This window comes from Physella acuta, unplaced genomic scaffold (assembly GCF_028476545.2).
Source record: "Physella acuta isolate Inbredline_101_S28 unplaced genomic scaffold, ASM2847654v3 ptg000292l, whole genome shotgun sequence".
Classification (NCBI taxonomy): Eukaryota; Metazoa; Mollusca; class Gastropoda; family Physidae; genus Physella; species Physella acuta.
This window is the reverse complement of record NW_026731811.1, coordinates 72488-143111: the sequence shown is the minus strand read 5'-3', so window position 1 is coordinate 143111 and position 70624 is coordinate 72488. Positions and strand designations below refer to the sequence as shown.

The 70624-nt window shown below is 36.0% G+C and overlaps 6 protein-coding genes and 11 non-coding genes across 22 annotated transcripts in view; 13 read left to right on the top strand and 4 right to left on the bottom strand.

Annotated features, from left to right (window-relative positions):
• Window positions 1-12672, bottom strand: part of LOC131939766 (ankyrin and armadillo repeat-containing protein) — a 15783-nt gene extending 3111 nt beyond the window's left edge. The window contains exons 1-11 of one of the 6 annotated variants that reach the window (XM_059298255.1): window positions 12608-12672; window positions 4021-4360; window positions 3615-3832; window positions 3246-3384; window positions 2921-3079; window positions 2385-2681; window positions 2023-2135; window positions 1444-1734; window positions 1160-1317; window positions 621-865; window positions 99-255 (exon numbers count right to left, since the gene is read on the bottom strand). In XM_059298255.1, the coding sequence (XP_059154238.1) occupies window positions 99-255; window positions 621-865; window positions 1160-1317; window positions 1444-1734; window positions 2023-2135; window positions 2385-2681; window positions 2921-3079; window positions 3246-3384; window positions 3615-3832; window positions 4021-4227 (1984 nt within the window). In that variant the 5' untranslated portion in view covers window positions 4228-4360; window positions 12608-12672. Of the gene's footprint in view, window positions 1-98; window positions 256-620; window positions 866-1159; window positions 1318-1443; window positions 1735-2022; window positions 2136-2384; window positions 2682-2920; window positions 3080-3245; window positions 3385-3614; window positions 3833-4020; window positions 4361-5419; window positions 5435-8074; window positions 8119-12144; window positions 12500-12607 lie in introns of those variants that run through there. The other 5 variants (XM_059298260.1, XM_059298254.1, XM_059298259.1 and 2 more) reach the window with 5 other exon arrangements.
• A 3485-nt stretch (window positions 12673-16157) lies between these two features.
• On the bottom strand, window positions 16158-21886 carry LOC131939765 (CBY1-interacting BAR domain-containing protein 1-A-like). Its single transcript, XM_059298253.1, has 10 exons — window positions 21782-21886; window positions 20817-20932; window positions 20081-20205; window positions 19331-19399; window positions 19022-19123; window positions 18751-18756; window positions 18408-18512; window positions 18076-18189; window positions 17807-17983; window positions 16158-17161 (listed from the first exon to the last, which is right to left on the bottom strand). Exons 1-10 carry the CDS (start codon window positions 21811-21813, stop codon window positions 17039-17041), a joined length of 969 nt encoding a protein of 322 aa, XP_059154236.1. The 5' UTR covers window positions 21814-21886; the 3' UTR covers window positions 16158-17038.
• LOC131939763 (centromere protein T) lies at window positions 21879-47783 on the top strand. Its single transcript, XM_059298251.1, has 11 exons — window positions 21879-22030; window positions 24319-24449; window positions 25043-25271; window positions 25596-25731; window positions 42463-43724; window positions 44064-44116; window positions 44465-44511; window positions 44726-44824; window positions 45107-45259; window positions 45689-45793; window positions 46364-47783. Exons 2-11 carry the CDS (start codon window positions 24330-24332, stop codon window positions 46470-46472), a joined length of 2313 nt encoding a protein of 770 aa, XP_059154234.1. The 5' UTR covers window positions 21879-22030; window positions 24319-24329; the 3' UTR covers window positions 46473-47783.
• On the top strand, window positions 26423-26586 carry LOC131939778 (U1 spliceosomal RNA). The gene has a single exon (XR_009386469.1). It is a non-coding gene; the product is annotated as a U1 spliceosomal RNA (small nuclear RNA).
• LOC131939777 (U1 spliceosomal RNA) lies at window positions 27914-28077 on the top strand. Its single transcript, XR_009386468.1, has one exon. It is a non-coding gene; the product is annotated as a U1 spliceosomal RNA (small nuclear RNA).
• Window positions 29396-29559, top strand: LOC131939776 (U1 spliceosomal RNA). The gene has a single exon (XR_009386467.1). It is a non-coding gene; the product is annotated as a U1 spliceosomal RNA (small nuclear RNA).
• Window positions 30878-31041, top strand: LOC131939775 (U1 spliceosomal RNA). The gene has a single exon (XR_009386466.1). It is a non-coding gene; the product is annotated as a U1 spliceosomal RNA (small nuclear RNA).
• Window positions 32360-32523, top strand: LOC131939774 (U1 spliceosomal RNA). The gene has a single exon (XR_009386465.1). It is a non-coding gene; the product is annotated as a U1 spliceosomal RNA (small nuclear RNA).
• Window positions 33842-34005, top strand: LOC131939785 (U1 spliceosomal RNA). Its single transcript, XR_009386475.1, has one exon. It is a non-coding gene; the product is annotated as a U1 spliceosomal RNA (small nuclear RNA).
• Window positions 35324-35487, top strand: LOC131939784 (U1 spliceosomal RNA). Its single transcript, XR_009386474.1, has one exon. It is a non-coding gene; the product is annotated as a U1 spliceosomal RNA (small nuclear RNA).
• Window positions 36806-36969, top strand: LOC131939779 (U1 spliceosomal RNA). Its single transcript, XR_009386470.1, has one exon. It is a non-coding gene; the product is annotated as a U1 spliceosomal RNA (small nuclear RNA).
• On the top strand, window positions 38288-38451 carry LOC131939783 (U1 spliceosomal RNA). Its single transcript, XR_009386473.1, has one exon. It is a non-coding gene; the product is annotated as a U1 spliceosomal RNA (small nuclear RNA).
• On the top strand, window positions 39770-39933 carry LOC131939782 (U1 spliceosomal RNA). Its single transcript, XR_009386472.1, has one exon. It is a non-coding gene; the product is annotated as a U1 spliceosomal RNA (small nuclear RNA).
• On the top strand, window positions 41255-41418 carry LOC131939773 (U1 spliceosomal RNA). The gene has a single exon (XR_009386464.1). It is a non-coding gene; the product is annotated as a U1 spliceosomal RNA (small nuclear RNA).
• A 73-nt stretch (window positions 47784-47856) lies between the features above and the next one.
• On the bottom strand, window positions 47857-50976 carry LOC131939764 (GPI mannosyltransferase 1). The gene is made up of 5 exons (XM_059298252.1): window positions 50808-50976; window positions 49801-50324; window positions 49233-49497; window positions 48587-48688; window positions 47857-48321 (listed from the first exon to the last, which is right to left on the bottom strand). The coding sequence occupies exons 1-5, from the start codon at window positions 50955-50957 to the stop codon at window positions 48169-48171; spliced, it is 1194 nt and encodes a 397-aa protein (XP_059154235.1). The 5' UTR covers window positions 50958-50976; the 3' UTR covers window positions 47857-48168.
• A 9811-nt stretch (window positions 50977-60787) lies between these two features.
• On the top strand, window positions 60788-64524 carry LOC131939758 (acetylcholinesterase-like). The gene is made up of 3 exons (XM_059298245.1): window positions 60788-62259; window positions 62819-62976; window positions 64478-64524. The coding sequence occupies exons 1-2, from the start codon at window positions 60836-60838 to the stop codon at window positions 62955-62957; spliced, it is 1563 nt and encodes a 520-aa protein (XP_059154228.1). The 5' UTR covers window positions 60788-60835; the 3' UTR covers window positions 62958-62976; window positions 64478-64524.
• Window positions 64525-69780: 5256 nt separating this feature from the next.
• The window catches only part of LOC131939772 (acetylcholinesterase-like), a 1516-nt gene continuing 672 nt past the window's right edge, over window positions 69781-70624 (bottom strand). The window contains exon 1 of the mRNA XM_059298274.1: window positions 69781-70624. This exon is cut by the window's right edge and continues 672 nt beyond it. Coding sequence (XP_059154257.1) covers window positions 69781-70624 — 844 coding nt within the window.

Genomic DNA, 70624 nt, shown 5'->3' with positions numbered 1-70624 from the left:
AAAGCTTCACGTTAACGCTTCATTATCATTTAAATTTAACTTCAGATCAAAATTCAAATCTTTTATATTAACAAGGTGATAAGGGATTTATAACCAACCTGCCCTGGTATGACTCAAACTAGCCACGTAGTCTGCAGCGAGAGCTTGTATGTGCACAGACTGGGAATCTTCTAGAAGATCTATTAATAACTTTATACCCACAGCAGAGGCCCTTGCTTGCTCTTCATCAGGAATAATGCGAGCCAGTACAACCACCTGAAGTGGAACAGAGTTGCTGTATAATATTATTATCTAAATAACAGTCTAATCTGTTTGATTTGTTGGCTATATCCATGTGCTCAACACGAGCAAAAAGGAAATAGGTCTATACATTTTTTTAAAGTACAATGTTTTAAGAATACTTTAATATTTGTACAGGTTTCAAGATTTTGTGAAATTATCTCCCTTTTTTCCATCCTTTATAATATGAAGTCATCCAGGCTCAATTCAAGTATAGACAGATATTAGAAACCAAATCCATACTTGTATAACTTATGCTATAGATTTTATAATATTTGGGGAATATTTCTATTTAACTACCATTACCGTCCACAAAAATTTTTCATGAATAATGGTCTAACCTGAAAAGCAGCATTACACCTATAGTATTCATCATCAGATTTCAAGAAAGGAACAAAGCAGTTAAAGCGAATGCCACCCTGTTGATCTATTTCTTTCTGCTGCGTCAAATTGTTGTAGGCAAATGTTGCGAGAGCTGACCCTGCCAAGAGTTGAACAATGGCCTGACTGGAGTAGAGCATTTTGAGAATTCTCACGTAGCTAAAGTCTCCATTCTTTAATATTTCCTCAAGGATTTTTTTATTGCCTGCAATCAGTATATAAATAACTTCATTTACACATATAAAATTTAGTTTGCACAATTTATTCATGCAAGAAGCTGAACTTTTAGGTAATTATATTAGGCCTATATAGGCTATAAGAATAAAAAATTAATAAATCTACTTAAAAAATGAAGTTTTTGATGACCCACCTGTAGGAGGTTATTTTACTTTTTTAAGTTACAGTTAATAGTGCTATTTTTTTTAAAAGCTCCATTTCTACTAATGAAACTCATATGAGCATAGCTTAAATAAGGTGGAATTTAGAACTAAATAATTACCTAAAGAAACACATCCCAAGGTGTATGCAGATTCAACTTGCACTAATTCATTAGAGGCATGGACCAGAAGTGCCACTAAGTATTTAATGCCTTGACATTGAGAAACATAATTCTGGTTTTCTCTATGAGGAATATGTGCAACCCCTAAACACAGAAACCTACAGAAAGAAAATAAATAGAATTCTAAATATCCTAAATTTCTCTTTTTTTTTTACACCCTTTGAAGTTTTTAAAAATTAGCTTCACAATAGTAAAAAAAACTTAATTATTTTTATTGTGCTTACCTTAGTGTCCTTATCACACTGAGGACTATATGGTCATGCTGGGACTTGAGAAGATCAATTAAAGAAAGAATGCCATTAGCCTTCCCAATAACAGACTGTTGATTTAATGGACCTTGGGCTAAAACACCCAAGCCCTCAGAGCCAATAAAGTTTACGTTTTCAGAGTTGGAAAGTAGAAACCGAATAAGCATGGCAACACCTATATCACGAGCCCTTTTCCTTTTCTGTGTTGTACTGTTTCCGGCCAGGGCCCAAACAGCCATAGCAGTCTTTTCTTGCAGAGCCTCAACTCTGTAGTAAGTATAATCAATACTATGTTAAACGTTTTTAAGATGGAACATTTTTTAAACTATTTTTGCCATACAGATGATTATATATCTGTTGAAGGATTCTAAATGAGTATTTTAGTTCAAAAATAAAATAAAAATTTTATTTTCTATATTTTCATAATGTTAAAAAGAGTACAAGGCTAAAACAATTAAGTTTGCGAAAAGGCAAGCAATAAATGTATATAAATAGACTATACTGGAAAAGCATTTGGTGGAATAAAACTGTTATTATGATTTTTATAATAGTTACCTTGTCTTCTTCAACATGTCCATGAGACTTTTTAACAAAATTTCATCAGACAACTCTTTTTGTGTCTGCTCATTTGAATCTGCAAGCTTGTACACAGCACCAGCAACACTTGCCTGATATACATGAGGTGATGAAAACTAATATTTTACCACACCAGTAAATAGTGCCTAGATCTAGTGCATTTTTTTTTATAAATAAGCCCTGACTTACAATTTGTTTTCAACACATTAATATTTTTAATGAAAAACACCAGCGTTAATAGCTAATATTATTTCACTGATACCTCATTTTGTTAAATATACATTTACATTTTAATCTGATTAATTAGTTCTTTTAGTTAAATAACTTTGTTACACACTCACCTGAATTTCTTTGTTCCTCATCTGTGTAGAAAGAATTTTTAAAATTCCCTTTTTTATGTTATTTTTTATAAAAGCACATTGGTTGTCAGAATTCCCATCTGAAATATTTGCAACAGAGTTTGTCAGAGCAAGCACAAGAGCAGGTAGACTGGCTATCTGTAGCCGAAGTGAGATGGTGGAAATTAGTTCTGGTACTTTGCCTACAGAGCTGCGTAATTTTTCAGATGAGTGTGCAATGTTGCTGATGGACTGCAGAACTGGAACACATACTTCTTCTTCTTGAACACTTTGCAAAACCTACAAGAATACATTTGAAAGATTACTAAATGGTGTAGTTTCTTTTTTCATCCTATAGTAACATTACATTTTTCAACTCTTGATCAACTAAAATGTTTTAATTAAAACAATTTTAAATTAAGAATATTTTGGTTCATCACTTAAATAAAAAAAAAATTTCTAAAAGAAAAATGTAAAAAAATTTGTTATCTTGGCAGTTGTTTTTACATTAATTTAAAAAAAAAAAAAAGGATACTGACTTTAAGTAAACTTGGAACAGCTTGCTCTAAAATTTTTGAATACTGTGGATGTGTTGAAAGTTTCATGATGATTTCAGAACACAGTTTGATCACTGGAGTGTGAGATGACTTGAGTAAATGAATAAGAGCTGAGGCTCCATCTGACGACATAAACTGCTCCTAAAGTAGCAAAAGAAATTGTTTCTGTTTGAATTGTATGCTTCTCATTATAAATTATTGTAAATTCTGAACTCTTGTAATGCTGGTATTTGTCAAGATAAACCCCAAAGTTCTATAGATTCACAAAAGATTAAATAAATATCTATTGGCCTTAAAATAGTTTTACCTGCACTTCCTGTTGATCCAAAATGTTGAAAAGGGCATGGAATGCATGAATTTTAAAATTGTCTGGTATTGTAGATTTGGCCAACTTAACAACTGCTGTTATACCACTATTATCCAGAAAACTTTTCCAGCTGCTACTGCTAGTGAATAAATTTTCACATTTTTTAAGAATGGAACACATTATTAAGAAGGATAACATTTTGTTTGTTTTTATTGTCAAAAATAATAAGATGTAACAATATTACTGATTCAAATAAAGAACAAAATATTAAGCTTTTTTTAAAAAAAAGATGTAAATACTTTAACAAAATATTATGGACTTTCTATTTAATTAACAAAGAATTTATAATGATGACAAAAATAAATTAACCTCAAATTACTCTCTGCATTACTTCCAGTCATAAAATCTAAACATTTTCCAGCTGCCTCTACCTCTTCTTCAGAAGTTGATGACAAAAGTTTAAACAAATTCTTCCATACTGGTAGCTTAGGCAGAGCAAGGAGAGAGAGGTTCTGGAGTAGTGAATAATGTCCTTTCATCACTCCAATGTCAACGATACCATGGTTTAAAGTGTTCACAGCTTCAACCTAATCAAAATAACTTAAATTACAAAAATGTTTTTGTGGGCCTACAACTGCAGTATAATTTAAACTCTTTTTTTAAAGAGTAAATTACAATAAATGAATTTTGTTAGCATCTGTTATTTCCAATAAGTTAAAACAAATTAAGTAAACTTTTGGCAGAATAGAATATGATTACTATTATAAAATGTTACCTTAGCCCCTGCTCTAATCAAATACTGGACAATATCCTCCCTTCCCTCTCTAACAGCCAGCAGAATAGGTGTCTGCTTAAGGTTGTCATTGGTCTCTAATTCCAGAACACTTCCATCATTTTCTACCAATCTTTCTAGAGACATCAAATAGCCATCAGAAGCACATTGATGTACCTGGCTCCAGCCATTATCTTCTACATCAGTCATCTTTGTTTATTTGTCAGGGCATAACAAGCAATTCATATGGTAGTTATGTAGCATTTCACTGTTTAACTGTAATCCAAGTTTTTTACATTTTTAAAGTAGACTCCTGTGACTAAGTCATTGTGTCATGTTGTTTCTGTGAAATATTATTAAACAGAGTCTAAATTATAAGCATGATAAATTTTTAAAAAGTGAAGGTATTCATGATGTAGGCCATACCTATCCAGTTGTATGTAGATCCAGACCAGGGTTTCTTTCATTAGAAACTTCTTGGGGGGAGGGGGGCAACAACAACACATGTTATAGCAAACACAATATATGCTACACTACATATCCTACATAATATTTCTAGATATAAATATAAATAAAAAATTAGATCTAGATCTATACATTTTTACATTTTCTAGGACGCCAACAGGGGGAAAGGGTAGGGGCTGTCTAAATCCCCCCCCCCCCCCCCCAATATATGCCTAAAAGCCTAAGTGAAGTAAGAGTAAGACTCATTAAAGAAAATCATCCAGACTTAAGCTTTTGCTTAATAATATTATATAGATCTAGATGACTAGATAGGCTAGTGTTATGTACTATAATTATGTAGACTCTACAAATGAGTGTAGGGCAGTATGAGTTGTTGGCTTTTGTTTGATGAATTATTTTTTTTTGTTTGGGATCATCATTTATTTATCAAGTCAGCAGCAAGCGGGACATTTTTACCCACTGACCCACGCTGTACAGCCACGTGTATTTTTTTTTTATAAATCTAGATCTAGATTAGATCTAGGTCTAAGAAGAAATAGCAGGTTTGACTTTTTAAAATAGCGTTTTAAATAAGTTTTAATTGGCGGGTAAAACATCTTAAATCTAAAGAAATAGTAAAATGAGAACTGTAAAACGAAAGTCCACACTGTAAACTCAGATAAAATAACTCGGCTTCCACTTTTTTTTCGAATTTTAACATCTTAATTTATGACAATACTAGCGTACACGTCCCGCTCGTCGCTGTGGTCTGATACAATTTTTTAGAGGATTTCATCAATGATGTATTTTTAGACGTGTGACCTTGTTTTTTTTTTAACTCACTGATTTGAATATAAATAATACCAATAAACTTTTTTTTTTTAATATTAGCGGGTTTGTCCACGCTATCGCCCAGACGTCATAGAGCGTACTGCATGAAAGTATTGAATGTACGTACGTAAATCACCCTCCGTAAAAGTGAATTAGAACAGGGGCGTAGCGAGGGGGGGAGCGGGGGTGCGGACCGCACCGGGTGACACCATTTAGGGGGGTGACACCAAGGCAAAAAATAGCACAATATAGAGAAAAATGATAATTCCACTTAAAATAATTAAGTGATTAATTCGAGTGTTAAATAGTCTTTTAAGAGGTGCAAATCGAAAGTTTGAGGGGGGGGGGGTGTGCAAATCGAAAGTTTGAGGGGGGGTGCAAATAGAAAAATGAACGATTGTCCCCGGGAAGGGTCGCTAGGCCTCTGGGGGGAGGTGACACCATTAAGTGCCGCATCGGGTGACACCCGGCCTCGCTACGCCAATGAATTAGAACACACCTCGGTTTAGTGTGACGTCTGTGGCGCTTTAGGGAGCCACCATTTACAGTAACGTAGAGGCTCCAGGTACGGCCCCTGATTCGCTTCAATCATCGAATGTAGGCGCCATTGTGCTCAATGTTGAGCCTGGGTAGCTGCAGATCACCCGACCACCGCCGGAAGCCGGCGAACTCGCCTGATTCGATTTAATCAACGATTTTAGTAGCCGATCGTACCATAGTGTGTGGTACTCTTTTAAAAGACCGTAGGTGCCATAGTTCTCACAGTAGATCCCGGGTGCCAAATCGAACCTTGCCAGGGGTGCCGGACGACGAGCCTTATTCGATTTAGTAACCCATTGTATCCATAGTGTATCGCACTCTTTAAATCAAACGTAGGAGCCATAGGGCTCACGGGGAAAACGCGGGGCTATAAATCGCACCCTGCCGAGGCGTCGATTATCCGAAATTAGTTTTTGCTTTTTGCAGATGATCGGATGAAAGGTGAAGTAATGCATATATTACAAACCCACATACTTTCATTTTCATATAGACCTATACATATAAAGAGATTTAGATAGGATAGGTGTTATTTGTTGGTTGTTTTTTTTTTTTTTAATTTCCGACAGAAAAAAACTTTCTTTTTTTTTTTTGTTATTTGAAACTAGTAGCTACTAAGTATGACCTATTATTACCGCTAGAATTGGTAAAATTAAATTGCATTGCAAATCGTAGGCAGATATAGATCTTTTTAAAATTAAATCATGCACAATTAATTACGCAGCACATAATTTTAATACATATCCACATGACCGTTGTCGTTAGAGAAATATTCTAACACAACATTCTAACCGTTAGGCTCCAATGCCTTAAAAGACCTCCCAGGTCAGAACGTTTGTACAGGTGGCCTGGCTAAGACATGTGTGACGTTATTTTCTGTAACAAAATTAATTGCTAAGATGGCTTTGTTATATGAACATACTATACACACACACACACATATATATATATATATATATATATATATATATATATATATATATATATATATATATATATATCCTAATTTATAAAAGGCCATGTGCGCTCTTCTCTCTCTCTCTCTCTTTCTCTGTCCGCAAAAAATTTTCGCCGGACATCACGTCAGAATCGGCAGCGGTATATGGAGAACTTTTTACGGACTTTTGTTGAAAATAATATGTTAGATGTTTTAAATGTATAACCACAATTTTACTTAAAGAAGAAAAATAAAAATTAAAGGCGTATTCGAATGTAGAGAAACAGTATTATTTATGCAACCGGAAAAGCATTAATATATGTGAAAAAGAACGCATAAAACTGTGACGTCACTATTGCTTATACATTAACTAATGACGTCATCTGCCGTGTTAAGAATGAAAAGAAATGAACTATTTCATTCAAATTTGATTTAGATCTACGTACACTATGAAATGTATACAATACAATTTTTCCGGCCTAAACTCATAAAATTTATTTTATGTATTTGGATTCTAGATCTAGAGATTCTAGATCTAGACTAAATCTAAATCTAAATCTACGCAATAACTAGATCTAGACGTAGACGCTAAGATCTAGATTTAGACTCTAACTTCTCTAAAATCAATTCCAAAAATAAATTTCTATATTAGGACTAAACTATTTCAAGACTTATTTATTTTATACAAAATCTTTGTTTGGAACTGGCTAATTTGGGATAAAAAATTAATTTGAAAGAATAGGCATATTCGCGTAAGTTAAGATTTTAAAATACGTGTTTCATTCTCCGTATTTTATAAGGTGCCTAAATAGCGGAGATGTTAGTGTACATTAAACCACGCAGGTGGTGCGGGTTCGAGACACAGCAAGTCAACTTGGTTAATGTATTCTTTTTTATTATGCTCGGGCTAAACTTAAAAAAAAAATTCTTTTAGGAATCTAGATCTAGATCTAGATTGTCGGGTGTCCGATAGGGCACTTCCCGGCGCCGCAGGCGCTTCAAATTTGGCATGATCTTGCCTTGGTGCGACAGAACACGGGGGCCGGTTGGCCGAAAAGTCTACGATGTGGGGGTCAAAACTGACCTCGACTGACCGGTACCTTATATGAGCTATAAATCGAAAAAAAATGTCCACGGAGGAACCTCTTCATAACTCTTGAGGTCGTAGACCGACCTTCGGGCGAATTAATTAAGCATTCAAATTCTCAATGTTTTCGAAAGCCTAAGCGAAGCAGGGCAGCATGCCTAGTATATATATATATATATATATATATACATGTGTATACACGATTTTCAAGTATTACTTACCCTTTATGTATTTTTATCTAAATCTCTGTTGAAGTTTACAGCGGATGTTCATAAATCCAAAATACTTTTTTTTAAATGAGATCATAAATACAAGCCTAGCCTGTTATAAACATTCATGCCGTTCATTCGGTCTTTAATGCCCCTGCGGTTCACGAAGAGCCACAAACACACTTAAACGAAAATAAAAAGCTGTTCGATCATGCCTGTTAGATGTCAACATTTCTGAAGAGATTAAAAATAAGTTCGCCTTCTTTGAGGCCAATGGAAGGTCAAGTGTGAAAAGAAGTGCATACACAAAAGCCAACACTTTTACATTGAACAAAATAAAGGTCAAGTTTTATTTCACTGGTTTTTAAATCAGAGGTTGCTTTATAAAATAAATAAAAAAATCCACAGAAAGGTAATGGCCTCGACCTAACTGTATTGTATTTCTTTAGGTTGACACATGAACGCATACTGGCCTCTTCATTTTGCCCCTTCATGGCGAAACAAATCAATAAGCGTTCGATTTTTTATCGCGCCAAAATCACGCTGGCTTTTAACTCAGATATCGATCGATTGAATAGGGAAACATAAGGGGCTGATTGTGCATGAATAACGAGGCTCTTTCACGTTGTTGTTTTTTTTTTACCGACAAATAACTCGGCTATACTCTGGTGGCGCTTTTACACAGTCAGGCAAGGATTGGGATCTTTTTATAAAACTCGGGATTTTGTGACGTATAAAAGTTACTATGGGGGGGGGGGGGGGGGGGAAATAATGACTTAAATTATAGTGGGCTGTCCAAAAATGAGAACGCTTAACTGTAAGCATAGTTAGTTAATTTTTCTCCCATCTACCTTCTTCACACGTAAAAAAAAGCTATGAAAAATGTCGTGGTTTAAGCCTTAAACCACGACATTTTTTCATAGCATGCGGCTCTTTTGATATCAAGATGCGGCTCTCCAGCTCCTCGAACAAATATTAATAATCTTAATAAAAAAAATATTTGAAATAAAAAAATGTTAGTGGCTCTTTAAAACCAGGGAAATATTGAAAATTGTAACTTTTGGCTCTTCCGCTTCAAAAGGTTGCCGACCCCTGGTTTAAGGTGTACATCTAATATAGCCACCGTTAAGGGATTGTGTACACATTTTACAACACATTTTCTTTCGTTTGGACATAAACGGCCACCCCATAGGACGTTATATATAACAATTACTTAGACCACCCCCCCCATACACACACACCCACACGTACACACCAAAAAAGTATCTGACTATGAACCTACAAAAAGCTGCCATCGTTTAAAATAAATTGGAGACATCAGCCCATCAGGGTTTCTTCCTGACATTTGACCCCAGTGAGGTTACTTGAAACAATGGTTAAATGAGGCTATATATTTTCTATTTAATAACTTTTTTTTAAAAATCTCGTCCATGGAGACATCGGCCGTGCTTCGGGGGAGGTGGGAATAGATATGCTTGAAAAAACTGCACGTCATTTGATAGAAATTCCTTGTAATATCAGTACTGCATACTTTCACTTTATTGTTCCTACCATCCATTGATTGAACTACGAAGATGTCAATAGAGAAAAAGAGAAACGGTATCCATTGGACACTCGGGAACAAGCTGGGTGATCTGGGTTTGGCTGATGACCTGACCTTTCTTTCTCATTACACATATCAGCAATTTGAAAGATTAAACCAACATTGCTAATCAGTGGCGTCGCAAGATCGAGTGTCTTTTTTTTCTTGGTGTCACCCCCTAAATGGTGTCACCCGGTGCGTTCCGCACCCGCGCCTCCGAGTCCCAACGCCTCAGGTGCTAATTGTTCTCCATACCTAGGCCTGAACACCCACAGAGGGAAAAGCAAAGTCCTCAAAGTCAAAGCATCAAGCAGCACCCCTATAACATTGGCAGAAGAAGCCCTAGAAGAAGTAGATAGATTCACCAACACTTGAAGTATTGCTGATAAGCAACGAGGGACAGAAGCTTACATAAAAGGACGGCAAGGAAAAAGCAGTCTTCAACCAACTAAAAAGTGTTTGGGGTTCTGAAGTATAAAAAAACCTATTTTACTGTATTGAGCTAAGACAAGGAAAAATAACTGCCACAAATAAGAAAAAAAAATACAATAATTATAAACCCATGCCTCAGAAAGATCCTTCGAATGCGCTGGCCGAACACTACCTGAAATGTGTTACTATGGCAGCGAACAAAACAACTGCCAGCTGAAGAAGAGATCCTCAGGAGAAATTTGTGAATGAAATGACTACTCACGCAGGAAGCCAGCATAACAATACTGGTCCCCACATGGTAAAAGGAAAAGAGCCCGACTAAGGAAGACATTGAGATGTAACATGGAAAAAACACCAAGAAGATTGGATACACCTGGGGACAGTTGGAGAGATTAGCCCAAAACAGAGGTGACTGGAAAGCTCTTGTCAGCTATCTATGTCACAGTAGGGGCTACAGGTTAACCTGGTCTAACTTAGCTATGGTTATGTGTGAAACTTATATCCACATATAATTTGTCATCACATATAGTCAGTGTTTCTTCCAGACTTTTTTCTCCGGGGGGCACTTGATATTTTCGGAAGGGGGGGGGGGGCGCTCTGCTCCCCGGAAGAGATGCCTGGAAAAAACTCTGCACATAGTTATACATCAAAATCATAGCAAAAGACATTAATCCGAAAATAAAAGAATAAGCTATTAAAATTTCTCATAAATCAATAGGGTTAATCTAATTAACACACACAAAACACGCATTGAATAAAATTTGGCACAGCCGTCAGATAAGGAGATTCATAATATTTCGACCGTAATAAGAATAGTGGAAGCCTGCGTTGTGGCAATAATAACGCTATACACTTATGCCTAGGCCTACATTGGTATTTCGACACTCTAACGAGACAAAGATTAAAAATATGGCTATGTTAAGTATAGAACAGTCTAGCTAAGCAGGATCAAAATAACAATTGCCCCGCGTTTTATATACCCTTTATATATATATATATATATATATAAATATATATATATATATATATATATATATATATATATATATATATATATATATATATATGTGTGTGTGTGTGTGTGTGTGCGCGTGTGTGTGTGAGAGAGTGTGAATGTGTTTCTGTACATAGTTCTATATAATTGTTAATCCCTGAAAACAAACTCCTTCCTATGCCACTGAAGTCTAATTATTTTGGCATTAGTACGGGGTCCATTTGTCGCGGGCCTTTTTGATGATGTTAATTTGACGGGGATTTTGTTTTTTCGAGGCCGTTTTGACGGGAGCTTTTTGTCACGGGCCGTTTTGACGCAGCACGTTGACAAGGCCATACCCCCTGACACTTATACAACTGAACTCTCTGACGCTTATGTGATCTAAGCAATCCCGACTGAGATTATCGTGAAAGCTGAATGTCGAGACTAAAATATTAGGCCTGATAAATCATGCCGTGTGTAGATAAAGATAAAAATTATCTTTAATAAACGTCAAATATTTCTTTAAGTTGTAGCATCAAGTTTATCCAAAAAAAATGTGTCAATCTTACCTCAAGTGCTTATACTCGAGTTTAAACCGAAATAATAATTTCAAACTTTAAAAAAAAAATCGATTAAAGCATCAACAATCTTTCATGTGCACTAACCTTGGCTTTGAAGCATGAACGATACTAAATTTTCAAAATAAATAAATTATCATTTGAGAATGTTGTCGAGTCATTTTCAAATTACAGAACGAATGTAGGCTATAGCCCCTTCCGACACGGTGGTCATTTTTGTACACATGTCATAATTTGCATAAAACTTGACCGATGGAGATGAAATTTGGTATACGACGTCAGAACACCAACTATATCTTTTTTTATGCCTGGGATAATGTTTTAGACAAAAACCCTGAGGTCGTGTAGGAAGGGGATATAAAGCTATAGTCTATATTTATATGGCCCAAACTATATATATATATATATATATATATATATATATATATATATATATATATATATATATATATATATATATATACATACATACATACATACATAGATCTACATAAGCCACTTATACATTACCTACCTGAAACACCTACGTCCTACACTATGAACAAAAACAAACAAGTTTGCCTATTCGCTTAAGTTATCCAACTGACACAATCGATTTTTCTCGTTCTTTTATTTATCAACACACCACAGCGCTTGTCACCTTCGCTCGTCACTTATTAATAACCACATGTTTAAAATCACGACAATTTAATGAATATTTATTGATACTTTCGTGCGAATGTGTGTCGTCAGGATTTCATTAATACTATTACTGACGGCTTAAGGAAGCTAGCTTAGCCGAGAAGTCAACGGTTTTATAATAAGAGCTATTAATAATCATTAACAAAATATGAAATTTTCAAATTATTATTTATTATTAAACATTTTTTAAGCTAAAGAAGTGCAAAATGACTACATAAAGTGTAACGCAACGTGTCAGTAAGTCACCAATGATTCACAACAAACTATTAAAATCAATGAAACATAAAAATCCATACACTTTTGTGTAGCTTGGCGTTAAGCCTAAGCGAATTAATCTCCCACCGTTAGCTTTACATTTAATAGCGTCAATAGTGCAGCGTTGCTAGGAACGCGCGTACTAGGTGTAACGGTTCTGTCGCATGGTGTTTTAAAATATCATATTTGATTTTTAGTATTTTATTATTTAGTCTTACGGAGTTACATCGCTCCCCCCCCCCCCCCAAATTGTTATAATCTTGGTCTATTACTCTATATTGTGTTTTCTTCTTCAATAAATGATTCGTCTACTTTTAATTTTACAACCCCTTCATAAAAAAATAATAATAAACCAAGCGTTCGACTGCTAACCATAAAGACTCAAGTTGGTATCCAGGGCTTAGATCCGTACAGCGAAAAAAGTCTGCCGCCCACAGAGGCGTAGCGGCCCTTACCGGCGCCCGGGGACAAACTTTTCATTTGCACCCCCCCCTCAAACTTTCAATTTGGCGCCGCCCCCCCCCCCCCCCGAAAGGTCGGCGCCGGGGACATATGCCTCCCCCCGCTACGCCTGTGCCCCCCCCCCCCGAACCACATGGGATTTACATAGAAAATATATACTTTTAACAGTGTCCTCCCTTCCCCCCCCCCCCCCGTTGAAAAAGTCTGGAATAAACACTGGTTACCTGACACACGTAAGAGACGTTTTATATTCCTTTAAAATGGGGAGTGGAGGTATAAACCAGCTAATTTCCTTGAAAGACCCCTTAGTCCACGGGTTCCCAACCTGGGGGTCGCGACCCCCCTGGGGGTCGCAAAGGTCTTTCTGGGGGGTCGCCAACTGGTATACTAAACCTTAGTAATTTGAAACAAAACATAAATATTTAGAAGAATTTTTGAAATTCGGCTTCATTAACAATTTAACATCACTGGAAATGTAAAAGAGAAGGAACAAAGCGCACTGTACAAAGTTGTTCTCAGTCACGAATCTATGAAATCTTCAAAACACTAAAACGCCTTTTGAGACGAGTCATTCGGAACACACCAAAAAATATATGGAGTTCTTTCGTCGGTAAGAAGCTAGATGTAATTGCCAACGCCAGAGACTTGATCGAACAGGAAGTTTTCACCAGCATTAGTGCAAGCATCAAATGAAGTCGCGATAGAAAATGCCAAGCAAAAAAAATAAAAATAAAAAAAAAACAATAGGAGAAAATCTCATCAAAAGCTGTATGTACGTAAATGTTAAATAACACATTTTTATCGAAATTAAGCTTTCACCATTGCTTGCTTTTCAAGTTGATAGATCAACAGACGTGAGTTCGTGTTCACAGTTGCTGGTCTGTGTCTATATTCATGCGGATGATAGCAAAGAAGAGTTGCTCTTTTGTAAAGATAGCATGGAGAAAATAAATACCTTTTTTTTTAAAACTGAATGATTAAAATGGGTTAGAACGGCTGTGGGGGTTTGTACGGATGGTGCACCATCTATGTTTAGCTCAAAATCGGGCTTTCAGAAAACAGAAAAGATTTAGCTCCCTAACCAATCGACATCAAGAGTCCATTGCTAGTATAAGTCGTAAATTATATAAAATCTGGAGCCTTCAAAGAACTGAGCAAAAGCATTAATATAGATCACGAGGTTCTGCTCTTCTACACTACAGTACGCTGGCTGTCAAACGAAATGTTGTAAATTGTGTTTTTTTAAATTGAAATCTGAAATCAAATTGTTCTTGGAAATTCAAAGGAAACAAAACTTTTTGGTATACTTAAAACGACATAGAGTGGTTGGAGAGAGTATCTTACCTAGCAGATGTGTTCGAACATCAAGATAAGCTTTACCTGAAGATTCAGGGAAAATGAACGAATATTATAACTTTCCATGATAATCTCGGGGCATTTTTATCAAAGCTGCAAAATCGGTAAAGAAAATAAATCTTGGAAATATTGTAAATTTGAGAAACTCTGCGGTGTGGTAGATGAATCTGATTGTGAGATAACTAAAATTTTAAAAGAAGCGATTTCTGGGCATCTTGAATCTCTTGAAAACGAACTGCATCGCTATTTCTCTTAGCTGAAAAAGAATGTGCATTTACGCATTACTCATTCTCTTCTTCCCTTGATGTTGCCGGCATTCCCGATGAATTACAAGATGAATTCTTTGATTTGCAGAATGATTCCGAGTAAGATGAGAAACTGCACACACAATTTTGGTGTAGTATTCACCATTCATACCCAAACGTAAAATTGATTGACTTTTCGAGAATATATTTTCAACACTATTTTTCGATTAAAAACAAAATTAAGATAATTATAATGACATAGGTTGGCGTTAACAAATTTTTTTTAAAATTAAAAACTTAACCACGAAGGTTTAGTGAATAGTATGCAATTTTACTCATGCTATTAAAATAGTTATCAAGAGTAGTTCATATTGAAAGTCAACTAGAAAACCTTATTTTAGTGCTTATTAATTTCATACTAATTTCGGCTTTTTAATTCTTCGAGGGTCGCGGGTCACTTACTTTTTATAAAAGGGGGTCGCCACCCGAAAAAGGTTGGGAACCACTGCCTTAGTCCGACATAGTCTCGCATAGTGTACTCACTCATGTTTGAGCGTGTTTTGTCTCTTTCGATGTTTTGTTTCTATTGTAAAGCTTGAAACGGGAAAAGCCGGCACATTTACTCTATTCACACACACATATATATTATATATACATATATATACATATATATATATATATATATACATATATATATATATATATATATTCGTTCAGGGGAGGGTTGGACTTGCAATAAGGCACTTGATATTTTCGGGGGAGCGGACTAAATTTTCCGGGGGGACGGGGACTGTTAAAAGTATGTTTTCTATATAAGTTTCATTTCGTTCGGGGGAGCGGTAGACTTTCTTCGGGGGGGGGGGGGGGAAGAAACACTGGAAATGGCGCTCATTTGTTGATGCCTCGTGCGTTGAGATGATGATAATAGCAGCATGTATTTAATTATTTAACGTTTGTGATATTGATGAGTAGTTTTAATTAAGATCAATAACCTTGTTTTTTAAATACAATTTTGTTAATTCGTTTGCATTGAACGAATTGCAAGCAAGTTTTGTCGTTTATTATTTTTGAGTAGTAGTAATTATTTAAAAGATATTTCCTTCCTGACAACTTACCCATCCTTAATTAACCACACAGACCCAAGGGAAATAACTGCTATATTTGTACGATTTTCATGCCAACTTTAATTTTGAGGAAAAATAGAAGAGTAATAAATTGTATATGGCTTAATACATCTTAATAGTTTAACACCAATGCACGATATTGTTCAACTTCTAGGGCACATTTAGACAAAAGAATTTTTTTACAAAATGCCAATTCAAAATACTTTCATTATTAATTTAATGGTTTAAGTAAAATACTAGATAAAATTTTGATCACTTTAGTAAAACAAAAGAAACAGTTAAAACTTGTGTGAGAAAAACATTTCATATGCCAAACACTATCTAAAAAGTCCACACTGATGTGACATAATAAACTTGAAGATGAACGCTGCTGATATTATTTTTTTTAGCTGTTTCTTTTGTCTTTAATTTGATTTGATCATGAAAATTTGCACCAAGTAAAATAGTGTAGACACTATCAATAAATACATCAAGTTCTATGTATGGCATACATTCTGAGAAGTACTGGTTTTTTTAAAACTATTTTATTGTCAAATAGAAGTGTAGCTCAAATGCTACAAAAAAGCTGTTCAAACATTTTCAAACTCTGTTTCAGGAGAGCAAACTTATTGGATGAGAACCAATAGGTAGTCTCAGGACTCACACTGCAAGTGCAAAGATTCCAAAGATGTATTTGTTTGACATAGTACAACAGCATACTAGGAATATTTCTGATTATGTGATACTTTTAACACAAGGCTTTAAATTTTGCATTAATTTTGCCAACTTTAATATACAGGTAATGTATGCTTTTTAAAGTTAAATTTTAAAGAAATTCAATAAATTATCAATAAGTAATACCTAAATTAAAATAAAAATATAGATCATGATAATGAAACGTGAGAGATATATGATCGCAACATCAATAGATAGAATAAAAAATTTTTCAAGAAGTGACAATGACTTACTAACATGCATTATTATGAATACAGTATTTAAGAAAAGTATGGAGAGTAAGGTATACATAAATTTAGTATGTACAGTAAACTATGTAAACAGTATAATGCAACAATGTTACCACAGATATTCCAAAGACATAATAGAACAACTTGAAAAGGTGTGTAAAATACTAAATAAATGCTATTTAGGTAATCATGAAGTGGAGAGTTGATTTGTTTTATAAAGTTTGGATAAAGAAATGGATCTAGAATTTTAATTTACCGGTATCAGATCATTTTGTAAGTACACCATGGCAGGACAAAGTAATCAGATCTAAACTTATGGACGGATGCTGACTAATATAACATTATCTTTTTCTAGGGGGTAATTTATCATTTTCAGTTTCTTCTTCTTCCTCAGAATCATCTTCATCATCGTCGTCATCATCATCGTCATCATCTTCATCATCATCACTGTCATCTTGTAAATTCTGCAAACAATAATTAAATTGAGTAAACAAGCAGTTTAATTATTTATAAGCAATTCATTCCTGCTTTGATAAAAAATAAAATAAGCTACTAATTCTATTAATCATCAACACACCTCATCTAGGAATGTGGTTTTAATAATTTATAACTTAAGTTGTATTCATAACTGGATATTGTGGAGTAGAGCTAATAGAGACCGCCTAGTCAAAACAAAAACTTCATACACTATTTTTTTAAAATCTTAGACTTGTGTACAATTTACATTGCATTTTTAAAAAAATCAACTAGGGAGATATGGCTATTTATATTCATTAAATATGTTCATTATATAGTCCTATCCCTTTAGTCTATTGTCTATGAAATTTTTTTTTTAACCAGTAAAATAAAAAAAATGGAACTACATTTAGTTTCGGTATGAAGGCTAGATCATCAGATGAGATAAAGAAAGTAAGAAAATTTATTTTGCTTATAAGTTATATTTGCTAATCAAGCACTAGTACAGCTGTGTTAAAACTATTCTCTATCTAACTCAACTGTTAAATGTAACGTGCACAACTATTCGTTTGATAGATGGGCTCTTTGAACAGTTGTCTTGCATGTCTGGGCAGAGTTGACTATTACAACAGAATAGTGAGTAAACTGCAAACCTGTGGCGGAGTAATTTTTTTCCTTGTATCAACTGGAGTATTTTCCTTCGGGGCGGCAGGTTTTCTTGGCGTTGTGCTGCCTGCTGAGCTTTGCCTTGAATCAAGTGAAGCCTGTGATGCTGATCTGGCTATGTCAGACCGGATGGACCCTTTTGGCCTTAGTTGGTGCCTGAATTCCTTTAAAAATATGAGCAAGAATAACAATAATAATTCCCACCTCAATAAAACAAAAATGATGGATGCTTAATGGTAACTTTGCTAGATAATACCTCTAAGTCAGCCTCGGGATCAATGCTGTCCAATGTCTGAAAACACTGAGTATACAGCTCCAGTGCCTTGGCATGAAAATGCATTTCAATCGTCACAAATTCTCTAAATATTTTCTGAAAAGTAGTGCACCAGGCTTACACTTAGATAAAAGTTTACAAATCACAGCAGGTTATTTATATTTTTCATGAACAAGTAGTGTGATAATTTAAAAACAACATCTATTTATTAAATTCAGTAAAAAGTATAAATACTCTAATTGTATATTCATATATTTATGGCTTGAATTTTTATTTTTTAAATTTTAATAGGTTAAACTTGAAATGCTCTGTACCTTCAAATCTTTCAGTTTTTTCTCCTCAAATTTGTCTATTTGTTGTTCCAAATTCTTGCTACTCCTTGTGGCCTCAAGGCTGGCTTTTTGTAGAGAGTTCTCAAGCTGACAAAATACAGACATTAAAACATGATCAATGATGAGATACAATGTTGTTTCTCCATGAACAAAACTATTGAAACTACCTTTCTTCAGAAAGTAAAAATATAAAGTTATATCAGAATAAAGAAATAATTCTCAACTATAATTAAAAAAAAAAGAGTTGCATTTAATTTTTAAGTTATTATCAAATACACTGTTGCTCTGAGTTCTCAGAAGTCTTTTTGTTCAACAAAATGTATACCTGGCTCTGAGAAAAAAGTTAAGGAACAATTAATAATTTGTTTTTTTTTAACTACAAACACTTTTTTTTTAAATTATTATTTTAAATGTATTAAATCATCAACGAAATATTTGGAGTTCAACCACATTATGCAGAGATTTCTGAAAATACTTCAACACTAAAAAATCTGCTTGAAAGCCAAACATTAAATTATTTTGTTCTATCATAAATCAAACTGACACAATGAAAGAAAAACATTTAAATCCCAAATTTTACACCAGAAAAAGGATACTATCTTTTGTCGGTCTGATGGGTGTTTACTCCTGGTCATGTCAAGCTTTTTCTTTTGGCTGATCTCTAAATCAATGGCAGCAAATGATGATTTTATATCATTCTGTAAATAGGTTAATGAGTGTTGCTGTTAAATTCAGGCAGGTAGTTAAATTTCTGTTAAATTCAGGAAGTTGGTTAGTATAAGTATGTTGTTGAACAGGAGTATAACTAAACACATGACAGTAATAAATAGTAAAAATATGTACAGTGAAACTGGTTCAACTGTATAAATAACACAACATTTACTAGAATAAATTATAAATGTTACCTTTGTTTGTTTACAAAGCAAACCATAATTCATTAGTGGTGTGATTATCTTCCCTTCTAGCCTTTTCACCTAATAAAAACAAAACATTGACAGAATTCTTGAAAGAGCTGTTCTTAATTCTGTTAAACAACTAATAATATTTTTAAAGCATGATTTCAGCTTCAACTTAAATTAAAATACCTCCCTCTTCTCCATTCATAGTTGTATGTTTACGTGAAAAAAAAAATTCATTTGTAAACCTTTCCAAGGTAAAAAAAAAAACACTACATAATTATGAAAGACATAGTTTGTAAAAATGATAACATTTTTATGCTCAGCAAGCCTATAGCAGCTAAAGCATGCTAAAAGTACCATGAGGCAGGTGAAGTAGAGTTCACCTGATTATGTAACCTTGGTATATGAAGCAATAGTGTGGACCTTGCTTTCCCTAATGTGATTCAGGTACCCATCAAAGCTTGGTGGTCAGGGACATCCTGCTGACCCAAGTCTAGGATTAGAACTCTACCATTTGACCAAGCCATCCAATAAAACATGCTAAGAATATCAACTAAAGATCTCATCACTCTAACACAGACCCAGGTAATGAAGTGTATCTTCTATCCTAAATACATGCTATTATTACACACACATTTTTTTACAAGCAATAATATAAGCAATTGTTAGCAATGATTCATTAAAAAATAATTAGTGAGAAAAAACCTGAATAGACAAGTATAGATTAATAAATATAAACAGAATTCAAATCCTTACTTCTGCTTCTCGATAGTCTTGCACTGCTGATAGACTTTCTGCAAATTTGGACATGCCAGTGCTCAGGGTGGGATTCCATTTTTCAAACTCAGAGAACTGCATTAACTCTTTAGCCATTAAATCACCTGCAAGAGGAAACAAATGATTAAATAACCCATATCAGGCTATTCCTATGATTTATGCTGGCTGAAACAAGAGAAAAATTGTGGTATTTTTTTAATTAATGTAGCTGGTATTGATTATAGCATGTTGAGCGTTAGCTTCTCAATATCATAGAATAATAAATGGAACATTAATATTTATATTGAACAAGTAAAAATGAATTTAAAAAAAAGTAAATAAAAAACACTAAGAGAAAATGAACAGGGCATATATAAAAAAAATATAAACTACTTTTTAAAATTACCACAACATTTTATCTACTAGTTACAGCTGTTTGTTTTACTTGCAAATTACTTTCACACTAAACTAATCATTTTAAGAAGGTATGCAAGTAATTATAAAAAATAAATTGTTACACATTGCCCCACTTAAAAAAAAATTTCAGCATGTATTTTTATATCCCAGTAAAAATCAGTTTATTAATTGTTGGATTAAAGGCATTGCATTTCCTTTTTACATCAAAATCAAAATTTCAGATTGAGCATAAAAAATTAATGACGGGATTGTAAAAAGGCAATTTTTAACCCAAAAACTAACAATCAAATAACCAAATAATGCCAAATAATATAATGACCTTTGTCTCGAAGTCTTGCAGTTTTACGTGTGTATGATGAAGCAATATCGCATAGTTGACCAAGGTGTTCCTCAATGTGTGTAATACGATCATTTACTACTTTTGACTGGTTTTCACTGTAAAAAAAATAGAAACAATTATTCAGCCAATACATATAGTTAATGAAAAAGTATCTTTTAAAATCAGTTTATTTCTTATTAATATATTTATTTTTAAATATATTTCTTTTTAAGGAGAAAGCTTGTTTATATTATTGTTTTGAGTTTATTATTTAACTCATGCAACTAGCTCACTAGTTGGTTGAGGCCAAGCTGGGGCTCGTTCGGCCAGGCAATCAATGGTGGGTCAATGCTAAAGTAAATATAATTATACAATATTATGAATAAGGCAGTACAGGGGCTAACCGACTGAAAGGACATTGTTTATATTATAGTTCTGAGTTTATATTTAACTCAATGCAACAAACCTGCCAGTTGGTTGAGGCCAGGCCGGGGGGGACGTACTGACCGGGATTAAAAATCAAAGGGACGACTCGAAATATTGTCCGAGATTAGTTTGTACTAGATCTAGTATTAATTTAGTTAAGTTAGTATTAGGCCTATTACTTATACTCTAGATTTATCGAAACTTAATAGGGGCCCTAAGCCTAAATACTAAATAAAATAAAAATTATCAGGCCCTAATAGTAATTTTATTAGGCCTAATTTTAAACTAATTTATATTTAATTATTAAATCAACAGTAGTCATGAGACCTAAAAATTTAAAAATTCGTGTTGTAGCTTGTGAATTTGAAATATGTGTCGAGCAAACGAGTCCCAATCAGACATCTAATTAAGTAATTGAACCACCATCGTTTAATGATGTCAGTGTTCAGTAGCACATATGGGTATGTATAAAGTATATTCTTAGATCTAATAATCCCATAAATATCATCATTTATTTAGATCTAGATCTAGATACAAACCTTCGATGAATTTCTGCTCCAGATCGACTCATTTTCGTTTTGTTTACAATGGAATCCACTTCGCAGTCCTCAGCAGTTTAAAAACAAAAATGTTTGTCTATTTAAAAACAAAATGACGGCGCCAGATGACAGTATCACTATCACTAGATCAACTTTTCTAAATCAGCTAAAAAGAATAAAACCTGTGACAATACTTTTCGATTATCAAGTTGGAACACACTATTAGATCAATCTATAGATAAAAGTTGAGTAAGTATTAACTAGATCTAGATCTAGAGATCTAGATCTAGAATCTAGTAGTACAGTCTCAGTCAGGTCACAGTCTGAGTACTCTGACACTGACAGACTAGACGTCACTAGAGAGTAGAGACTCTGAGTCTGTGACCCGACTTGTCTCACTCAGCCCAGCAGTCTCAGACTACTCTGAGCCTGACTGTCAGACTGTAAATAAATTACAAAAAGAAGGTCAAGCAGCTACATAAGGCTAAGTAGTAGCTTGCTAGATCTAGCACTAGTCACTAGTCTAACACTACAGATTACTGACACAAGTTACTTGAGTGAGTCTACTACTAGACTGCACTACTGGTAGGTAGGTAGATCTAGTACTGCAGCTAGACACTACACCAGCAGAGAAGCTAGATCAGCTGGAAATTGAGATCTAGATCTAAATAATAGTGTAATAATTATTAATTGGCCGATTCTAGCTGGAATAAGATACGCATGCGATATGCATGCGCAATGGAGAGAAACTACGACTTGCCTTAGCTGCGATGTTTTCGATGGTACTGCGCATGCGTGTGTTTACAACCGCAGAACCCTAACACCAACCCTAATCCTATCCTTAACCCTATCCCTAATCCTATCCCTAACCCTATCTCTAATCCTATCCCTAACCCTAGCCTTAATCCTATCCCTAATCCTACCCCTAACCCTCATTCTAGCCCTAACCCTAGCCATAGGTCACTGCGCATGCGCAGAGCTATCTTTTGCCGACTAAGTGGAGACATTGGCGAGAAAAATCTTCTTCCGAGTAGACACTTCGTTATTAATTAGCCTACTGAAAATCCAAAGGAAAAGACACACAAAGCAACCAGTCTGAAAATCCTTGTTCCTTACTATAATTTTTTAAATGTTTTATGGGGTTAATCTACGTTGCTTGAGATTAATTATAATTAAGTAGTCCATAAATGTAGTCCACGGGTCGGAGTGTTGGGTTGGGTAAGTACATGGCTGGTAACCGAAAGTCTAGAGTTCGCACCCTCAGGCAAATGAGGCTTGTCAGCTGTATACAGGTAACACCCTTTCACTTTCAGCTGTGTGGAGAGAAGGGCCTGAAACATGGGCAACATCTGGCTCTTCTCCGCTTAGGGCCCAGGCTTTGTGTTTGGATTTCCAAAGCGCATTCATCCATTGGTCTATTAGACTTAGGCTATAGAGCCATTAACCTAGATATAAGTTGTTAGATACCATAGTATATAAAATGTATTAATTGTACAGAAATCTTATTTTTCTATAAGTCATAAGTAATCAGTCTTAAGAATTTTATAACAATGCAGTTATTTTATCTGCAAAGGAGTTTTGATTAATAAAAGCACTTAAATAAAACAGTAGCGTAGCGAGGGGGGCGGGGGGGGGGGGGGACATATGTCCCCGGGCGCCGACCTTAGGGGGCGCCAAAATGGGTTGGAAAAATAAATTGAAAGGTTGAGGGGGGTGCAAATCAAAAGTTTGTCCCCGGGCGCCGGGAAGGGTGGCTATGCCTCTGAAATAAAAAGAGTGCTTTTCATACCACCAAATTCAGTTGTTATTGGTAAAATACAATCTTTTTTAATAACTCTGTATTAAAATAATAGCACTGGAATATTTTTTTGAATAAAAAAGAAATTATTAGACTACCAGTAGAAAATTATTAATAAGGCCATTGTTACCTATTAATATGAACCATAACACTAACACATCATAACTTGTGTTAGCTATTTATTTCCTACATACAAGGGAAAAAGAAAGCAAACCTTAAGCTCTAACTACTCTCAAATAACTACGAATTTAAAATTACTGTATAGGCATACATGTTTTAACAATTACTATAAAGTATCTTGTTAGTTCTGACTTGTTTTTAGCTTTGACTTCAGCAATTGAAAAGATTGAGTAGTCATCATTTATGTGCAATTACTTTTATATATGCTAGCTTTAGTCAGATACTTAAAAGAGCTGAGTGAAGTCTTGGATTTCTTATGGTCTTGCACATGGTTAGAGAATTCAAGACCATGCCGTCTTAAATAAGTCGTCTGGACTCTGCCATTTTGTCGGCATCCTTTGAAAAGTTATATCATCCATCAAACTGAATTTTGTCTAGATTAGAAACGTTAATTTTATTTTTGTTGTTGTATGACATGTATTAAAATCTAATTATAGAATAGCCTTTCACTTTTCACATAATTGATTACGCTATTTAACACTATTTAAAATAAGATTATAAGTTATAAAACTTACTTTGTTGAGGCCTAACTGAAAATATTTTTTAAATTAAAATCTAGAGCAAGTAACAATGAGAAGATCATTTCGCACACCCATACAAAAACTTCCTTTGGACAAGTCTCAGAAATCTGCTAGTAAATCTTTTGTTATACCACCAGACCAGACAGAAATGGAAACTCCGAGAACTAATGTAAGTAACATTCAGCTTCACTTTTAATCTGTTAATGAGAAGGGTGCCTAAAGTTTAGATACAAAGCTGTTTAGTAATGAATTGGCCAACTTATAAAAACATGTATCAAGCAGATATAACTTTATGCATTCATTGCTAAACAGCCTCATATCTAAACTTTAGATTCAGTGTTTATTTACAAAAAAATGTGTAATCTCTGTCATTTATTGAATAGAATTGTAATTGTTCAAATTTATTTATTAAATATGTTGCTAAGTCTGTATTTATTAAAATATTTTTAACCATAAAACTTGTCAGTCCAGATTTTTTCAGGGAAGTCACTTATATATATATATATATATATATATATATATTGTTTATGACGGACACTTAGTGGGATAATCAGTTAGGTCATTTGAAACTTAATTGATTAGCTTAGCTAAAATGTCTAACAATTCTTAATTTCTTATTAATATTTAAAATATGTTGATTTTATAAAATAATTTTTAAAATTATAACATTATAAATAATGAAACTAACTTTCAGTGGTATTATGCATTGGCTGAAATTATGTAATTAATTGTATTTCAAGAACAAAACATTTGTTTTTCCAGATTGAAGGACTTCTCTCTGTTGCTGAGACTGAATCAAAAGTAACCAGATCTTCTCAGAAACCTGGTAGAAGAACATCAGAAAGATCTAGCATAAACAAAACGTTCAAATCACCAAGTTTATCTAAAGTCATTGCAAAGAGGAAGTCTCTCTCTAGCAACACTAACACATCATCACCAGGCAGCAAACTTACACCTCGCACAAATATTTGGAATCTATTAATGAACTCTGGTAATTTTGTTTTCAAATTTAAATATCTTTTCTTTGTGTATCTGTTGGTCTTGGCTTTGGATTCTCAGCCATGCAATTATTCAATAAGTGTTGTACAGCTTAATACGTACTTAAATTTTTGATATTGCTGGTCAATAAAAATAACAAATATAACACATCAATTTAATATATCAGTGTATTGCTTACTCATTTGTAAATTAGCTTGTAGTATATAATGAAGAAATATATTAATACTCATGATTTCCTAATACAACATTAATGACTTTTAACATATTAACTGTTAGATGGTTGGTACATCTTTATCTGCTTTCTATTTTTACGAAGATAAAGAACAGACCCCAGTAAATGGACGAGGAGATATTGAACCTGTTCAATTTAGCGGATCTCATGTTTCAACAGTGGAGTTTGGAAACTGGGGCCAGCAAGTTACCCTATCACCTTTGAATATTTCTCCTTCAAGGTAATTATTGGCTTATTTTTAAAATTATTTTCTTACTTTTTAAAAATATTAATCTTGTATGTTCAAGCATTGAAAAGTAATATTTTATTATCTAATACATTTGTGATTTCATTATTTAAAAAATTTGATTAAATAGCATGCTTTAATTTATTTAGGACATTGACGTGCATAGTAACATTTTATTACAGTCTTAATCTTGGAATGTCTAGTCTTGATTTATTTTTCAACATAAATGCTCCTTATTCTCAATGGTTTTATCAATTATTTTTTTGTACACAAAATTATTTTTTTGTTGAAGCGTAGATCGAAATCGCTGCATTAGAAATGGATCAAATCAGTCGCTCATACAATGTAGCTCCGATCTCTTAATATCAGTACGCATTATCGCGTTCGGCTTGTTTTAAAGGGAGGCTAGCACAAATGTAAACGATCAACAAAGGGAAGCAACCTTTGCTGCCAGTTTAATTCCAAACCATTTGAACTGTATGTCGCAGTAATAATTCTTTTAAAAGGATTTGCGCTTTATCAAAGTTTGACAAAATTTCTGTAGTACATAATTGCAGACAAATCGAATACCATCACTTGGAGGGATGTATTTGATTCGATAAAAGAGTGAACCATTCAGAAAACGAAACACCATAACATTCTTGCGATGGCCGCTGAAAGTGGTGAATCGGCCGCTTATTCAAGCATACTTACCTGGCACAGGAGGCACCTTGATCAGCAAGGAGGTCCTCCCAGGGCGAGGCCTGCACATTGCACTTCGTGTGGGTTGACCCCTGCGATCACCCCAAATGTGGGTGACTCGGGTGCGTAATTTTTTCGTAGGGGGGACTGCGTTCGCGCTATCCCCTGTAACAAATGAAATGTAAAGATCGGTAGCCTCTCATTGTCTCGAAGCATGTTCCTGGTCACGATGGTACATCGTCCCATTATGGCTAGAAATGTATTTCGAAGGCTCCAACCCTTAACCCCACATGGTATACACACGCTTTTTGAAATTTTTAACGCTACCTAAAAATCATTTCAAGTGTACGCTAGAAACGCTAGAAGTAAGGTAGAAATACTAGAAAACCAAGCTGGCTAAAATTCAGTCCAGTCCAATGCCAGTGTTGTATTGGGAAAGTCCTACATGAATACCAGTGACAGTCTGTATAGAACTTCAAATTTAAGTCATCCTTTTCTTGTTACTGGCTCCAAATGTACTTTTCGTCTCTACTCATGAAAACTCTTACACCTTTGAGCGCCCAACGCTTTTACTGAATGGAAAAAGTTGGCTTGATTTTCTAACTTTACCTGCATTTAAAAGCGTACTGTTATTACAAAGGTGTATTTATTATTTATTTTGTTTTTTTGTTTTTTTTAAAATTCTACGTTTATTTAAAGTAGGTACTTTTCTTTTGCAAAGACACAAATAGGTAGCTTAAATTTAAAAATAAAACAATAAAGTAACCTACTTTATTTTTTCCCACCCCGAGTTGAGCATTATTGAGTCAACTTTCCTCGTGACTTTAAGACATAGCCAGTTAACTCTTTTAACGACGCTGATATTCAGTTATGAAAAGCATTCAACATGAGTATTATGTGCCCCTTCTTAAGATGTCTCGTCTAAAATGTTTGTAAACATCAGTCGTGAACTCCATATCACCTGGCTGATCGTGATATTAACTCTGTTTTGTTATTGAAACTTGTACTTTTTAACATGAATTTGTAATGACGAATTGAAGATCTCCTTAGATACAAAATGAGATCTCGTTGCCTTGTCATCGGAAATGAACTTTTCTTGAAGCGTAGATCGAAATCGCTGCATTAGAAACGGATCAAATCAGTCGCTCATACAATGTAGCTCCGATCTCTTAATATCAGTACGCATTATCGCGTTCGGCTTGTTTTAAAGGGAGGCTAGCACAAATGTAAACGATCAACAAAGGGAAGCAACCTTTGCTGCCAGTTTAATTCCAAACCATTTGAACTGTATGTCGCAGTAATAATTCTTTTAAAAGGATTTGCGCTTTATCAAAGTTTGACAAAATTTCTGTAGTACATAATTGCAGACAAATCGAATACCATCACTTGGAGGGATGTATTTGATTCGATAAAAGAGTGAACCATTCAGAAAACGAAACACCATAACATTCTTGCGATGGCCGCTGAAAGTGGTGAATCGGCCGCTTATTCAAGCATACTTACCTGGCACAGGAGGCACCTTGATCAGCAAGGAGGTCCTCCCAGGGCGAGGCCTGCACATTGCACTTCGTGTGGGTTGACCCCTGCGATCACCCCAAATGTGGGTGACTCGGGTGCGTAATTTTTTCGTAGGGGGGACTGCGTTCGCGCTATCCCCTGTAACAAATGAAATGTAAAGATCGGTAGCCTCTCATTGCCTCGAAGCATGTTCCTGGTCACGATGGTACATCGTCCCATTATGGCTAGAAATGTATTTCGAAGGCTCCAACCCTTAACCCCACATGGTATACACACGCTTTTTGAAATTTTTAACGCTACCTAAAAATCATTTCAAGTGTACGCTAGAAGTAAGGTAGAAATACTAGAAAACCAAGCTGGCTAAAATTCAGTCCAGTCCAATGCCAGTGTTGTATTGGGAAAGTCCTACATGAATACCAGTGACAGTCTGTATAGAACTTCAAATTTAAGTCATCCTTTTCTTGTTACTGGCTCCAAATGTACTTTTCGTCTCTACTCATGAAAACTCTTACACCTTTGAGCGCCCAACGCTTTTACTGAATGGAAAAAGTTGGCTTGATTTTCTAACTTTACCTGCATTTAAAAGCGTACTGTTATTACAAAGGTGTATTTATTATTTATTTTGTTTTTTTGTTTTTTTTAAAATTCTACGTTTATTTAAAGTAGGTACTTTTCTTTTGCAAAGACACAAATAGGTAGCTTAAATTTAAAAATAAAACAATAAAGTAACCTACTTTATTTTTTCCCACCCCGAGTTGAGCATTATTGAGTCAACTTTCCTCGTGACTTTAAGACATAGCCAGTTAACTCTTTTAACGACGCTGATATTCAGTTATGAAAAGCATTCAACATGAGTATTATGTGCCCCTTCTTAAGATGTCTCGTCTAAAATGTTTGTAAACATCAGTCGTGAACTCCATATCACCTGGCTGATCGTGATATTAACTCTGTTTTGTTATTGAAACTTGTACTTTTTAACATGAATTTGTAATGACGAATTGAAGATCTCCTTAGATACAAAATGAGATCTCGTTGCCTTGTCATCGGAAATGAACTTTTCTTGAAGCGTAGATCGAAATCGCTGCATTAGAAACGGATCAAATCAGTCGCTCATACAATGTAGCTCCGATCTCTTAATATCAGTACGCATTATCGCGTTCGGCTTGTTTTAAAGGGAGGCTAGCACAAATGTAAACGATCAACAAAGGGAAGCAACCTTTGCTGCCAGTTTAATTCCAAACCATTTGAACTGTATGTCGCAGTAATAATTCTTTTAAAAGGATTTGCGCTTTATCAAAGTTTGACAAAATTTCTGTAGTACATAATTGCAGACAAATCGAATACCATCACTTGGAGGGATGTATTTGATTCGATAAAAGAGTGAACCATTCAGAAAACGAAACACCATAACATTCTTGCGATGGCCGCTGAAAGTGGTGAATCGGCCGCTTATTCAAGCATACTTACCTGGCACAGGAGGCACCTTGATCAGCAAGGAGGTCCTCCCAGGGCGAGGCCTGCACATTGCACTTCGTGTGGGTTGACCCCTGCGATCACCCCAAATGTGGGTGACTCGGGTGCGTAATTTTTTCGTAGGGGGGACTGCGTTCGCGCTATCCCCTGTAACAAATGAAATGTAAAGATCGGTAGCCTCTCATTGCCTCGAAGCATGTTCCTGGTCACGATGGTACATCGTCCCATTATGGCTAGAAATGTATTTCGAAGGCTCCAACCCTTAACCCCACATGGTATACACACGCTTTTTGAAATTTTTAACGCTACCTAAAAATCATTTCAAGTGTACGCTAGAAGTAAGGTAGAAATACTAGAAAACCAAGCTGGCTAAAATTCAGTCCAGTCCAATGCCAGTGTTGTATTGGGAAAGTCCTACATGAATACCAGTGACAGTCTGTATAGAACTTCAAATTTAAGTCATCCTTTTCTTGTTACTGGCTCCAAATGTACTTTTCGTCTCTACTCATGAAAACTCTTACACCTTTGAGCGCCCAACGCTTTTACTGAATGGAAAAAGTTGGCTTGATTTTCTAACTTTACCTGCATTTAAAAGCGTACTGTTATTACAAAGGTGTATTTATTATTTATTTTGTTTTTTTGTTTTTTTTTTAATTCTACGTTTATTTAAAGTAGGTACTTTTCTTTTGCAAAGACACAAATAGGTAGCTTAAATTTAAAAATAAAACAATAAAGTAACCTACTTTATTTTTTCCCACCCCGAGTTGAGCATTATTGAGTCAACTTTCCTCGTGACTTTAAGACATAGCCAGTTAACTCTTTTAACGACGCTGATATTCAGTTATGAAAAGCATTCAACATGAGTATTATGTGCCCCTTCTTAAGATGTCTCGTCTAAAATGTTTGTAAACATCAGTCGTGAACCCCATATCACCTGGCTGATCGTGATATTAACTCTGTTTTGTTATTGAAACTTGTACTTTTTAACATGAATTTGTAATGACGAATTGAACCTCTCCTTAGATACAAAATGAGATCTCGTTGCCTTGTCATCGGAAATGAACTTTTCTTGAAGCGTAGATCGAAATCGCTGCATTAGAAACGGATCAAATCAGTCGCTCATACAATGTAGCTCCGATCTCTTAATATCAGTACGCATTATCGCGTTCGGCTTGTTTTAAAGGGAGGCTAGCACAAATGTAAACGATCAACAAAGGGAAGCAACCTTTGCTGCCAGTTTAATTCCAAACCATTTGAACTGTATGTCGCAGTAATAATTCTTTTAAAAGGATTTGCGCTTTATCAAAGTTTGACAAAATTTCTGTAGTACATAATTGCAGACAAATCGAATACCATCACTTGGAGGGATGTATTTGATTCGATAAAAGAGTGAACCATTCAGAAAACGAAACACCATAACATTCTTGCGATGGCCGCTGAAAGTGGTGAATCGGCCGCTTATTCAAGCATACTTACCTGGCACAGGAGGCACCTTGATCAGCAAGGAGGTCCTCCCAGGGCGAGGCCTGCACATTGCACTTCGTGTGGGTTGACCCCTGCGATCACCCCAAATGTGGGTGACTCGGGTGCGTAATTTTTTCGTAGGGGGGACTGCGTTCGCGCTATCCCCTGTAACAAATGAAATGTAAAGATCGGTAGCCTCTCATTGCCTCGAAGCATGTTCCTGGTCACGATGGTACATCGTCCCATTATGGCTAGAAATGTATTTCGAAGGCTCCAACCCTTAACCCCACATGGTATACACACGCTTTTTGAAATTTTTAACGCTACCTAAAAATCATTTCAAGTGTACGCTAGAAGTAAGGTAGAAATACTAGAAAACCAAGCTGGCTAAAATTCAGTCCAGTCCAATGCCAGTGTTGTATTGGGAAAGTCCTACATGAATACCAGTGACAGTCTGTATAGAACTTCAAATTTAAGTCATCCTTTTCTTGTTACTGGCTCCAAATGTACTTTTCGTCTCTACTCATGAAAACTCTTACACCTTTGAGCGCCCAACGCTTTTACTGAATGGAAAAAGTTGGCTTGATTTTCTAACTTTACCTGCATTTAAAAGCGTACTGTTATTACAAAGGTGTATTTATTATTTATTTTGTTTTTTTGTTTTTTTTTTAATTCTACGTTTATTTAAAGTAGGTACTTTTCTTTTGCAAAGACACAAATAGGTAGCTTAAATTTAAAAATAAAACAATAAAGTAACCTACTTTATTTTTTCCCACCCCGAGTTGAGCATTATTGAGTCAACTTTCCTCGTGACTTTAAGACATAGCCAGTTAACTCTTTTAACGACGCTGATATTCAGTTATGAAAAGCATTCAACATGAGTATTATGTGCCCCTTCTTAAGATGTCTCGTCTAAAATGTTTGTAAACATCAGTCGTGAACCCCATATCACCTGGCTGATCGTGATATTAACTCTGTTTTGTTATTGAAACTTGTACTTTTTAACATGAATTTGTAATGACGAATTGAACCTCTCCTTAGATACAAAATGAGATCTCGTTGCCTTGTCATCGGAAATGAACTTTTCTTGAAGCGTAGATCGAAATCGCTGCATTAGAAACGGATCAAATCAGTCGCTCATACAATGTAGCTCCGATCTCTTAATATCAGTACGCATTATCGCGTTCGGCTTGTTTTAAAGGGAGGCTAGCACAAATGTAAACGATCAACAAAGGGAAGCAACCTTTGCTGCCAGTTTAATTCCAAACCATTTGAACTGTATGTCGCAGTAATAATTCTTTTAAAAGGATTTGCGCTTTATCAAAGTTTGACAAAATTTCTGTAGTACATAATTGCAGACAAATCGAATACCATCACTTGGAGGGATGTATTTGATTCGATAAAAGAGTGAACCATTCAGAAAACGAAACACCATAACATTCTTGCGATGGCCGCTGAAAGTGGTGAATCGGCCGCTTATTCAAGCATACTTACCTGGCACAGGAGGCACCTTGATCAGCAAGGAGGTCCTCCCAGGGCGAGGCCTGCACATTGCACTTCGTGTGGGTTGACCCCTGCGATCACCCCAAATGTGGGTGACTCGGGTGCGTAATTTTTTCGTAGGGGGGACTGCGTTCGCGCTATCCCCTGTAACAAATGAAATGTAAAGATCGGTAGCCTCTCATTGCCTCGAAGCATGTTCCTGGTCACGATGGTACATCGTCCCATTATGGCTAGAAATGTATTTCGAAGGCTCCAACCCTTAACCCCACATGGTATACACACGCTTTTTGAAATTTTTAACGCTACCTAAAAATCATTTCAAGTGTACGCTAGAAGTAAGGTAGAAATACTAGAAAACCAAGCTGGCTAAAATTCAGTCCAGTCCAATGCCAGTGTTGTATTGGGAAAGTCCTACATGAATACCAGTGACAGTCTGTATAGAACTTCAAATTTAAGTCATCCTTTTCTTGTTACTGGCTCCAAATGTACTTTTCGTCTCTACTCATGAAAACTCTTACACCTTTGAGCGCCCAACGCTTTTACTGAATGGAAAAAGTTGGCTTGATTTTCTAACTTTACCTGCATTTAAAAGCGTACTGTTATTACAAAGGTGTATTTATTATTTATTTTGTTTTTTTGTTTTTTTTTTAATTCTACGTTTATTTAAAGTAGGTACTTTTCTTTTGCAAAGACACAAATAGGTAGCTTAAATTTAAAAATAAAACAATAAAGTAACCTACTTTATTTTTTCCCACCCCGAGTTGAGCATTATTGAGTCAACTTTCCTCGTGACTTTAAGACATAGCCAGTTAACTCTTTTAACGACGCTGATATTCAGTTATGAAAAGCATTCAACATGAGTATTATGTGCCCCTTCTTAAGATGTCTCGTCTAAAATGTTTGTAAACATCAGTCGTGAACCCCATATCACCTGGCTGATCGTGATATTAACTCTGTTTTGTTATTGAAACTTGTACTTTTTAACATGAATTTGTAATGACGAATTGAACCTCTCCTTGGATACAAAATGAGATCTCGTTGCCTTGTCATCGGAAATGAACTTTTCTTGAAGCGTAGATCGAAATCGCTGCATTAGAAACGGATCAAATCAGTCGCTCATACAATGTAGCTCCGATCTCTTAATATCAGTACGCATTATCGCGTTCGGCTTGTTTTAAAGGGAGGCTAGCACAAATGTAAACGATCAACAAAGGGAAGCAACCTTTGCTGCCAGTTTAATTCCAAACCATTTGAACTGTATGTCGCAGTAATAATTCTTTTAAAAGGATTTGCGCTTTATCAAAGCTTGACAAAATTTCTGTAGTACATAATTGCAGACAAATCGAATACCATCACTTGGAGGGATGTATTTGATTCGATAAAAGAGTGAACCATTCAGAAAACGAAACACCATAACATTCTTGCGATGGCCGCTGAAAGTGGTGAATCGGCCGCTTATTCAAGCATACTTACCTGGCACAGGAGGCACCTTGATCAGCAAGGAGGTCCTCCCAGGGCGAGGCCTGCACATTGCACTTCGTGTGGGTTGACCCCTGCGATCACCCCAAATGTGGGTGACTCGGGTGCGTAATTTTTTCGTAGGGGGGACTGCGTTCGCGCTATCCCCTGTAACAAATGAAATGTAAAGATCGGTAGCCTCTCATTGCCTCGAAGCATGTTCCTGGTCACGATGGTACATCGTCCCATTATGGCTAGAAATGTATTTCGAAGGCTCCAACCCTTAACCCCACATGGTATACACACGCTTTTTGAAATTTTTAACGCTACCTAAAAATCATTTCAAGTGTACGCTAGAAGTAAGGTAGAAATACTAGAAAACCAAGCTGGCTAAAATTCAGTCCAGTCCAATGCCAGTGTTGTATTGGGAAAGTCCTACATGAATACCAGTGACAGTCTGTATAGAACTTCAAATTTAAGTCATCCTTTTCTTGTTACTGGCTCCAAATGTACTTTTCGTCTCTACTCATGAAAACTCTTACACCTTTGAGCGCCCAACGCTTTTACTGAATGGAAAAAGTTGGCTTGATTTTCTAACTTTACCTGCATTTAAAAGCGTACTGTTATTACAAAGGTGTATTTATTATTTATTTTGTTTTTTTGTTTTTTTTTTAATTCTACGTTTATTTAAAGTAGGTACTTTTCTTTTGCAAAGACACAAATAGGTAGCTTAAATTTAAAAATAAAACAATAAAGTAACCTACTTTATTTTTTCCCACCCCGAGTTGAGCATTATTGAGTCAACTTTCCTCGTGACTTTAAGACATAGCCAGTTAACTCTTTTAACGACGCTGATATTCAGTTATGAAAAGCATTCAACATGAGTATTATGTGCCCCTTCTTAAGATGTCTCGTCTAAAATGTTTGTAAACATCAGTCGTGAACCCCATATCACCTGGCTGATCGTGATATTAACTCTGTTTTGTTATTGAAACTTGTACTTTTTAACATGAATTTGTAATGACGAATTGAACCTCTCCTTAGATACAAAATGAGATCTCGTTGCCTTGTCATCGGAAATGAACTTTTCTTGAAGCGTAGATCGAAATCGCTGCATTAGAAACGGATCAAATCAGTCGCTCATACAATGTAGCTCCGATCTCTTAATATCAGTACGCATTATCGCGTTCGGCTTGTTTTAAAGGGAGGCTAGCACAAATGTAAACGATCAACAAAGGGAAGCAACCTTTGCTGCCAGTTTAATTCCAAACCATTTGAACTGTATGTCGCAGTAATAATTCTTTTAAAAGGATTTGCGCTTTATCAAAGTTTGACAAAATTTCTGTAGTACATAATTGCAGACAAATCGAATACCATCACTTGGAGGGATGTATTTGATTCGATAAAAGAGTGAACCATTCAGAAAACGAAACACCATAACATTCTTGCGATGGCCGCTGAAAGTGGTGAATCGGCCGCTTATTCAAGCATACTTACCTGGCACAGGAGGCACCTTGATCAGCAAGGAGGTCCTCCCAGGGCGAGGCCTGCACATTGCACTTCGTGTGGGTTGACCCCTGCGATCACCCCAAATGTGGGTGACTCGGGTGCGTAATTTTTTCGTAGGGGGGACTGCGTTCGCGCTATCCCCTGTAACAAATGAAATGTAAAGATCGGTAGCCTCTCATTGCCTCGAAGCATGTTCCTGGTCACGATGGTACATCGTCCCATTATGGCTAGAAATGTATTTCGAAGGCTCCAACCCTTAACCCCACATGGTATACACACGCTTTTTGAAATTTTTAACGCTACCTAAAAATCATTTCAAGTGTACGCTAGAAGTAAGGTAGAAATACTAGAAAACCAAGCTGGCTAAAATTCAGTCCAGTCCAATGCCAGTGTTGTATTGGGAAAGTCCTACATGAATACCAGTGACAGTCTGTATAGAACTTCAAATTTAAGTCATCCTTTTCTTGTTACTGGCTCCAAATGTACTTTTCGTCTCTACTCATGAAAACTCTTACACCTTTGAGCGCCCAACGCTTTTACTGAATGGAAAAAGTTGGCTTGATTTTCTAACTTTACCTGCATTTAAAAGCGTACTGTTATTACAAAGGTGTATTTATTATTTATTTTGTTTTTTTGTTTTTTTTTTAATTCTACGTTTATTTAAAGTAGGTACTTTTCTTTTGCAAAGACACAAATAGGTAGCTTAAATTTAAAAATAAAACAATAAAGTAACCTACTTTATTTTTTCCCACCCCGAGTTGAGCATTATTGAGTCAACTTTCCTCGTGACTTTAAGACATAGCCAGTTAACTCTTTTAACGACGCTGATATTCAGTTATGAAAAGCATTCAACATGAGTATTATGTGCCCCTTCTTAAGATGTCTCGTCTAAAATGTTTGTAAACATCAGTCGTGAACCCCATATCACCTGGCTGATCGTGATATTAACTCTGTTTTGTTATTGAAACTTGTACTTTTTAACATGAATTTGTAATGACGAATTGAACCTCTCCTTAGATACAAAATGATATCTCGTTGCCTTGTCATCGGAAATGAACTTTTCTTGAAGCGTAGATCGAAATCGCTGCATTAGAAACGGATCAAATCAGTCGCTCATACAATGTAGCTCCGATCTCTTAATATCAGTACGCATTATCGCGTTCGGCTTGTTTTAAAGGGAGGCTAGCACAAATGTAAACGATCAACAAAGGGAAGCAACCTTTGCTGCCAGTTTAATTCCAAACCATTTGAACTGTATGTCGCAGTAATAATTCTTTTAAAAGGATTTGCGCTTTATCAAAGTTTGACAAAATTTCTGTAGTACATAATTGCAGACAAATCGAATACCATCACTTGGAGGGATGTATTTGATTCGATAAAAGAGTGAACCATTCAGAAAACGAAACACCATAACATTCTTGCGATGGCCGCTGAAAGTGGTGAATCGGCCGCTTATTCAAGCATACTTACCTGGCACAGGAGGCACCTTGATCAGCAAGGAGGTCCTCCCAGGGCGAGGCCTGCACATTGCACTTCGTGTGGGTTGACCCCTGCGATCACCCCAAATGTGGGTGACTAGGGTGCGTAATTTTTTCGTAGGGGGGACTGCGTTCGCGCTATCCCCTGTAACAAATGAAATGTAAAGATCGGTAGCCTCTCATTGCCTCGAAGCATGTTCCTGGTCACGGTGGTACATCGTCCCATTATGGCTAGAAATGTATTTCGAAGGCTCCAACCCTTAACCCCACATGGTATACACACGCTTTTTGAAATTTTTAACGCTACCTAAAAATCATTTCAAGTGTACGCTAGAAGTAAGGTAGAAATACTAGAAAACCAAGCTGGCTAAAATTCAGTCCAGTCCAATGCCAGTGTTGTATTGGGAAAGTCCTACATGAATACCAGTGACAGTCTGTATAGAACTTCAAATTTAAGTCATCCTTTTCTTGTTACTGGCTCCAAATGTACTTTTCGTCTCTACTCATGAAAACTCTTACACCTTTGAGCGCCCAACGCTTTTACTGAATGGAAAAAGTTGGCTTGATTTTCTAACTTTACCTGCATTTAAAAGCGTACTGTTATTACAAAGGTGTATTTATTATTTATTTTGTTTTTTTGTTTTTTTTAAAATTCTACGTTTATTTAAAGTAGGTACTTTTCTTTTGCAAAGACACAAATAGGTAGCTTAAATTTAAAAATAAAACAATAAAGTAACCTACTTTATTTTTTCCCACCCCGAGTTGAGCATTATTGAGTCAACTTTCCTCGTGACTTTAAGACATAGCCAGTTAACTCTTTTAACGACGCTGATATTCAGTTATGAAAAGCATTCAACATGAGTATTATGTGCCCCTTCTTAAGATGTCTCGTCTAAAATGTTTGTAAACATCAGTCGTGAACCCCATATCACCTGGCTGATCGTGATATTAACTCTGTTTTGTTATTGAAACTTGTACTTTTTAACATGAATTTGTAATGACGAATTGAACCTCTCCTTAGATACAAAATGAGATCTCGTTGCCTTGTCATCGGAAATGAACTTTTCTTGAAGCGTAGATCGAAATCGCTGCATTAGAAACGGATCAAATCAGTCGCTCATACAATGTAGCTCCGATCTCTTAATATCAGTACGCATTATCGCGTTCGGCTTGTTTTAAAGGGAGGCTAGCACAAATGTAAACGATCAACAAAGGGAAGCAACCTTTGCTGCCAGTTTAATTCCAAACCATTTGAACTGTATGTCGCAGTAATAATTCTTTTAAAAGGATTTGCGCTTTATCAAAGTTTGACAAAATTTCTGTAGTACATAATTGCAGACAAATCGAATACCATCACTTGGAGGGATGTATTTGATTCGATAAAAGAGTGAACCATTCAGAAAACGAAACACCATAACATTCTTGCGATGGCCGCTGAAAGTGGTGAATCGGCCGCTTATTCAAGCATACTTACCTGGCACAGGAGGCACCTTGATCAGCAAGGAGGTCCTCCCAGGGCGAGGCCTGCACATTGCACTTCGTGTGGGTTGACCCCTGCGATCACCCCAAATGTGGGTGACTCGGGTGCGTAATTTTTTCGTAGGGGGGACTGCGTTCGCGCTATCCCCTGTAACAAATGAAATGTAAAGATCGGTAGCCTCTCATTGCCTCGAAGCATGTTCCTGGTCACGATGGTACATCGTCCCATTATGGCTAGAAATGTATTTCGAAGGCTCCAACCCTTAACCCCACATGGTATACACACGCTTTTTGAAATTTTTAACGCTACCTAAAAATCATTTCAAGTGTACGCTAGAAGTAAGGTAGAAATACTAGAAAACCAAGCTGGCTAAAATTCAGTCCAGTCCAATGCCAGTGTTGTATTGGGAAAGTCCTACATGAATACCAGTGACAGTCTGTATAGAACTTCAAATTTAAGTCATCCTTTTCTTGTTACTGGCTCCAAATGTACTTTTCGTCTCTACTCATGAAAACTCTTACACCTTTGAGCGCCCAACGCTTTTACTGAATGGAAAAAGTTGGCTTGATTTTCTAACTTTACCTGCATTTAAAAGCGTACTGTTATTACAAAGGTGTATTTATTATTTATTTTGTTTTTTTGTTTTTTTTTTAATTCTACGTTTATTTAAAGTAGGTACTTTTCTTTTGCAAAGACACAAATAGGTAGCTTAAATTTAAAAATAAAACAATAAAGTAACCTACTTTATTTTTTCCCACCCCGAGTTGAGCATTATTGAGTCAACTTTCCTCGTGACTTTAAGACATAGCCAGTTAACTCTTTTAACGACGCTGATATTCAGTTATGAAAAGCATTCAACATGAGTATTATGTGCCCCTTCTTAAGATGTCTCGTCTAAAATGTTTGTAAACATCAGTCGTGAACCCCATATCACCTGGCTGATCGTGATATTAACTCTGTTTTGTTATTGAAACTTGTACTTTTTAACATGAATTTGTAATGACGAATTGAACCTCTCCTTAGATACAAAATGAGATCTCGTTGCCTTGTCATCGGAAATGAACTTTTCTTGAAGCGTAGATCGAAATCGCTGCATTAGAAACGGATCAAATCAGTCGCTCATACAATGTAGCTCCGATCTCTTAATATCAGTACGCATTATCGCGTTCGGCTTGTTTTAAAGGGAGGCTAGCACAAATGTAAACGATCAACAAAGGGAAGCAACCTTTGCTGCCAGTTTAATTCCAAACCATTTGAACTGTATGTCGCAGTAATAATTCTTTTAAAAGGATTTGCGCTTTATCAAAGTTTGACAAAATTTCTGTAGTACATAATTGCAGACAAATCGAATACCATCACTTGGAGGGATGTATTTGATTCGATAAAAGAGTGAACCATTCAGAAAACGAAACACCATAACATTCTTGCGATGGCCGCTGAAAGTGGTGAATCGGCCGCTTATTCAAGCATACTTACCTGGCACAGGAGGCACCTTGATCAGCAAGGAGGTCCTCCCAGGGCGAGGCCTGCACATTGCACTTCGTGTGGGTTGACCCCTGCGATCACCCCAAATGTGGGTGACTCGGGTGCGTAATTTTTTCGTAGGGGGGACTGCGTTCGCGCTATCCCCTGTAACAAATGAAATGTAAAGATCGGTAGCCTCTCATTGCCTCGAAGCATGTTCCTGGTCACGATGGTACATCGTCCCATTATGGCTAGAAATGTATTTCGAAGGCTCCAACCCTTAACCCCACATGGTATACACACGCTTTTTGAAATTTTTAACGCTACCTAAAAATCATTTCAAGTGTACGCTAGAAGTAAGGTAGAAATACTAGAAAACCAAGCTGGCTAAAATTCAGTCCAGTCCAATGCCAGTGTTGTATTGGGAAAGTCCTACATGAATACCAGTGACAGTCTGTATAGAACTTCAAATTTAAGTCATCCTTTTCTTGTTACTGGCTCCAAATGTACTTTTCGTCTCTACTCATGAAAACTCTTACACCTTTGAGCGCCCAACGCTTTTACTGAATGGAAAAAGTTGGCTTGATTTTCTAACTTTACCTGCATTTAAAAGCGTACTGTTATTACAAAGGTGTATTTATTATTTATTTTGTTTTTTTTTGTTTTTTTTTTTAATTCTACGTTTATTTAAAGTAGGTACTTTTCTTTTGCAAAGACACAAATAGGTAGCTTAAATTTAAAAATAAAACAATAAAGTAACCTACTTTATTTTTTCCCACCCCGAGTTGAGCATTATTGAGTCAACTTTCCTCGTGACTTTAAGACATAGCCAGTTAACTCTTTTAACGACGCTGATATTCAGTTATGAAAAGCATTCAACATGAGTATTATGTGCCCCTTCTTAAGATGTCTCGTCTAAAATGTTTGTAAACATCAGTCGTGAACCCCATATCACCTGGCTGATCGTGATATTAACTCTGTTTTGTTATTGAAACTTGTACTTTTTAACATGAATTTGTAATGACGAATTGAACCTCTCCTTAGATACAAAATGAGATCTCGTTGCCTTGTCATCGGAAATGAACTTTTCTTGAAGCGTAGATCGAAATCGCTGCATTAGAAACGGATCAAATCAGTCGCTCATACAATGTAGCTCCGATCTCTTAATATCAGTACGCATTATCGCGTTCGGCTTGTTTTAAAGGGAGGCTAGCACAAATGTAAACGATCAACAAAGGGAAGCAACCTTTGCTGCCAGTTTAATTCCAAACCATTTGAACTGTATGTCGCAGTAATAATTCTTTTAAAAGGATTTGCGCTTTATCAAAGTTTGACAAAATTTCTGTAGTACATAATTGCAGACAAATCGAATACCATCACTTGGAGGGATGTATTTGATTCGATAAAAGAGTGAACCATTCAGAAAACGAAACACCATAACATTCTTGCGATGGCCGCTGAAAGTGGTGAATCGGCCGCTTATTCAAGCATACTTACCTGGCACAGGAGGCACCTTGATCAGCAAGGAGGTCCTCCCAGGGCGAGGCCTGCACATTGCACTTCGTGTGGGTTGACCCCTGCGATCACCCCAAATGTGGGTGACTCGGGTGCGTAATTTTTTCGTAGGGGGGACTGCGTTCGCGCTATCCCCTGTAACAAATGAAATGTAAAGATCGGTAGCCTCTCATTGCCTCGAAGCATGTTCCTGGTCACGATGGTACATCGTCCCATTATGGCTAGAAATGTATTTCGAAGGCTCCAACCCTTAACCCCACATGGTATACACACGCTTTTTGAAATTTTTAACGCTACCTAAAAATCATTTCAAGTGTACGCTAGAAGTAAGGTAGAAATACTAGAAAACCAAGCTGGCTAAAATTCAGTCCAGTCCAATGCCAGTGTTGTATTGGGAAAGTCCTACATGAATACCAGTGACAGTCTGTATAGAACTTCAAATTTAAGTCATCCTTTTCTTGTTACTGGCTCCAAATGTACTTTTCGTCTCTACTCATGAAAACTCTTACACCTTTGAGCGCCCAACGCTTTTACTGAATGGAAAAAGTTGGCTTGATTTTCTAACTTTACCTGCATTTAATAGTTATATAGAGACAGCCTGGCTTAGTGATAGAGAGCTAGACCTTTAACCCGAGAGTCTCGAGTTGAATCAGATTACAAACAATGTAACATCCCTCAGTCCACCCAGCTCTAATGGGTACCTAACTTGCGATACGGAAACAATCGAGGCTGGGCATAATGCTTACCACACTATCCCTTTATAAGCCTAGGTTTTTGAAGCAGATGAACTGTACTTCATCTGCCCCACTTGTCTTAGGCAAGAACGGAAACGATGATAATGATTATTATAAAGTTGTATTTCTTTAATTACTCGTTTACCTAATTAATTTATTTTTCAATAGTAACAAACTTTTTTGTTTTCTACTATAGTTACTAGTGGCATATCACATTGAGCATATTACACTACAAGTCTAACCACTTTCCTTTTCAAAAAGTTACTTCCAATATATTTTATTATTGTTATATTTTAATTACCTAGTTAGTTTTGATTTAGTTGATTACAGCCAATTTGATAATTGTTTTGAAGTCTCAAAACTTTTATTCTCTTCATATTTTTTTTTTACATAGTTAATTATTTTTTTTCGCTTAATAAATGATTTTAAAAATTCAATTATTCTGCAGAGAGGAATCTGACAAAAGTTATCGGTCAGAAACTAAAGAGCACAAACAACGCAATGTAAAGCAATTCAATTTTGACAAAAATGCAATCAACCTCGCACAAAAGACACTTGCAGAACCTGAAAAGACTCTTACAGCAGATTCAAAGAAATTTAAAAATGCAAAAGCTAAAAAGGATAATGTTCTAGTTACTGAAGATCCCCTACCTTCCCTTAAAGAAGATGCAATGCCTATTTTAGAAAGAGTTGAAAAAAACATTCAGGCATTGGACTCACAGCCTGGGGAAACTAGTGCGACAAGTTCGCTGAGCCTTACAGCAAAAAGTCTGCGGCAGCCAAAATCACAAACACCCAGTGGTTCTAGTCTTAGAAGAAAAGTCACAACTTCAGCCTCCAGAAGTTCTGTAAAAAGCACAGAACCTCAAGAGCTCACACCACCAGTGCTGAGTATTTATGACATCAGCGACAGCAGCAGTGATGAGGCCAACACGCCTGGTGGAACAAAGAAACCCAGGACGGCGAAGAAAAAAACCACAAGCTCCACCAAAAAACTAGGCAAGCAGAGTATCTCCAGGCGATCAGCTGTCGCAAACTCTGCCTCAAAACAAGCTCCGCAGACACCAGATATTCTTAAATCGAAGAGAAACTTTAGCGAGCTTGTTCTCGACTTGCCTAGATCCTCTACCCCAGTCCAGCGTGGTAAAGCTTTTTTCCACTCCACTAAGCTGCATGATAATTCTGCTTTCTCTCAGAGCCAGACCAGCGCATCCCCACCTATCCCAGACTTATCTCCCATTAGGCATGATTGGAAATATCAAAATGAAAAGGATCGTCCAAATGAACATATAGAAAATGTACAGAATAATGTGCAGTATAAAGAAGCCACAGCAATCGATCAAAATATTGAGGGTGTAGTATTGGATTCCATCATGCCAGTTCCAGCAATGCTTGTGAACCAGGTTGAGGCAAGTCCACTGAGACCAACCAGTGTTGACGTCATGGAGGAATTGAGTGAATCAGTGGCTGTGAGAGGGCAGGTTTACACACAGGAGGAAAGCCCAGCAGAGAGACAGTATGAGGAACTAAAGGCAGTGCGGCAGGTGGTTGGAGTTGGTGGTGCTGAAGATGTGGGTGGTTCCGAACCTTTTATAGAGAATGAGTATTCTGAGGTGGGAGGAATGCATGAAGAACAACACTATGAGGAGAACAGGTTACCTAGCAGTGAACAAATGGCAAGGGTTTTATTGCCAGAACAGGAAGAGGAGAGTAAGAAATTTTTTTTATTTTTTTTAAAAAGAGGAATCAAATTTCTCTTTAGCTTAACCTTTAACCAGTGAATACAATTAATTTTGGAATATATTATAAAATAGCTAAAGTATGTGCCCTCTACAATACAGTTATTTGGCTTCGTATTTAACCATCCAATCAAGTATATTTCTATAATAATTGTGGACAGGAAGAAGGAAGGTCTAAAAACTTAGTTAGCTATCTCTTTCACTATATATTTAAAAGACAAATTATTAAAATTGCTAAATTGTAAGCCTTCTACAGTACATTTATTTATAGACTTTTTTCATTAAATATTTTTACTTTTCTATCCAATAGGCAGTGACAATTTGGTTGAACAGACTGGAAATACAGCAGAAAGAAAAAGGAAGGTAGGTGACTTATAATAATAAATTTTATTACTACTCTTTTATAAACTTTAAATTATGTGTAAAAAATATTACCTTTTACTTTAACTAAATAAAGAATACTGGGCAGCTAGTATCTAGTTATTGATATGAAAATAATGTGAAAAACAAATTATGAACTAATTATCAACCATCAAATTTTGAAACAATTTTTTGCTTTAAAATACATTTTTTAATTTATTGTTAAGCTTACAAAACGGTATAATAAAAATATTTTGGAAATACGTTTTGAAATGACATATCAATTTTGTATATTTGTTTGAGCCTACAACTGCTAGAAGCTCATGTTTTATTTTAATTAATTTTTTAAAGAATCCAGCCGAAAGCTCTGACGATGAAGAGGGTTATGAGTTGCCCAGGTAGGTTGCTATGTCATCTTAAGTAACTTTTTAGAATTTAAATATACAATTAAAAAAAAAAGTATAAAAATCTTGAGAAACCATCTTGAAATTTTTTTTGCTACCATGGGCTTATAGATAACAATGACACATAACTACTGAAGGAATCTTATTTCTAAAGCTTTTACGGAAATCCATTGGAAAAATATTAAATACAATTCACATCTTCCAACAGCGGACTTTCTCCTTTGACTACCCCCCATATAAGCATGAGTAAAAAGCCTAGAATGGTATCAACTGTTCAACAAGTGCCTAGGCAAAAATCTAAGAAAAGGTAATTTAATTTATTATTAATGCTTCTACATTGGTCATTAAAAAAATTTTCTTTCCGAGCGTTCACATTATTTTATTTTTTTTAAAGACTTCCCATGGGTGATTTACATTTATTTGTAATATGCCTATATATATATATATATATATATATATATATACATATATATATATATATATATATATATATATATATATATATATATATATATATATATATATATATATATATATATATAGTTATATCCATTTATTAATAACGCAAATGTAATTTTTCTATCAACAGTTCACAAGTATTGCCAAGGAAACTGCTAGCACCAACAAGGAAAAAGCCAACAAATGTACAGATAACTCTGCCAAGAAATTCTGTCAAGTTTTTTGCTGAGCGTCACTCAAGCATGAAGCTTTCAAAAGATGCCATTGATATGATCATTAATGTGTATGTAAAAGTATCCCTTGTATAGACTGGGAAAACATTTATATATCAATTAATTTTGAAGTTTTGTGTTAGCAGTCAAATATACTTTTATAGGTTTAAATGTCAGAAAAATTAATAAAGCTGCTGTTCCACGTTTGCTAGGTTGGTTAATTTTGATGAAAATTTGCTAATCTATATAAATATTAATATATTGAAAATTGCAGCAAATTCTAGTCAAGATTATAATTATATTGAATAATATTTTATTACAAAAATGGTCTAAAATAATGCAAATAACTGCAAAGATTCAATATAAGTTTTAATACTTCATTAATTTAAGTTCTAATTTTTTAAAACTTCAATTGATATCCATTAGTAAAAACTAATTTAGATACATAATATTTTTTTTGCTACAGTCTCTTTGAATAAACTTCTATCATTTACATCTAGGTCAGAAATTTTCTGGGATGACACATTCAAGGCCTTGGAGGCCTATGCCCTACATGCAGGCAGGAGGATCATCAATCAAAAAGATGTTGTTTTATTAATGAAAACGTAAGTCTTTTTCATCAATCAAAAATACATTTTATTAATGAAAACTCCTTTTTAAACATCCAGAGCTTATTTACAAAAAACACTTATTTTTGCTTAGATATTTTATTTTACTAAGGATGGAATTAACTGAATTAATAAAAATAAATGCATGAACCTTTTCAAACTTATCAGGCAGCTGAAGTAGAGTGTATGTGGCTTTGACTTGCTTGTTTAGTAAAAAATACCCAATCATTTTTACCTGACTTAACCATAAACTTTAATGACTGCCTCTTGATGCAACTTAAAGACTAATTAATTGATGATAGGGATTCGAACTCAAATCAACAGTCTTGTAATTGTATCCCCCAACACACAACCACACCACCTAAGCAGGAGTAGTTACCCTTTTGGACCTGGTTGTCAAATAGGCAAGTGAAATAATTTTCTGTGAACTTGCAGTTGAAGGGATATTGTGGTCAGCCGTCTTTAGTTTTCCTATTGCGAGTCAGTTACCCAGGGACATCGAAAGGATACTTGCCCAGATACCATAATATATCTAATTTTATATTTTGATTCTTTTTTCTTTCACAGGCAGCGTCTAATTAATGGAACATCAGATTTACATGACCACATTCGTGAGTACCTGCCTATGGAGTTACGATCTGAGCTGATACCAGTAGCCAAGTCATGCTGTAAATAATTTTATGTTGAATGATTCGAATCTGGACCAAATATAAATTTTTAATAGGGCTCAAGGTTTTTGTAGTTTTAATGTTTTGTTTTTAAGGAAATTACCTTAAGTGGGTTGTAGAATACATTAGTGTTATTGATGAATGTGTGATTTTAACTGCACAAGATATTTGTTTCTCTTTAAATAAAATAACATAGTAGAAAAATTCTATGCTTTTTATGATTTACTAAAAATGCAATGTTATAATTTTGTAGAAATTCTTATATATCTTGAAAGTTGCTTCTCTTGAACTATATAGTATGCTTTATATAATTTACTACAAATGTAAAATTATAATTTAAATCTAAACAAAAAGCTTTTTTTCCATTTAGTTAATACTTTGCTATGTCACTTGGTTAAAAAACACTTGTGTTGACATCTATCTACAGTGAATTTGTTGCTTCTTACTCTGCCCTAGATACTTCGTGAACAACTGACCTCTCATATGTGCCTAAAATTGTCTGAACCGCACATATTTTTTTGTTATTTCACATACTTTAATTGGTTTTCAATAATTACTATTTTTATTTTGTGTGGTTGACTTACAGTTGTACATAAGGCATATACAGTTGCACAAGTCATAAAAATGTAATTACAGAAAGAATTTCTTACTATAAATTTGTTAAATGTAAATTATTTAGTTCAATTGAATCAATTTGTTAAAATGATGCTATTTTAATGTTAATATAAACTTGCAGCTTTTAAAATAATTTAACTGATTTACATGAAATCATCCCCATTCTGCCTAATTAATGAAAAACAAGTCAGAGTCATAAAAATCAGTTTTTATTTCTTTAAACCTAAAACATGTTTCAACTCTTTGAATCTCAACACTGCCAGTTGTTTCACAAAAGAACCTTGTTACCTTTCTCATTTGAATAAGGCAACGTGTAAAACAATTGTTACCATTGCTGCTTTGCATAAATTATGTCAATTATCACTGTTATGAATGTTAAATGTTTTAATTTTATAACTTATATTACAACAAATGCCTTTTATACCTATTCATACAAAGTTTAAGGTTTCATGTGTATTTAATAATTACATGGTATTTTTAAAATGTTAGTTTTAAAAATAAAACGAAGAACATTTAGCTGGGTTCTTATTTAATTTTAAAGATTTACTCGTTCATGCTTTTACACAACTGACTAATTCTATGTTGATACTCTATATAATTGGATTGGTTGGTTAAACTAAACACTAAATTTAAAAATATTAGATAACCTCACAAGTGTGTAACTGTATACCCAAATTTTTTTAACTTAAGTGACAATGTTATGCTATAATTAAAAGAATCAGCTTTTTTTGTAAGGGATCTTTACTTGAGAAATTATAAAATTCAACAGGGTATCAGTTTATTTCATGCCTATCAGAGTGTTTGTAATATGTAATAAATAATCAGCAGTTTAAAAACTTTTGGAACTTAGATACTACACAGTAACTGTTAACATCTGGTGGTTGTGTGGCCAGCACACTTCACACAACTCTTACAAGTAGCTGCTTGCAGTGAGTTCAGTTAGAAAGGGCTTTCAACAAATATTTGTATCTGCTCTGACTGGGTTTGCCCTGGGCCATTCAAAAAGCAGTTGTCCCTGACATTTAGATACAAAGACTGGAATGATCATCATGTGTTGTCTCCCTTTATAGATCAAGCCTTCTAGCATGTTCATTTTGACTTTGCCTTCATCTCATAGCTCGTTAGCAAACAATATGTTATGTAAGAATTAACACAAAAGAAAAGCAGGCCAGCTGCCCAGATATAAATGAAGGTGTTGCTACCATTAAACTCCAGATAGTAAGCTGAGAGAAGCCAAAGACCCTGAAAATAAAAAAAAATATAAAATCTAAATTACGCACAAAAATAATTATTTTAATAACTTTAATCTGGTGTAAGTATATTTATCAACAATGGAAAAGTGAAAAAATACCATCAATGAAACTTATAGCTTTGCTTATCTAATCCACAATGAATTGAAACATTTATACAAACAATATTCTCATCACATACTAATAATTAATTACTTAAAGTTAAAAAAAATTAGAAAGCAACCTGACACAGTGGGTAAATACTAAGGTGATCTTACTTGTGCACCAAACCACAGCAACAGAAGCTGGAGGGATTTGAGGACAGTCATCTTAAGATGGGGTAGAATTATTGGCAGTAGACTCAGATACCACAGGAAATACTGGTCACATGGTAGAAAACATTGGAATGGATCAAATCTGCACACACTTTTTTTAAGCAAAGAATAATAAGCTGAGTATGGGTAAAAAAAAATTGTAGTTAAAAAAGATTTATTGATTTTTTTTAGAAAATTGTATTATGAACATTACAGTCTATGGTAGACAGGAAACCAAGCTATAGTGTGTATAGAATACTAATGTGTAGTTTATCAGAATTAAAAAAAATATAAATAAATAAAAGACTGGTTAAAAAGTTGGAAGATTTGGGGTCTACTTGTCTATATAAACATGATGAGGTAACTTTGTAGCCAACAAAGTACTAAGTTGACTTATGCTATGAAACTATAATGTCAGGTACCCACTTAAGCTGAGTCTGCTCAACTATTGAAGATACAAATTCCATTCCTTGAAGTTTAATATTAGACTATTTCTGGTCATGTAGGCTGCATCATGCCACTATATATTTTAACCTATATTATTTTTTTATTTCCAACTTGATTGAAATTTACTTTAAAAATTGAAGACAACAACTGGGTAAAGACTTACCTGGGAGGTGCAGACCTTGTTGGCCATGACAAAGATAAATGTACAGAGGAACCAGGCCAAGGGCTGGTCATGATGGCACCGCAGGGCAACTGCCACCACCAGCACCAGTTGGGGAATGAAGACAAGCAGGCGTAAACACAATGGGACACCATTCACAGGGTCAGAGGTCAGGTACAGGAGGTAAAAGTAAGGGGAGAAGTTGTGCCTGATGTCACCACGAACAATGTGGTAAAGGTAGGTTTCATACAAGAACACCCATCCATACCTGGTGTTGATATAAAGAATAAAAATAACTTTAGTATGATTAGGCTAAAGTAAAAAAAGCAACAACACTTTGATACACTTTATAACAAAAATAAAGTACTATTAAGACCCAATTCATGTCTCCAGCTATAGTGAAGGTACATGGTATCAATATTCCATTAATCCAGCTTTCTAAAGCAGTTAAAAGATTAATGTTTGTAGTGTGTAGTGTTGGATTTAACTGGCACAACTGTAACCCATTATTATTAAACAAATTAAGTTGTTAAAAGAGAAAAGACTGCTGTTGATTATTATCCTTACTTACATCCAATAAAAGAAACAGGATAAGGAAACAAGAACAGCAACTGAAGTGAAGATAAAGAGTAGCCTATCTTTGTTTGGTAAAAGACTTCCCAACCATGAGCTCCACCTGTCTGCACCCTTCACATCCTCACTGCCCAAGTACAGGTAAATAGGCAGGGCATATGTCACAGGGTAGATTTTAAAATGTACGGCTACCGCGTACATCACAGCAGCTGAGAATAGCTTGCCTTGCACAAGTAACGTCAATGAAGTGAGAACCAGAAATGCCATTATAGATTCAGCATTTCCTCTGCTTGATACGGTCGCAGAAAGTGGGTTGACCAGCCATACCAGAGCGCAGTTTCTTGCTGTCCAATGATCAAATCCATTATGTCGGACAAGGTTGTATATTGATTTTCCAACTAGAATATCAAAAATGATGAATAAGAATTTGCCAAAAAATGGTGATATCCATACATTTAGAGTTAGAGCCCATGAAAGCAATGGTGTGTATCTGTAAGTTGCTCTTTTATATGGAGATTCACCCTGAAATTAAAACAGACAAATTTTAGCATCTATTCATAACAGATATTTTCAAACAATCTTTTTTTTTTAAAATAATTGTACAATTGGAAAACCTCTTTATCTAAGGCTTTCTACGCTTCCACAGGAATCAGTATCAAATTACTCCCTACCAAAGTTTCTCAATAATCCAACAGCTCAAGCCAAAGTTCAATATTTGCGAGAAGAATTGTTTTTGTTTAACAAGGTACAGGAAAAGTAATTTACTTTTTAACTTCTTGAAATAAATTCACCTTAACCATTAAAAAGCATTAAAATATTTAAAATATCAAGACATCAATAATATGAGAAATACGAAGCAAATTTCTCCAAATATATTTTTTAAAAACAATGAGTTTCTCCTGTGTCAAAGATCTACCATGTATGATAGATGACCAGCTTTAAAAATATATATATATATATAAATTGTTAAAAAAAAATATGTTTACATGAAGAAATTAAACTCACTTGAGAAACAAACTTGGCAGCATCTGTAAACACATGGTAGTCAACATCAGTAAACTGTACAGCCATATTTGCATCTTGCCATGCTCCATACAGCATAAGAACAAGGCGGAAGGCAAATGAGAGACCATAAATTTTGTTCATGGAGTCCATGGTGTCTTTTAGTTCAGGCTTCCATACCGTTATTGCCTAGATATAGCAAATATTCAACTTTAATAATAATTTATAGGGCCTACTTATAGGCCTAACTAAAAAAAAAGTATTTTAGTGTGTCATCAGGACATATATTAAGAGTTTCTTCCAGGCATCTCTTCGGGGGGGGGGGGGGGGGGGGGGGGGGGGGCAAGCCCCCCCCCCCCCCCCCGAAAAAAATTTACCCCCCCCCCCCCCGAACGAAATGAAATTTATATAATTTATATAGAAAATATATACTTTTAACAGTGTCCGCTCCCCCGAAGAAAGTCTACCGCCCCCCCCCCCCCCCCCGAAAATTTCAAGTGCCCCCCCCCCCCGGGAAAAAAAACTCTGGAAGAAACACTGTATATATTTCAATTGTGTGTACTTTTTGTAAGCTTTGCTACTCTATCTCTGATCCTCACTTGAAATCTGTGTTGTATTTTTTGTTAAAGATCTAATTAAAATTCACACAAACAATTCTAAAGCTTTTATTGCTTTTTTTTTCCACCTTTAAATTTTAAATGTAATTAAGGAATGTAGGGCCTAATGGTCATAAAAAAAAAGAAAAAGGCTATTACTAAAGTAAAATTAGTATGCTTGACTTTAGACTGTAGTTCAATAGGATTAGAACTGTAATGAGTACATTAGGCCTACTATAATTTACTAGCCAAACCGCTGCATAGCATGCGCCGCTATTTAGATGTTGCGACTCATAGGTCAGGATAATAAAGATTACTGACTCAGTATGTATGAGTGATTAGGATAAGAATCTAATAATTTTATAATTTAGAATTGTTTTAGACTTTAGACAGATAGAAACTAAATTAGAAACTCATAACTTAAGACTTAAATAAATAATAGCCTAAATCTCTACCAAACTAATCTCTGTAATATATCGTTTTAAGTACGTAAAATCGCCCGCGACTAGTAATGTGAAAAACAGGTTACTCCTTAAATTTTAATAATTATTTCACATTTTGAGGAGGATTTATGTTTTGAAAAATACAAAAATGTTCCCTTGTTTCATTTATGTACCTGTTTTTAAACAATTGAATTAAAACTTTTCAGTAATAAATGAAGACTAGCGATGTTTACAACAGATGCAACCATGCTCATTTACTATAGCAGCCATCTTGTTTATTTTTTTTTATAGTAAACTTATAGCGCAAGATTCAGGGGAAGCCACTCTAACTTACAGATGGCCGCTTTTTATATAGCAAATCCTGCTCGCAAACACTGCTGTTTAAAGATAATTTCTTGCCTATATTGAATATTGATATATTTAGCCATTGATTTAGGTTTATTATTCATTTATCTATAATTATAAATATTTGACACAAATATATCACAATATTGAATATAGGCCTACTTCTATTAAAGCCTTGACAATGAGTTAACTTTTTTGTAGATTACTAGCCGCTGTACCTAAAACGATAGATTACCCTAATCTCTAGCCTAGCACTGTGTTACAGTAAGTTACACAGTGTCAACAGTGTGTAGCAGCAGTAGCTGGTAAAATTGGTAACTAAAAAAATATAGAGATCGAATGCTATACTATTTGACTATTTTCTATAACTAATCTAGACTCTAGATTCTAGATAGATTCTAGATGTAGATCTAGAAGTAGATCTAGATATCTAGATCTAGTTGAGTAGATCTAGACTAGATCTAATCTAGAATCTAGATCTCTAGAGACTCTAGACTAGGTACTAGGATAAATTTTCAAAATTGGGTTTTTGGGGAAACAACTACTACAGTTGAAAGGAGCAGAAAATTACAATAACAGAACAGTTTTCATTTTTGATGTAGCTCAAACGGTTAAATAGTTATGATTTTTTTTCGTATTAAAAAAAGCGTTTTTTTTAACATAGGATTTTTTTCAATTTCTGTGTTAGAATTTTTTAAAGCGTTTACTAAAATTGTCATAGCCTGTAAACCGTGTGATCAAATTTGTTATAACTTTGTAGTAACTTAAGTTATCATATATGTTAACATAATAAAAAATAAAAAGAGAACTTCATAGGTAGAATTCTAAAAAAAACTGGAGGGGAGGAGGGGACCCCCTTATTTTTGCATTCACAGTGCTTTCATACAATCACAGTTTAAAGTTAAACTATTTGAAATATCAAGCTGAAAATTGCTCAGAATGTGTGGCTATGGATGTGATCATTAATACCATCAAAATATTGATCATAATTTGAAAGTTTTTTGTTCAAAGAGCAAATGAGTTGATAAATTATGCATTTTTACAAAAACCGAAATCTGGTTAGTGTAAAATGGAAAATGATGCCAAATTTGAACTTTTAAGTATTTATGTCTCAAAATTGGCCTGATTGTAGTTAACCCTAAACCTAAATAGATACAATCAAATTGTATGTTTTAGTTATATATGTTTGCCTAAAATAGGGGGTGGAAGAATGTACCCCTCTATATTTTTAACACCGAAACTTTTCACACAACTCAAAATTAACTCAAACTATTTAAAATATCAAGCTGAAAACTGATCAGAATGAAGTTCTGTAAGTGTGTCTGTTAATATTATATAAATATTGATATTGGTAAGTTTTATAAATGGTTATATGTGAATTCTAATTTTTTTTTAATATATGAAACCATATTTTAAACTATTGTAATTTGTTTTAGAAAATTAAAGATGAACAAGTTATTTATTTCCATCAAAGAAATTTAATTTCCATCACTGTTTAATATTACATTGTTCTTCCTTTGCCTATGCTGTAGAATTGCAGTTTCTATCTGGAATAATGAACATTACTTTAGTAACATGTCATTAAAATAAATGAAACATAACTAATTAGTAAACTGACCAACCACTGTAGACATACGGTCATTAAGATCGACTTATTAAAATTCCCGACAAACCCCTTGACATCATTAATGACTTATTGTGCGTGACAATAACTCCCGTCATTAATGCTCACGTCAATATGTGCTTGACAATAACTCCCGTCATTAATGCTCACGTCAATATGTGCTTGACAATAACTCCCGTCATTAATGCTCACGGCAATCTGTGCGTGACAATAACTCCCGTCATTAATGCTCACGTCAATATGTGCGTGACAATGACTCCCGTCATTAATGCTCACGGCAATATGTGCTTGACAATAACTCCCGTCATTAATGCTCACGGCAATATGTGCGTGACAATGACTCCCGTCATTAATGCTCACGGCAATATGTGCTTGACAATGACTCCCGTCATTAATGCTCACGTTAATATGTGCGTGACAATGACTCCCGTCATTAATGCTCACGGCAATCTGTGCATGACAATGACTCCCGTCATTAATGCTCACGGCTATACAGTTCTAGAATCTAGCTCTCGTCAAAATGGCTCAAAATAAACGCCGTAGATAAAAATAAAACCTATTTTTGTTAGTATTCAAGATGTAAAAAGTCCACAACATTAATCTTAGAAGAATTCAAATAAACAGGACTACTGCGTTTATAATCAGAACAGAGCGTTGAAAACTTGGAATACTGTTTTAAATCCTTCATTATAAACTATGGTAAACGATCTTCCATAAGTGACGTCATTAACCCTCCCCCTATCCTCATTGGTACACTACGTCACCTTTCTTAACCCCAACCCTCGATGCTCACGTAGAACAATGTCAACCTCGGGTCAACGCGTCGTTCAGTGACGTCAGAGGACTGAGGACAGATTCCCGGTGAACGCAGTTAATTTGGGGAAAAAAAACCATAACCAACAATAATAATGTCAGTTTCGCGTGTTGCTTTAGTAATTAGTAGTGGGCCATCCATACAATAGATCTACATGACGTCACGGAACTGGAGGCCACCGTACTTACTCAACCCCCCCCCCCCCTCCCAACACCCATCTCCTATGTGCAACACATCATCCAAAACGTTATGCCCTCTCGGTCTCAACCTTAAAACCGACCGCTAAATGTATGCGTATATGACAGCATTTCAAATAATAAAATATATAGGCCTAAATAAAGAGTCAATGGGGAATGTGCTATTATTTTCTAGAACTGTCAATTCAAACGATATAATATAGTGATATTAATCAAACAAAGTCTATACTAGATCTAAATAATAAAAAAATAACTGAATACAGTGTAAATTGAAAGTCATATTTAATAAGTCGGTAGTGTTGTTAGCGTGATCGGGCTAGGCCTCTCACGGTACTTCCGGCTTTTCTTTCGTTTTGAGCCGTAACCATCAGAAATGGCGAAGTACATACCTTTTTGGGGAGTGAACCATTAACAATGGGAGCAACTTAGAACTCTAAATTAATAAAGATAATACGTAGAAATGGTCCCTTTGTTTGAGTCTCTACATAAAGTGCGCGTGTCTTCAATAGTTTTTTTGTAATGAATAAAATAAACTTACCTTATTTTCAAAGAATAACTCCTCTTTTTTGGGTCCAGAAAAAAAAACAAAAAAAAAACAAACAAGCTTGATATCCATTTTTCTCCTTAAAACAATCATCAAAAGAAAAATGATCACACGGAAGCGGCAAATTAAGCAAATTTTCGAACATCGTCACTCGCGCCATCGCCGAAAACGCAACAGCCTGGTAACGGGAGAAAAATGATGCCTCGGACGCCGCGGCGCGAGCGTAATCCTAGTACCTACTCTAGACTCTAGAGTAGAGAAGACATTCAAGAAGTTGTCATCATGATCATGATCATCATGATGATGCTGTGTCCTGCTGTGTCCTATGAATAGCCTATGATGTAAAAAAAAAATTAAAAGTTTGTATGTTACGTAAATTTAGACTAGACTAAACTGCTAAACCCAAGCAAGGCCTATTAAAACCAAGCACACCCACTGCCGTAAGCTAAAATAAAGAGATAAAGCTCTGATGTACTTCTTGATTAAGTCAATCTCAACCGGTCTACTATAACAAAAACAAAACAAAATAACTAAGCTCTGCTACTCTACTATTCAATATAAAAATATTTTGAGTTAGGTACAACCCTTTACCAACCATGGTTTTTAAAAAGTGTAAACCAAATATGAGTGGGCCAAATATGTAAAGGAGTAGTTATCTTGTAGTCACGACTCTTGATTTTGGAAGTATTTATGAAAAGGAGCCTTTTACAATTTCTCCATCTAAGTAGAATATTTAGATCTAGAATCTAGATCTATATTAAAGAGTTACCCAGAAAACTATATTTTGGGTTCTTATACTTTATAACTATTTATAGAAGCTGTATGTACTGAAAGCTATTTTTTTAATTGTTTTTTTTTTATTTAAAAAACATTTTTAAAAATCCCAGACATGTAACTTACAGCACTGTTTTCCTCGCCGTGTTCGCGTTAGTATTACAATTATCAAAATCGGCTTGTAGAGGACGGATACAGATTCACATTAGCAATATGGCCTATTTCATTTTTACATGTAGCCTGCTTTCATTTATTAAAATGTTTTACTAGTACAAAAAGTCTAATTTTTTTTAAATCTGTAATATTACAATTTACATTAGCTAAATGTAATTTTTTTTTACAAAGTATTAAAACTAGCGATCCATTGGGCAAATGAAGTCGAGTTCATATATCTTTCTTGACCTAGGCATATGAAGGGATAATGTGGTCAGCATTAAGCCCAGCAGCCTTTACTTTCCCTACCATGAGTCAGGTACCCATCAGAGCTGGGCGACCTTCCGGCTAGCATTCGAGCGCCCTCATCAATCGACCACAACACTATATCCAACAACAAGGATAAAGAGCAGTAAATTAATATGTAAAGATACAGGAGAGAGTGGGGGGCGCTCCGTTGCTGCTGTACATGCACGACGATGTCAAACAATAAAACATGCGGGGTGTTTTCTCAAACAAATAATAGAAGATTTGCTGATTAAAACATTTGGTTGACCATGGCAAATATTACCAGCTTCATTTTTTAACCGTGCAAGACACACAGGGCATATGTTGTGTTAATAACCTCAGCATACAGAGGGATAGAGCGGTCAGAACTATGCTCCACAGCCGTAGCGAGGGGGAAGGGCGGGGGGTACATATGTCCCCGGGCGCCGACCTTATGAGGCGCCAAAATGGGTTGGAAAAACAAATTAAAATGTCATTTTAGCTGCATTTTTGCATTATAAATAGTTTGAGGGGGGGGGGGAGCAAATCAAAAGTTTGAGGGGGGTGCAAATTGAAAATTTGCTCCCGAGGGGGGGGGGGGCAAATTGAAAGTTTGTCCCCGGGCGCCGGGAATGGTCGCTACGCCTCTGCTATGCTCACCGTCTCAGTTTCCCCAACATCATTTACGTGTCCATCAGAGCTGAGTGGACCCAGGGACGTCCTACATACTCGAACCGGGATCCGAACTCGAGACTTTCGGGTGAGGTCTACCATCGACAACGCTATCCTCATTGGTAAATGTGGTTGACAAGTTTGTGATTTATGAAATGCAAATTTATTTCTCTTTAATGTTAGTTTTAAACTTTTAGCTGTGGATTTCCGAAAAATAAGATGTCACTTATTCACCAGTGACTTGGCTCAGACTTATCCGCCCGTGGCTTTCCAATGTTACAACAAGAAATTATCGTCCACACAACATCAGTCTACTAGCATTCTATAATAGATGAAGTAAACCTGCTAAATGTTGTTTTATGTTGGCAGAAAACGCAAATGTCAACTGTTAATAACACTGGTAAATTATTCTAAACGAGATGTATTCGAGTACCCACCAACTTGGCTACTGAATAAGCAATGTGTTGGTATAGGTCAATGAAAGAATGGAATCTCCACCTCATCGTTGTTTTTTTTTAATGCAGTGGCTTTACTGAAGTGCACTGGCATTTAGAGGGTTAAACAATGCCGTGTCAGTAGTGCCCTACAGACTTGACACTTCCCCCTGCGGGAACACATTCACATGGCCACGCTAAGCCTTCATACACAACGGCAATCCGGCTCCTTTTACCATAACTTTTTTCCGGGCAGCCAGAGATTATCCGGGCGCTGGATGATTAAAGGCCGGTGGCGTCATGTTTTAGACTGGGTCAGTGTTTCTTTCAGACTTTTTTCTCCAGGGAAGGGGGGGGGGGGGCACTTGAAATTTACAGCACTGTTAAAATTATATATGTTCTATATAAATGCCATTTCGTTCGGGGGGCGGTAGACTTCGCGGACGACGCGGAGCCCCCCCCCCCCCCCTCCAAGAGATGCCTAGAAGAAACTCTGGACTGGGCCGACGAGAAGGCTGTATTTAAAAACCTAAATCGCTGATGTAATATTCTACGCAACGCACCTACGACAATGTAAACTCTAGCATGACAACATTCGCTAAACACTATGAAAGTACTTTCACAATAATGTATAAAAAAGAATTAAGGTTCTGATTAGAAAAATATTATTATAATTAGAATAACTAACAGGACTAAATAGGCATTCGTTCAGCGGAATCACTGACGAAATAAGGCACAGGTAACACAAGGAATTTAGAGGGGGTGTACATGCACAACAGTTAAAGCAAGGCCGATCTGTACAGAGAAATGATCAAAATGGCCGTCTCACAGATTCACCACAGTGACAAAGAAAATCCAGAGTTTCTTCCAGGCACCTCTTTGGAACGAAATGGAATTTATATAGGAAATATATACTTTTAACAGTGTCCGCCCCCCACCCGAAAATTTCAAGTGCCCACTCTGCACCACCACCCTCCACACCCCCCCCCCCCCCCAACACCCTTAGAAAAAAAGTCTCGAAGAAACACTGGTCACATTCACGTTGCCATTTTATTACATTCAAATGTACTTTGAAGCAGAATGAAAATCGTAATAACATTATAAGGAGAGAAAAACTATTTGAAGAAATTATGATTGGAATTAATAATATCCATTACACGCTAGGTAATAATAGTCTACGTGATATAAGGTAAAACCCCAGTCACGTGTCACTGGCTGCAGACGTCATCATGCGCGACGGTTACGGTGGGGGGGGGGGGAGTACACGTGATGGCTGTATATAAAAGGACGGCTCGTCTCGTGTGAGCTAGTCACGCTGACAGGGTGAAGCGGATTGACAGTTTCTCTCTAGCAGGAGTGGGGTGAAGTCAACCAGGCGAACGGTGAGTGTATTTGTTTGTTAGAATAGATTAGCTGTACTGATAATATGATACACATATAAGGGGGTGGGTGGGGTGGAGTCAATTAGGCAAACGGTCAGTGCATCAGTGTGATAGAATAGATTAGTTGTTCTGATAAATCTATATGATACACATATAAGGAGGGGGTGGGGGTGAAGTCAATTAGGCAAACGGTGAATGCATTAGATTGTTAGAATAGATTAGCTGTACTGATAATATGATACACATATAAGGGGGTGAGGGGTGGAGTCAATTAGGCAAACGGTGAATGCATTAGTTTGTTAGAATAGATTAACTGTACTGATAATATGATACACATATAAGGGGGGTGAGGGGTGGAGTCAATTAGGCAAACGGTGAATGCATTAGTTTGTTAGAATAGATTAGCTGTACTGATAATATGATACACATATAAGGGGGTGGGTGGGGTGGAGTCAATTAGGCAAACGGTGAATGCATTAGTTTGTTAGAATAGATTAACTGTACTGATAATATGATACACATATAAGGGGGGTGAGGGGTGGAGTCAATTAGGCAAACGGTGAATGCATTAGTTTGTTAGAATAGATTAGCTGTACTGATAATATGATACACATATAAGGGGGGTGAGGGGTGGAGTCAATTAGGCAAACGGTGAGTACATCAGTGTAATAGCATAGATTAACTATTCTGATAACCCTATATGATACACATACAAGGGATGTGAGTTTATATTATATTGATAGAATAGTTGTTTGAAATAAAATGAAAGAAAGCGAAAATTAGAAAATCTCAAGTTTTAAACAATTCTGTTTCCCATTTCAAACCCTTTTTTTTGTTCTTGCCTAGCACCTTATTCACCTAACTCGTAAAGTATTAAGTCTTTCTGATCCTGTCTTTAACTAAATCTAAACTTTTGTTTTTTCTAAGGTTAAAATGTCTGGGTGGGTTTAATGTTAGTTTTGACTAAATTGACGGCCTTTATACTTTTGGGTGCAGACTTATGTTGGCTATATGTTGTAATAGATATCAAATTAATACAATGCAGTTTTGAATACCGCGTCATTTCATGAAATAAAATAAACGAGCCGACCCGCGGTGTATCATACGCCGCTATTTAGTTGTTTTTTCTACTTTTCAGTAATTCATAATTTGTGAATTCGACAGTACCAATGCTGCCACTGAAAATATTTGCTTTAAAACACTAAACCCCTCCCCCCCCCCCCCCCCCCCCGTGAAAGCAGCCTCCTCTTAGCTACCTCCCCTAAGTTTAAATCGTTTCAAACTAAATTATCTGCCCCTAATAGCCGTCACCAAACCCGACGCTATGATTGTAAACAAAAACGTTTATCGTGAACTACAGCTCACCAGACCATGTGAAAGGGGGGTGGGGGGGTGGTAGCGATAGAGAGGAAGAGAGGGGGCTGTACGGCGCGCTTGCAGCTTGTTTTCTAATGTCTCCCAGAAGAGAATTATATATATAGATTAGAAAAAATTCGAAATGTTTTATACTGAAAGAATATTCAGTTATGGAGACGTCCATTTAGAATTTTTATCAACTAAAATATCTATGGAAAAACTAAACAGGTATCTATTTATTTTGGCCAGTATTTGCTTAAATTTAATCTTTTATTACATTTTAAGATCTGTTGTTTATATGTATTTTGATGATTCACAATATAATATTAGTTTTGATTTCTTTTTTTTTTAGATTCTGTACGTCAAGATGGATTTTCTAATGCACTTTATTACAATAGCAGCGCTAGTCTGTACAGGGCGGCAGCCTGTGATGGCGTCATTGAGTACTAAACCAGCGGCGCTGCATACGTCACTGGGTGACGTCACGGGATTTCAGAAGCTGGTCGGCGACAAGTCCGTACAGGTTTTCTATGGGATCCCTTATGCCCAACCTCCCGTGGGAGAGCTGAGGTTTAAACCTCCGGTGCCGCAAGAGCCGTGGTCCGGCACCAAAGACGCCACCCAGAAACCAAATTCCTGCTGGCAAGAGATTGACGAGGCGTTCGATCGTTTCCCGGGGGTGGAGATGTGGAACCCCAACACGGCGAGAAGCGAAGACTGCCTGTACCTCAACGTCTGGCGGCCGTCTTGCTCAGTCGGCTGTAACGAACCCAAACCGATAATGGTGTGGATATACGGCGGAGGTTTTTCTTCCGGCACCGCGACGCTTGACGTCTACGACGGCTCGTATTTATCCGCATTCAATGACGTCATCGTCGTGTCCATTGCTTATAGAATCGGCGCGATGGGTTTTTTGTTTCTCAACAGCCCCGACGCTCCAGGTAATGCTGGACTTCTGGATCAAGCTCTGGCGCTTAAGTGGGTGAAAGACAACGCCGTCAGCTTAGGAGGGTCAGCAGACGACATCACGCTATTCGGAGAGAGCGCCGGTGCCGCTAGCGTTGGGTTCCACCTTCTTTCGCCCGTATCACGTGACCTGTTCACCTACGCCATCATGGAAAGCGCCACGCCCCTCGCCGGCTGGGCGGTGCAGGAGCACTCGCTCGCCCTCAAAAGAGCTTCAAACTTCGCCCTCAGTCTCAACTGTACCGCAGGCGATGTGGCTTGTTTAAGAGACGTCCGCCCCGAGGTGATCAGCCAAAAACAGTGGGAACAGACCTCGTATTATTTCGATGTGCCGATGGGTCCTGTCGTGGACGGCTACTTCCTGCCTGACCACCCCCTGGACATGATACGCCGCGGTGACATCAAAAACACGAGTGTGATACTCGGTGTCAACAAAAACGAAGGGCTCTACTTTGACCTGTACGGCTTCAAAGAAGATTTTCCACTCGATGACAACGGCCAACTTACAGAAACCCAGTACAACAACATTCTCCAAAATATATTCGAATCCGACGAAACGGTGATTGAGAAAGTCAAACGGGAATACGCTAGAAACGCCAGCATCTCCTACACGAACAGGGTTGACGCCATATCCGGTGATACGCTTTTCAAATGCCCCGTTATAAATTTTGCCCAGGAGTTTTCAAAAATTGGCGGGAAAGTTTACCTGTACAATTTTGAACACCGTGTGAGTAGCAACCCCTGGCCCAAGTGGCTGGGCGTGGCCCACGGGTATGAGATTGAGATCGTCTTTGGCTTGCCTTTAGCTCCGAGCTCGAAATACACGGATCAGGAGAGGGAGCTGAGCTCGGGAGTGATGTCAATGTGGACGAGGTTTGCTCAGAGTGGGTGAGTTGACATGGCTTAGTAGGTGTGGTTTTTATGTGATGGGTGTGGTTTAGTATTAGGGGGATTGGTTTCGGCGGCGGGGCTTTTTGTGAGTAGGCGTGGTTTAGTATGATGGGGGTTGGTTTCGGGGGCAGGGTTTCATGTGAGTTAACTTGTGTTAATGAGAGTGATTGGGGGTTATTTAATGTGAGTCGGAGTTTTCCAGAGGAAGCTTAATGAGACTGAGAGTGGGCGTGGCTCTATTTGGCCGTGTGATCAAATAATACGGCGTGACTGCACGTGGTTTATTAACTAAGCCGTTTAGAAAACATTCTGAATTATTTTGTTTGATGTGAAATAACCTATTTCATCGATGCTAATGGGTGGGAGGGGAACTATTGAAGATTGTTAAGGCATTTATCATAGTTTCCTCCCCCCCTCCCCCCCCCCCCTCCCATTTATTTTACAAGTCTACATCTACAGAGCTTAGGGTGTAATATTTATTGAAACATGTTCTTAATCCATCCGTAGCTTTTTTAAAACCATAATTTATGCTTAATTCAATTCTGCTATTTCCCAGCAATCCCAACACGGACGGCGATGTCGTATGGCCACCGTACACAGCAGACGACCAACGTCATATTGACATAGACTCGGCTGGCATCAGAGAAGACAGGAACTTGCGGCGGCACGAGTGTGCGTTCCTGGAGGAACTTTAACTGTATGCGTTGTGTTGGGGTGAGTGGCCAATGTTCGGGCTATTTTGTGATGTGTGAACAACCTGTATAGTTTAAAAACAGATGTTTTCTCTGGCGACAGGTGGTTCGTAAAGATCCAGGTAGGGAAAAGTAGGTCGCGATCTGGGGGAAGTATGTCACACGATAAGGGAAAAGTGGGTCGCGATCTGGGGGAAGTATGTCATACGATATTGGAAAAGTGGGTCGCGATCTGGGGAAGTATGTCATACAATATGGGAAAAGTGGGTTGCGATCTGGGGAAGTATGTCATACAATATGGGAAAAGTGGGTCGCGATCTGGGGGAAGTATGTCAGACGATAGGGGAAAAGTGGGTCGCGATCTGGGGAAGTATGTCATACGATATGGGAAAAGTGGGTCGCGATCTGCGGGAAGTATGTCGTACGATATGGGAAAAGTGGGTCGCGATCTGTGGGAAGTAAGTCATGATTTGGGAGAAGTAAGTCATGATTTGGGAGAACCGTGCCACGTTTAAAGAAAGGTATATTACTGTCTATGAAAAGTAGGTTAGGTACAGGGCAAGGTGAATCGAGTTGTAAGTAAAGGTGGGTGGTTCGCTAGACAAGGTGGATCATGCATTTTGGAGAGGTGGTTCACGCACCTAAAAATGGGTGCGTCTTGCACTGGGCTAGGTGGGTAATGTCCAATGACGTAATTAGGAGAGGGCAAGTGGGGCGGCCGCCCCGGGCGCCGATCCTAAGGGGGAGGGGGGGGGGGGGGGGAACGGGTTAGAAATAAAAATCAAAAGCTAATTCTAGGCTGCATTATTTTATTCCACTCTGTTTAAATAACTGCGATAGCCTGTAAGGGACATAACTTTAAATAATCTGATTATGTTTATTAAATAAGAAAACAATGAGGGAGATAACTCAAAAATGTGTCTTACAAAACCTAGTCAAAGTAGATTCTTTAAAAATCTAGAGCTGAAGAGTACGCAGCCGATAAACAATGGCTTACGTTGTGTTCCTAAATAGGAAATTTCGAAAAAAAAAAGCTGACGTGATAAAGATTTTCTTGACGTCCCACAAAGACGTCAACCTCAGGTGGAATCGATGCTAGAGGTGCTCTGGTCTAAACGGGTGCTCGGCTAGACCCAGCCGTGGGCTGGTCGATACGACAGATGCACAGCGATCATAGCATAATTCTACAGCAGTGTAGATAGAGAGTTGACATTACGTTTAATTATCCCCCTTTACTACTATGTTCTGTGATGCAAGAAAAAAATAATCGATTTTTTTCTCTCTTCCTTATGCTGTCGTTATATTGTTTCATATTTCTCTTGAGAAAGCTATACGCTATATGTTTTTGTAAAACTCAGTATATCAATTTTTTAAACGACTTATAAAGCAAAAAAAATATTTTTTTTAAATTTTGCAGTGAGAATTTTTTTTTTTAATGTTCATGTTTTAACTAGAATACAAAATAAATGTATTTATTATAATTATAAAACTGAATAGATCTAAATTTATTTCTCTTTCCACAGAATATTTGGTCAATGATTGAATCTTAAAAAACCAACAAGATTGGCTAATTAAACGCCATTTTACAACGCCACCACCCTTCCTCTTTTCCCGGTTCTAAGTGATAAACAAGTAATTTTTAGAAACTACCGGCTAACAAGTATTGTCGATTTTATTGGGTTGTTAAAGCCGTGATCAAACTAAATTATGTGATGTTTATGTAACTCGCATGTTTCGCTGGTCAAAACAGCGCTCTACTGTAACTGTTGTTGAGTTAATTCTTAAACAGGCTAACAATTTTTAACTTCCATTGCTTGCATCTATACTGGTATCGCTTTCTGTGGATTTGCATAATATACGCCCTACGTCCTATGGACGTCAATGTGGTACCATACGGATATCTATCAATGACGTTCGACATGGATGCTCACTACTGACGTGCATCAAGGTCTATCGGACGTACACGACGTACTCACGCTGTCCCTTAGAAATGTGTTGGTCGCCGAGCCTGCGACATAATTCACTGCTGATCTTCGTTTGGTGTTTATATTCACATTGATGAGGTCAAAAATTAGAACAAAAACTGAACATTGCTTTGAGTCACATAGCTATTAGTTATTCTTTCGTTTATTTGTTTGTTGTTATTTTTCTGAAAAAAAAAATAAAAACCGCAAACTTCAACATTTGTGTAGTCTTCGTTTCATCTAATTTATGCGTACGCGTAAGTTTTAAACTAACTTATGTGTATGTGTGTGTTATCAACTCAATAATGTGTATGCGCGTGTTTTCGTGTAGTCATAAGCTTTGTATTGAGATGGTGGCGAGCAGACAGTCAAGTACGATTCTTCCATTACCCCCCCCCCCCCCCCCCCCCTCTTTTCCATCGCTTTTTTTGCGTAATGAAATAAATAATCTCGTCAAATAAATCACGTTTAACAATCAAACGGACGAGATATTTAACCATCCACTGAGTTAATAAATTAATGGCAATAGCCAGGTTTATTTCCGGTGTTGACGAAACTCTTTGTATGTACTCATAAACTTTAATAATAATAATAATAATAATAATAATAATAATAATAATAATAATAATAATAATAATAATAATAATAATAATAATAATAATAATAATAAATCATTAAAAAATTTAGAAATGTAATATTTTAATTGTTTGTAACTGTTTGTCTTTCCAATCAAATCTTGCGATCGAAATTTCTGGCACTTCCCAGTTAGCTAGCGCGCTGAAATTTTCAGGGAAGCTTTCTTTTGGATGACCATTGAATATTCAATTGTTATTATTACTAAATTGATCAATGGAAACATTTTATTGAGCATTTTAGACCGCTATATAATCTATATATATAATTCTCCTCTGCTAGCGTTAGAAAAAAAACCAGCGACGCGTACCTCGCGCGCAGTGAAGCGAACGATCACATGTCGCCACAGGCTTAGGGGCAGAGAATTTAGCTTGAACCGAGTTTAAACTTACAGGAGGTAGGCCAATTTGGGGGAGACGATATGGTCGAGTGGTTGGGCACACGATTGCTATCCCACTCGACACGGGTTCAAATCTATGTGTTCTAGTCAGTAACGTATTCAAACAACGTGTTTTTTACGAGTTGTCTTTTTACGAGTTGTCTTTTTACGAGTTGTCTTTTTACGAGTTGTCTTCGTTTACCCAAAAAAAAGTGAAAAGATAAAATCGATAGCAAGATTTTAATGCAAACAAACAGACAAAGACTAAAAAGTAGAAAATAATAATCATTAAAAAAGTTTTAAAAAACCCACGTTTTCTGATTGAACTAAAAAGTAGAAAATAAATGCTATAGGCCCTACATCACAATAATGCAAGCGATCACTCTACTATAAGCGAGCAAAAACGTGGGGCGCCGTGATTTTCTTACAGTTTCTAATACTGTTGACTCTCTACAAGCTCCCTAATAAAAGTCAATAGTATTATCTAATCAATAGTAATATAACTTTTACTTCGGCGCCCCACGTTTTTGATCGCTTATAGTAGAGTGATCGCTTGCATTATTGTGATGTAGGGCCTATAGCATTTATTTTCTACTTTTTAGTTCAATCAGAAAACGTGGGTTTTTTAAAACTTTTTTAATGATTATTTAAAAAATGTATTAAAACACATTTGCGCGCGCTTTTTATATTTATTTTAAATATGGTTGTTTTTATATTTGTATATATGTCACTATGAAACAAGAAGAAAAAAACAAATTGTTTTTTTATAATACTGTTACGGTACATAAAATATTAATTACCAAAAACCAAACATAGATTTAGAACAATAAATTATTTAAAATATTAATTCTAATCTAGTTGTTGTGTTTACGTTTAAATGACGCAACAAAATTCGAAAAATTTCAAAAAACATTAATATTTGAGAACGCATTTCAATGTTTTCCTCTGATTTATAAATTGAACTTCATCTTGTCTTTGTTTTTATAATTATTTATTTTATACCTGACAAATTAAAAAAACAAAAATTGTGTTGAGAATGTTTCAAATTTTATTTAGTATTTAGTTACCTAGAATGTTCTTAACAACAAATACATTGACTCTGTACAAAGGTAATAAAAACACAATGAGGTTTTTACAGCCCCACGTGTTTTAAAAATTTAATCTACTGTTTTTATATATATATATATATATATATATATATATATATATATATATATATATATATATATATATATATATATATATATATATATATATATATGAGACATGAACAAGCTGAGGAAAACATGAAACCATAGGTAACGCCAAATCTGGGAATCCTACTTTACACTACGCAGAGGCGTATCCAGGTTTTCGTTGTAGGGGGAGCGAAAAGAGCAAAAAAAGGCGCCGAACTTTTAACACGTTCTGTATACGTGTATTATATATATATATATATATATATATATATATATATATATATATATATATATATATATATATATATATATATATATATATATATATACATATATACATATATAATTACTATCTGTATGTCATTACTTCGCTATGATGTAAAATAAATTAACACACAATGTAGGCCGACAAAACAAAAATTGTATCGATCTAAACAAAAAAAAATATATATATACACACTACAGCCAAAAACAATGAACGTAACACAATCTGTTTTGTAATTCTTGTAAAAAAAAAATTCTTACATAATAATTCCTGGGAAATTTTTTAAGACAAGTGAAATAGGGGAAATAATCACTCTCTTAATATAAATATGTATATATCTACAAATTTAATTATAAATGTCAAAACAAATAAATAATTACTTTAGAATATAATGAAATAGTTTAACACTATTCGTGTTTACAAAATGTTTTTGTCTGTAATCAGAATTTAATATATCTTCATCATAAATGCTAAAGTATTACAGCATAATGAAAGTTTTTAAAATCAGAGTTGGTATAAAACCACGCTTTTCGATATAATAGACAAACATTCGGATTAACAGCCTACATTTAACTAAATATTGGTGTTTTAGTTCAGATCATATATTTTTAATTAACTACTAATTAACTACTGCTTCTTTGTGTTCTTTAAAGATCATTTTTAACATAGTGATTGGTATGGGTTAGATCACTGTATTGATCATACACATTTTTACTGGTAATTGCAAAAACAATATTCACAGAGTTTTACTTTTAAAAAGCTAATTTTCTGGCGGCATGGTACTTTGGTACATCATTACGAGTTTTTCTACATGTACTTAACAGATCAGTTCGGGGTGGGTTGGGGGGGGGGTTCATTCACCACTGTTCGTTCACTTTAGGTCAATTATCCAACCCAGTGTATACCTAGGTGTGACATTAATGTCGCTCTACACAATTGTGGTGGTGAGGTGTGTGTGTGTGGGGGGGGGAGGTGGATAACCAACTCAGAGTGAACATAGCGTCAGTTTTTAGATGCCTGTTCTAAACATACATATATATTACACAAATATATACTATACAAATATATATTACAGAAATAGATTTAAATAAGTAGCAGTGGTATTATGACAATATTTTTTTACAGAAGGGTCCATGGGGGAGGGGGGGGGGTTGTAACTGTTTCATATAATTTGTAATCGTAATCACTATCGCCCAGACTGTAAGAATACTACTACTTCATCGTGATGACGTTATTGACCTTGTCAAAATGTCCCCCACCTCTACGCAGTTTGCTCATAAGTAAATTTAAATAAAGGTGCCACATGAGTTGTATTTGTTTCTGTATTGTAATTTTTTAAAAATTAATCACACGATTCAAACTGTATATATAAAGTAATTATGTGTGAAGTTTTATGTATAACATTTTCTAATTCAATTATTCGTAAGCAAATACATTATACAGTTGCCCTAAACTTAACGCCCCTCTTGCCAAGTGGTACTACCGTAGAGGTTTTTTAAACATTGCAATGCATCGTAATGGTTATTTTTAGAATGGCAAACTGATGCAGCTGTTAATACGTGTTGTAAACGTAGACACTACTAGACTAGTACAATAATGCTTAATTGCTGTATGAAAAGAAATCTTGTGATTTACATAGATGTGCCGACCAAAAAATATTTTTTTAACAAATATCATTGTTTAAAAGTTTGAGTTTAAAAAGTTTCCAAAAAGGCGCCACTTTGATGAAAATGGCCAGAGGGGGAGCGGCCGCTCCCCCTGCTCCCCCCCTGCGTACGCTACTGACACTACGCTTCAGTTTCTTTTGCCACAAGCCACAAGATTTTTTTTAACGGGGCTATGAATTATGATGGAAGTCAGTATTACATCCTAGACAACAAAGCACATTGTTGCTGGCGTAAGCTCCGGGCTATTCTTGTTCCTTCCGAGTCAATAATGACGTAATGTTGATCGGTTGAGGTGTAGGGCGGCCATATTGTTTCACTCTGTTTGTTTGGGTTGCTGAATTGATTGAAAAAAATCCAATTAAAAAGCATCAACAATATATTTATTCATAAAATTGAAAATTGGCAACTCAATAATAAAAACTAGATTTACATATTACAACAAAAAACAGGGTTTATTTATCTGTTTTTTTTTTTTTACTATTTCTGTTGTTCTAGTGTTATGGCTTCTATTAATTAAAAAAAATTGATTCAATTTAAATGTTTCGCTTTCTCTACTCGTTGGGTTTTAACACCAAATTGAAAATTGTACGCGGAAAATAATTTCTATGGACACAAAAAAAACCCAACATCATTGTTATTCAGATTCAAGTAGACGGTGATACCCTATCACCTTTACTAGACTACCTACCAGCAATGTTTAAGAAATCTTTACTAAACACAATTTAACGAAAAGCAAAATCTTACCCAGTTTTTGCCAAATTGGTCCACAACTCCATCACTTTTAAGCTCAGCTCCCTCTCCTGATCCGTGTATCTGGAGCTTGGAGCTAAAGGCAAGCCAAAGACGATCTCAATTTCATACCCGTGGGCCACGCCCAGCCACTCCGGCCACGGGTTGGTACTCACGCGATGCTCAAAGCTGTACAGGTAAATTTTCCCGCCGACCTTGGCGTACTCACGAGCGAAGTCCACGACCGGGCATTTGAACCGCTTGTCGCCGTAGATGGCGTCTAGTCTGGCAGTGTAAGACAGGCCTGGTTCTCGTGAGTACTCTTGCTTTACCTGCGATACTTTTGAGCTGTCGCCGGAGAAGATTTCGTGTAGGATTTCGTCGTATTGCCTCTCTGTGATCTGCCCATCTCCGTTGATGGGGAAATATTTCATGAATAAATAAACAAAGAAATAGGTTCCTTCGTTGGCGTTGACTCCGATTATGACGCTGGTGTTTTTGACGTCACCGCGTTGAATCATGAGCGCGGGTTCGTCAGGCAGGAAGTATCCGTCTACCAACGGCCAAAAAGGAATGCCGGGATAAAATCTCTCAAGCTCCCATTGTTTTTTCGTGATGGTTTGTGAGTCGATTTCTCGGAGGCAGGTCATCATGGCAGCGGGCGGGTCAGTTGGACAGGAGAGGATGTCAGCTAGGATAATTGTTTTATTTAAAGCGGCTTCTTTTTTACCAGCTGGCAACTCAAACAACGGCGAGGCGCTTTCCATGATGGCGTAGGTGAACAGGTCACGCGATAGCGGGGACAGCAGATGATACCCAACGCTAATCGCACCCGCACTTTCTCCGAATAGTGTG

Excerpts from the sequence above, each read along its gene's own strand:
- LOC131939764 (XM_059298252.1), bottom strand. The coding sequence starts at position 50,957 with ATGGACTCCATGAACAAAATTTATGGTCTCTCATTTGCCTTCCGCCTT. Across the intron at positions 49,498-49,800 it reads TCCTGTTTCTTTTATTGGAT|GTATGGATGGGTGTTCTTGT; the intron begins GTAAGTAAGGAT and ends TATCAACACCAG. Across the intron at positions 48,322-48,586 it reads TGCTGTGGTTTGGTGCACAA|GGTCTTTGGCTTCTCTCAGC; the intron begins GTAAGATCACCT and ends TTTTATTTTCAG.
- LOC131939758 (XM_059298245.1), top strand. The coding sequence starts at position 60,836 with ATGGCGTCATTGAGTACTAAACCAGCGGCGCTGCATACGTCACTGGGT. Across the intron at positions 62,260-62,818 it reads ACGAGGTTTGCTCAGAGTGG|CAATCCCAACACGGACGGCG; the intron begins GTGAGTTGACAT and ends GCTATTTCCCAG.
- LOC131939765 (XM_059298253.1), bottom strand. The coding sequence starts at position 21,813 with ATGAGTCGATCTGGAGCAGAAATTCATCGAAG. Across the intron at positions 18,190-18,407 it reads AAAAACTGAAAGATTTGAAG|AAAATATTTAGAGAATTTGT; the intron begins GTACAGAGCATT and ends ACTACTTTTCAG. Across the intron at positions 17,162-17,806 it reads AAAAAATTACTCCGCCACAG|AATTTACAAGATGACAGTGA; the intron begins GTTTGCAGTTTA and ends TATTGTTTGCAG.
- LOC131939763 (XM_059298251.1), top strand. The coding sequence starts at position 24,330 with ATGAGAAGATCATTTCGCACACCCATACAAAAACTTCCTTTGGACAAG. Across the intron at positions 44,825-45,106 it reads AGGCAAAAATCTAAGAAAAG|TTCACAAGTATTGCCAAGGA; the intron begins GTAATTTAATTT and ends TTCTATCAACAG. Across the intron at positions 45,794-46,363 it reads GTTGTTTTATTAATGAAAAC|GCAGCGTCTAATTAATGGAA; the intron begins GTAAGTCTTTTT and ends TTTCTTTCACAG.